The sequence below is a fragment of the Lolium rigidum genome, chromosome 7 (assembly GCF_022539505.1).
Source record: "Lolium rigidum isolate FL_2022 chromosome 7, APGP_CSIRO_Lrig_0.1, whole genome shotgun sequence".
NCBI classification, from domain to species: Eukaryota; Viridiplantae; Streptophyta; class Magnoliopsida; order Poales; family Poaceae; genus Lolium; species Lolium rigidum.
The window spans coordinates 5,009,370-5,079,433 of NC_061514.1; the positions used below are offsets into that span (position 1 = coordinate 5,009,370).

Sequence of the window (70,064 nt, forward strand, 5' to 3'; positions counted from 1 at the left end):
TCCGCCTCGAGGAAATCCCTTAGTGGAAGTGGGCTAGGCCTTCGTGGCGTTGCTCACCGGAGATCTGAGTGAAGCCTTCGTGGCTGTTGGTTTGGCTTGCGTAGCAACCACACTCCTCCAAACGTAGACGTACCTTCTTGCAAAGGAAGGGAACTACGGGAATCATCTCCGTGTCATCGCGTGCTACACTCTCGGTTACCTCTTTCCCACTCTATCTACTATTGCGTAGCTATACCTTGCTTAGTTGATATCCTTGTCATATAGGTAAATTCACTTAGTTGCGTATCTAGAGAATTTACCTTTCGTGTCAAGCCTAATTTGAAAAAGAACTAAAAATTGGTTAGCACCTATTCACCCCCCTCTAGGTGCGGCATACGATCCTTTCAATTGGTATCAGAGCCTCGGCTCTTATTTCGGGCTTAACCGCCTAAGAGTATGCCGGACGAGGTGCCCTCGGTTGGGGCCGCCCGGACGGTCTCCGTGGAAGACTTCAATTCATTGAAGTCCTCCATGGAAGCCCAAATGGAAAGCATGAAAAAGATGATTGCCGAGCTTTTGGCTCCGGCCCTCCCAAGGCTCCTAGTGTAGAGGTAAAAGACACGGGTGCGTTAGATGATGGAGAGGCTTCGGACTTACCCTCATCTACCAAACCCGTGGATGGTGATAACTTAAACACTCTCAAATCTACCAGTGCATCTCCTAGGGGAACTAGTGGAGGTGAAAGCTACAATCGAGTAGCTCCACCTTTCCTATCTCCCGATATACCGGTTCCCCATCCCCATTTAAACATTCGGGGCGACCCACCTAAGTTTTCCGTTGATAATTTCGATACTTGGCAATTTGAGTTCCGCTCTCATGTTTGTAGTGCCTCCAATGAACTATGGAGAATCATCTTGGAGGGCTTCAAGCCATACAACCCCGACAAGTTGACTAGAAGAGAAGCAATTGATAGTCAACTCAACAACACCGCCCTTCACATGATTCAAACTAGTGTGGGGACACCGGAATTGCATCGTGTCTGGAACTACACCACCGCCAAGGAAGCTTGGGACGGCTTGGCCGCTAGTTGCATTGGAAGTGAGAGCACAAGGAGGAACAAGTATAATGCTCTTAATAATAAAGCCGAAGGATTCTTGAGGCTACTGGGATGAAGATCATGAACTCATGTATGGAAGACTTGTCACGGTTGTCGATGCCTTCCGGCTTATTGGTGCCACCCACATCAATGACTCTTGGATCAAGGAGAAGTACATTGAATGCATGATGCCATTTGCTCCCATTGATGTCAAGACTCTTGTGGGAAGGGAATGCTATTCCTCTCTCACCTCTCAACAAGTCGTGCACGAGATGCAAGCTCTCAAGGTGCTTGAAGAAACCTCTCATGACTCTCGCAATCGTGCTCTTGGAATGGCAAAAGGTTCCAATCTTGCCTTGGTGGTCAACTCCGGTGAAGAAGTGATTCCTCAAGAATCTTATAGGGCATCGTGGAGTATGTCCTATCCGGAAGATTTGCAATGCCACTACCATGATCACATGGCCTTCCATGCAAAATCCTTTTGGGTTGATCCCTCCAAGGCCAAGGAAGACAACATCAAGAGGAACAACAAAAGTGGTTTCACTAGCTTCAAAGACAAGATCTTGCTACAATTGTGATGACAAGCGCCACTTCATTGCCGAATGCCCCTATGAAAATAGAGAGCTTCATAATGGAAGGCTCATTCCCAAGGACAAGAGCAAGGACACCAAGGGCAAGTATTCAAAAGCCCCCAACTAGAAGTTCTACAACAACAAGACCAAGAAGGGCAAGAGGCCCTCAAGAGTTGTGCTAGTAACAAGGGAAGAATATTCATCCGATGAAGTTGAAAGTTCTAGTGGTGATGAAGATGAAGAAAGCTCAAAGGAATTGGCCGCCATCGTCACCACCAACATACCCTCTTCATCTCTCTTTGAATCTCCCAATGAGAACCCTCCTATCAAGAATGCACATTGCTTCATGGCAAGGTCCTCCTTGGACACGTCCATCGTGCTATCAACTCAAGAAGAGTATACCTCCGGAGATGATGATGTTGATGATGAAGAAGATGCATCCTCCAATGGATTGGTCGCTCTTGCCTCCCTCTCCACTAACTCTTCATCACCAAGTGAATCCCCCAATGAGGTCATCCTTGTGGAGGAAGAAAGTTGCCTCATGGCTAAATCCTCCGAGGTATCATCTCCCAACCCCTCTATCCCTAACATCTCTAGTGAACTAGGGGTTGATGATGCTAGTCTAAAAGTGAAACAAGAAATGCTAGATTTTGATGATTTCATTCTCAACCTACAAGGTAACACTAAAAAGCATGTTTCAAACCTCATGATTCGTTTAGCTCAACAAAGTGCTATGCTTGAGAAAAAGGGTCAAATAGAGAGAGAAGACTCTCTCGAAATCCATGCTCTTAAAAATGCTCTTGAGGAATGTCAAGAAACCATAGCTTCTCTTGAAGAGAGGTTAGAAAATATTGAAGAGCCTCAAGATAAAATTAACAAGCTCACTAAAGCTAGAGATCTTGCTAGGGCTAAGAATAAAGTGTTTACAAAGGAAAAGGCCCAATTTGGGGTTGATCATGAGAAACTTGTGAAGGATCTAGATGAACTAGACAAAGCTCACAAAGCTTTGAAGAGTGAATACACTCTCCTATCCAAGTCGTTTGAGCAACTTCAAATTTGGCTTGCTACATATGATGTGCCTAGTTCCTCTACTCCTCTATGTGATCATGCAAATATTGTTGAGGAAAATGCTAGGTTGAAGGATGAACTTGCTAAGGCCTCCTCTCCCCAAAGTAACCTTTCTTTGGATGATCTTTTGAGTAAGCAAAGATCAAACAATGGGAAGGAGGGCCTTGGTTTTAAAGCCAAGGCAAAGAAGGCAAACAAGCAAAAGGCCAAGCCCGCACAAGAAAAGAAGAAAGAAGTCACTAATGGTGAAGCCTCCAAGGGCAACACCATGAATGATGATGATGCGGGAATTGCTAACCCTCACTATGTTTTATTTAAAGATTATTATGGTGATGTTTATGCTAAATATGTTGGCCTATATGATGGTTATATTGCTTGGTCTATTTGGGTCCCAAAGACCCTTGTTGCTAACAAAAGAGGACCCATTGCGAAATGGGTACCTAAATCCAAGAATTGATCTCATGTAGGACTATGCCGCCGGAGGTTCAAAATGGGTACTTGATAGTGGATGTACAAGTCATATGACCGGCGGCAAGAACCTCGTCAAGGAGTTGAGGCCTAACATTAATGATATCACCGTCTCCTTTGGCGATAATTCTACATCCGAGGTATTGGGTTTTGGCAAGGTTGTGGTTGCACACAACATTACTCTTGTGGATGTCATGCTTGTCAAAACCCTTGGTTACAATTTGCTTTCCGTTTCCGCCCTTGGCAAGATGGGTTTCGCCGTCTTTATTGATAATGATATTGTGGTCCTCTTGTGGAGCAAGACTCTAAAAGTCGCATTCGTTGGGTATCGCGAACACAACTTGTATGTGGTGGACTTTTCGGGGACCACCACGTCAAGTGCGATGTGCCTATTCGGAAAGGCGGACGTGGGTTGGTTGTGGCATCGCCGCCTAGCCCATGTCAACATGAGAACTTTGCAAAGTCTTCACAAGGGGAACCATATTGTGGGACTAATGGAAAATGTGTCTTTTGCCAAAGATCGTGTTTGTAGGGCTTGTGTTGAAGGCAAAATGCATGACTCTCCGCATCCAAGCAAGACCATTATCTCTTCCAAGAGGATCTTGGAGCTCCTTCATGTGGATCTCTTTGGTCCCGTTACTCATGCAAGTCTTGGTGCGAAGAAACATTGCTTGGTGATTGTCGATGACTACTCAAGATACACTTGGGTCTACTTTCTCAAGACGAAAGATGAGACTCAACAAATATTCATTGACTTTGCTACCGAGGTGCAACGCCAACACAACCTCCTCATTATGGCAATAAGAAGTGACAACGGCTCCGAGTTCAAGAACTACACACTCAATGATTTTCTTAGTGATGAGGGGATTCGTCATCAATATTCCGCTGCTTACACCCCTCAACAAAATGGTGTTGCGGAGAGGAAGAACCGGACTCTTATGGATATGGCAAGGTCTATGATGGCGGAGTATAAATCCCGCTATAACTTTTGGGCCGAAGCCATCTCCACCGCTTGTCACTCCTCCAACCGGCTCTATCTCCGCAAGGGCTTGAACAAGACTCCATATGAAATACTCACCGGGAACAAGCCTAATATCTCATACTTCAAGGTGTTCGGGTGTAAGTGTTTCTACAAAATCAAAGGAGTTCGTTTATCTAAATTCGCTCCTAAAGCTTTGGAGGGTATATTTGTTGGTTACGGTGCCGAATCTCACACTTATAGAATCTTTGATGTATCCTCCGGGATTATCATTGAATCTTGTAGTGTGAAGTTCGAAGAAAATGATGGCTCCCAAGTGGGGCAAGTTGATGTTTGTGCGGGTGATGAAATACCTCAAGATGCCATAGTAAGAATGGGTGTGGGATTTTTCCGCCCCATTGAGGGACACGGTGTGGCGTCTCGGGAAGAACTATGCTCTACCACGGTGGAGCCCTCATCTTCTCAACATCAACAAACCCCATCAAGTGAAGCAAATGATGCACCAACCCAAGAACAAGAACAAAACCCTCCCTCTAGTGTGCAAGATCAAGGACAAGATCAAGGTCAAGATCAACCAAGAATTCATGATGGTTCCGACGAGTATCCATTTGATATTTGCTCCGCACCAAATGATGTCCAAGATCAAGCACATGATGTTGAGCAACCCCAAGTAATTGAGGAAGCTCAAGTTGAAGGTCAAGACGGGGACCCAAATGATCAAGTTGATCAAGTGACACCTCCAAGGCCTAGAAAGACCAAGGAGGAGATTGAGGCCCGTCGTCTAGCAAGAAGAGAAAGGAACCTCGAGCTTCGTGGACACACTCATGACAAGGTTCTTGGTGATGTAAGGGCAAAGGTTTCCACAAGAAGGCAATTGGCGAACTTTAGCCATCATCATGCTTATATCTCCTTAGTGGAACCCAAGAAAGTATTTGAAGCCCTTGAAGATTCGGATTGGTTGGAAGCTATGCATGAAGAACTCAACAACTTCAAGCGCAACAAAGTGTGGACTCTAGTAAAGAAGCCTAAGGAGTGCCGCAATGTTATAGGCACTAAATGGATTTTCAAGAACAAGCAAGATGAGTTTGGAAATGTTGTGAGGAACAAGGCAAGATTGGTGGCTCAAGGGTTCTCTCAAGTTGAGGGTATTGACTTTGGAGAAACCTATGCTCCCGTGGCTCGCCTTGAGTCCATCCGTATCCTTCTTGCTTATGCTTCGCATCATAACTTTAAGTTACAACAAATGGATGTGAAAAGTGCTTTTCTTAATGGTCCTTTGCATGAAGAGGTTTATGTTAAGCAACCCCTGGGGTTCGAGGATCTCAACTTTCCTAACCATGTCTACAAGCTTGATAAAGCACTTTATGGTCTCAAACAAGCTCCTAGAGCTTGGTACGAGCACCTTAAGGAATTGTTGGTAGACCGTGGGTTTGATGTTGGGCTAATCGACCCCACTCTTTTTACTAAGAGGGTCAATGGGGAGCTTTTCGTTTGCCAATTATATGTTGATGATATTATATTTGGATCTACTAACAAAGCTTTCAATGATGAATTCTCAAAGCTTATGACCGATAGGTTTGAGATGTCTATGATGGGAGAGATGAAGTTCTTCCTTGGTTTTGAGATCAAGCAATTGAGGGAAGGAACCTTCATCAACCAAGCAAAATATCTCCAAGACATGCTCAAGAGGTTCAAGATGACCGAGATGAAGGGTGTGGCCACTCCTATGGTTACCAAATGTCATCTTGCACTAGATCCCAATGGTAAAGAGGTGGATCAAAAGGTATATCGCTCCATGATTGGATCCTTGCTTTACCTTTGTGCATCTAGACCGGACATAGTGTTGAGTGTTGGTGTGTGTGCAAGGTATCAAGCTTCTCCTAAAGAGAGCCACATGATGGCTCTCAAAAGAATCTTTCGATATTTGGTTGATACCCCAAGATATGGTATTTGGTACCCCAAAGGCTCAAGTTTTATTCTCAATGGTTATACCGATGCGGATTGGGCGGGTGACAAGGATGATAGGAAATCAACTTCCGGAGCTTGCCATTTCCTTGGTAGGTCCTTGGTATGTTGGTCTTCTAAGAAGCAAAATTGTATATCTCTCTCCACCGCCGAAGCCGAATATGTTGCCGCCGCAAGTGGATGCACTCAATTGTTATGGATGAGGCAAACTTTAAAGGAATACGGTGTCATTTGTGACAAAGTGCCTCTATTATGTGACAATGAAAGTGCCATCAAGATTGCCTATAATCCGGTGCAACATTCAAGAACGAAGCATATTGAGATCCGGAATCATTTCATTAGGGATCATGTTGCCGGTGATATTGAGCTTATCTATGTTCCTACCAAAGATCAACTTGCCGATATATTCACGAAGCCTCTTGATGAAGCAAGGTTCTCTTATTTGAGGAATGAGCTAAATATCATTGATTCAAGGAGTATAGCTTGACCGTCTTGCAAACACACTTTCGTCTCAAAACTTTATTTGGTTTAGATGTGGGCATGGAAATAGGGGGAGTGCGGTTTAAATTATTGAGCTATCCCTCCCCCATAATGCCAACATTAAGAAATCATTCTCTTTATATCATATGTTGATATGTGAGCTTCAATGATGAGTAGTGGCTTGGACCCAAGATATATCTTCGCGGTGCCATGCCACAACACTCATATATGGTGGCCTAGGCCACCACACTCTTCTTTGTGAAGAGTTGGAGTTATTTGGATCTTATTGCCTCTTATTTGACAACTCCATGTTCTTATGGGAAATCACTCAAGTTTGGCCTTATTTACTCATATCTTGCAAACTTGAGTGAGCATGTACCATTAACAGTTTGAACCCTCTAAACCTAAGCCTACTCTCTCCAATAAGCCATTTCCATCTTGCTCATTTGTCATGTTTGGTAAAAACTTGGAGTTTGAGGTTTCTCGGTCGGATTATCTAGGTTGCCCCATCTTATTGGTAAATATGCATCTCATATGTGACGTGATAGTTTATTGCATCACATATGGGTTCGCAAATATCCAACTAAAGATAGGCTGGATTTACGGTATTCTGGAATCTCCCAGAACACCGGATAATCCGCCCCCCGGCGCCCCGGAATATCCGGCCGGGCCGGATTATCCGCCCTCACTTTGGGCCGGATTATCCGGCCTGGGCGATTTGCGGGAAGACTAAGGGAGGCCGCGGGGTGAACGGTTGGCATACCAATCAGTTCCCCCACGCGCCCCCCTTCTTCCTCCTCAAGCCGCCGGAGTTCCTCCTCCTCGCCGGAGTCGCTCCGTCCGCCCCCTCTCGGAATTCTTGGGTGGATCGGGTGGATCTCCTCCCTAGCTACCTTCTCCTCCAAGCGGTTTCCACAATGGATGTGGGTATGATTCACAATCTCTAACCCTAGATGTTGTGTTTTATATGTGCTATTTTCTTGGTGGAATTGGTGTCTAGTTGTTCCAAATCGTGTGTAGTGTACTCCTCTTGCATGCTATGAGGCCGATCTAGTCTTAGACAAGTTTTTGATTGGAAAACTGCACATCTCGCAGGGCCGGATTATCCGCCCCCCGAGCCGGCCGGATTATCCGGCCTGGCCGGATTATCCGCCCCCAGGGGACCCCGGATTATCCGGCCTGGAGCTTCATCGCCAATGCAGTTTCTGCTTCAATCTATCATGTCTAGATTTGTACCGACTTATAGCATGCTTCTCGAGTGTATTACTGTATCTTACATGACTTATGAGCATTACCTTTCCTTTGCTACCCGCCTTTGCTTCTCACAGGTGGTGCTTCTCGGGGTGGTCGGAGACGCTCAAGGAATGATCGATCAAGTGACGAGTTTGCAACCAATGCACCTCGCAAGTCCGTCTCTTCAAGGCGGAAGAACAAGGGAGAGAGGGAGAACTACAAGGCCATGGACCCAGTGTCCTATTCCGCTATTCGCATGAAGAACTGGTATGAAGAACATCTCTTGCATTATGTTTTGTGTGTTTGATGTCAATATATGTGATACACTAATGTTTGATTAAGTGGTACAGGGATTACATAGTTTCATATTTGCGTGTGTTGGATTTGGTCGGTCTGTCAAAAGTTAACAGGAAAAGTATGGCCAGGCCGGATAATCCGAGCCGGATTTTCTTGAAATATCCGGCCCCAGATTTTGGCTAAGTCTTCGAGGGGAAGCAGCGCGATAGGGGGCCGGACATTTGCCCGGATAATGTCCCGTATTGTACCAGGGACGGATTATCCGGGCCGGATATTTTGGAAATATCCGGCCCCTCGTTTTGGCTAAGGACCTGGAAGAAATGTGAATCGGTACATGGGCCGGATAATTGGCCGGACAATGTCACGCTTTTGTTCTCGAAGGCCGGATTTTCCGGGGGGGATTATCCGGCCCCTACTTAGACCGGATTATCCGGCCCCCGGAGCGACAACGGCTCAATTTCGAGAGGGGGTATAAATACCCCCTTCTTCTACCTTGGTTGCTTGCTCAATCATTACACAAGAAATCCGCCAAGCCACCTCCATTAGATCCACCTCAAGAAAGTCAAGATTTGCAAGATCTCCTTCCTCCCCCAACCAAAGCTCTTGATCTTTGGAGATTCGAAGGAGAAGACACCGATCTACATCCTCACCGAAGCGTTCTTCATTTCCCCTCTCTTGTTTGAGGGATCTCATGCTAGTGTTCCTATTTGGTTCCCTAGTTGATTTGTTGTTGATGTGTTGTTGTTGATTGTTGTATTGTTACGGATTTGGTAGCCTCCAATTTGGTTGTGGATGTGTGCCCCAAGAACTTTGTAAAGGCCCGGTTTCCGCCTCGAGGAAATCCCTTAGTGGAAGTGGGCTAGGCCTTCGTGGCGTTGCTCACGGGAGATCCGAGTGAAGCCTTCGTGGCTGTTGGTTTGGCTTGCGTAGCAACCACACTCCTCCAAACGTAGACGTACCTTCTTGCAAAGGAAGGGAACTACGGGAATCATCTCCGTGTCATCGCGTGCTACACTCTCGGTTACCTTTTTCCCACTCTATCTACTATTGCGTAGCTATACCTTGCTTAGTTGATATCCTTGTTATATAGGTAAATTCACTTAGTTGCATATCTAGAGAATTTACCTTTCGTGTCAAGCCTAATTTGAAAAAGAACTAAAAATTGGTTAGCACCTATTCACCCCCCCCCTCTAGGTGCGGCATACGATCCTTTCACCCGCAGAGGTGGCTGTGACTTTTCGCGACTATCCTCTGGAGCTTAGGTTTTCGGGACGAAGAAGTACACGAAGGAGAGGAGGCCAGAGGGGGCTGTGGTCCCCCTCCCCACAAGGCGGCGCGGCCAGGCCTGGGCCCGCGTCGGCCTATGGGGGGCCATGGCGGCCCTCCTCGGCTCCTCCTTTTGGCTATCTTCGTCTTCTGGAAAAATAGGATTTTCAGTATAATTTCCGTCAGTTGTTGATCTTCCGAAATATTGCATTCTGACGGTGCTTTTTCCAGCAGAATCCTGACTCCGGTGCGCGATTCTCCAATAATCATGAAACATGCAAAATAGATGAAATAACATAAGTATCATCTCTAAATATGAAATATATCAATGAATAACGGTAAATTATGATATAAAATAGTGATGCAAAATGGACGTATCACCAAGCAGCCTATGAGTGTGAGAAATCCCAAACTTTTCTCCTATTCTTTGAGAGATAAGGTTTCTATTGCAGAAGTTTATCAGATGGAGGATATGTTGAATTGTTCTATGGCCCATTATCATCACATGCTTTTGATACGTATCCAACGTATCTATAATTTCTGATGTTCCATGCTAGTTTTATGACAATACCTACATGTTTTGTTCACACTTTATATCGTTTTGATGCATTTTCCGGAACTAACCTATTAACAAGATGCCACAGTGCCAGTTCCTGTTTTCTGCTGTTTTTGGTTCCAAAAAGGCTGTTCGGGCAATATTCTCGGAATTCAACGAAACGAAGACCAAATATCTTATTTTTCCCGGAAGGTTCCAGATCACCGAAGGAGAGTCGGAGGCGGGCCAGGGAGGCCCCACACCACACCTGGGCGCGGGCCCAAGCCTGGCCGCGCCACCAGGTGGGGAGGGCACCCTGGTGCCCCTCTTGCGCCGCCTCTTCGCCCATATAAGCCCTCATGACCTAAAACTTCTATACCGATTGACGAAACTCCAGAAAGACTCCATGGACGCCGCCGCCATCGCGAAACTCCGTTTCGGGGGACAGAAGTCTCTGTTCCGGCACCCCGCCGGGACGGGGAATTGCCCCCGGAGTCATCTCCATCAACACCACCGCCATCTTCATCGCCATCGCTGTCTCCCATGATGAGGAGGGAGTAGTTCTCCCCCGAGGCTGAGGGCTCTACTGTAGCTATGTGGTTCATCTATCTCTCCCATGTGATCTTTATGTGATCATGAGCTTTGTGATCTAGTTGAATATCATCTATTTGCTACTCTAGTGATGTTATTAAAGTAGTCTATTCCTCCTTCATGATGTAATGTTGACAGTGTGTGCATCATGTAGTACTTGGATAAGCTATGATTGTGATCTCTTGTAGATTATGAAGTTAACTATTACTATGATAGTATTGATGCGATCTATTCCCCCTTTCATAGCCTGACGTTGACAGTGTGCATGCTATGTTAGTAATCGGTATAATTGCAATGGTCTATTATGCACTCTACGGTTACTTAAATATGAACACCGAATGTTGTGGAGCTTGTTAACTCCGGCTTGAGGGAGCTCTTGTAGCCCTACACAATGAATGGTGTTTGTCATCCAACAAGAGAGTGCAGAGAAAGTAGTATTTGTTTATTCAGTTATGTGATCAATGTTGAGAGTGTCCACTAGTGAAAGTATGATCCCTAGGCCTTGTTTCTAAGCATCGAAACTCCGTTTATTTACTGTTCCACTGCATGTTTACTCGCTGCCATATTTTATTCAGATTGTTATTACCACTCATAATCATCCATATTACTTGTATTTCACTATCTCTTCGCCGAACTAGTGCACCTATACATCTGACAAGTGTATTAGGTGTGTTGGGGACACAAGAGACTTCTTGTATCGTGATTGCAGGGTTGATTCACTTAAGGGAAACTTGTTGCTGTTCTACAAACCTCTGCTCTTGGAGGCCCAACACTGTCTACAGGAATAGAAGCGTGCGTAGACATCAGCTTTCCAGGAACTTATTGAACTCAAGAGTTTGATGCAGGATAATCCTTTATTATAAGTGAAAGATAAGTGACAATACTGTTGGGGGGATAGCTATTCGGCTAAAGGATTCTATGATCATATTCATGCTCATATTATATAAGTGGTTGTGGAAATCCTCCTGTATGATGAAACAAAAATGTTTGCGTGGGTGCTATTGTCTGATTGGCTAAATACCAAGGATTTGTTGAAAAGGCGCCATTGGAATGTAACTGAATACTATCCTTGTGTACTTTGCCACTCACATGCCTACGAAGATAGAATTCACCCTTTTTTTAGTGCAATTTCAGTGTAAGGATCTGGAATTATTTACAGTCAGTGAAGCAGTACTGATGAGGATATGCAGAGGATACTTAACTCTAGGAAGAGTTTTGGTCACCCTTTCTTCATGGAGGTACTAATTACTGCTTGTTGGAATATCTGGTTAATCAGGAATGGGAAAGTGTTCAGACAGGAGCAAGTATGATTACCAGATGGAAGGGGAAGTTTCAAGATATATCCCTTTTGCAGTATAAAATCAAAGCCAAACATAAGGATAGTCTGTTAAATTTGATTATGCCTTAGTGTCCTTCTCCTATCTGTACATTTTTGTTTCTTGCTTTTTGTTTCTTTGGAATTGAGTTTTGAGTAATTAAATTTTGCTGTGGGGTTTTTGCCTCACAGCTCCTGGTTAAAAAATTTTATTTAGTCTGCAAAATTACTTAACTTCGGGTAGAAAGTATTGTAAAACCATTCTTCCCTAATTTGTTTGAAAATTATTTTTGAACCAATCTGGACAAAATTATGCGGGAAACCCTACACACGATCAAAATACAAAAGGCGTTTGAGATAGCTGTCAAGAAAAATTACACCAGAAAATAAGTAAATCATAGGTAATTATACAAACACAAATTATTACAATTTTTTGCTAGTGAACTTGCAGATATTGGCTGACAACTTTTCCCTTTGAAACCATTTGCGAATATTCACACACGGTTAAGATCGTTTTCCCATGTGCTATGGTTTCACGTTGTAGGCTGGCTGAGGCTAAGCGGACGGTAAGCTTTTTAGGTGGTCAACATTGTACCGCACAACACATGGAAAAATCCTTTTGTATGCCATGGGTTGGATTAAGAGACCTCATAAGTAATAGTGAATTCATCATGCGCGGGTTCAATTCCCGTCATTCGCCTCACTTTTTCAAGATAGAAGAGAAGCAACTAAGGGATTGGTTTGCCTTCCTTTGAAGGAGAAATAAATAGCTCGTTTGGGTCATTCCAAACTTCAATCCACAACCCCACAAGGTTTCGGAAGTAGGACATGAAGCAGTTTCAATCATGCCAAAATCAAGCATTCCAAAATAATCAAATTTAAATAATCCAATTGACTTTGACATTATTAAGTTGTTCAAAACAATTATGCTATACTTTGGTAGAGAGAGTACATGTTTTGTTGTTGTATATCTGGTTTGATATACAATGCTTGGTTGGTAGTGGAACAACTAAAACATGGATCTAGCTTAATACAATACATAACTTTGTTGAACTTCACGTATAGCTTTGCAAGCTTGAATGTACTCCCTCTGTTCCAAAATAAGTTTGTGAGTTTATCCAAATTCGTATTTAGTTACACACTAAAACGCGTCTAGATACACATGAATGTAGATAATTGTACAACAACGGAGGAAATATACTGCTTTGTTTGGTTTAGTTTGGTTAAAAGTTTCATATTGCTTTGTATGCGTGCAAGTACAAATGTTCAGTGTCCGATCTCTGTCTTACAAGCAAGAGACAAAACGGGACATCCCTAATTAGTTAAGAACACCCGATAAATGCAAAACAAGTTGGGTGCTCAATCATCAGCATGTTTGACCAGTCAAACGTATAAAATTTGGACAAAATATATGCTCCATTCGTACAGATGCTGGCTGGCCACCACGCTGGACCACGGTTTTAAGGCTACCACTGATGATGAACCAATTAATCAGTCCCGCGGACTACAACAAATCATGCAACACCGATTCAATCATCTAGCAGGAGTAGACCGCACACTAGCACTACGTGACCTACTAACCTGTAGCGTGACTCGCCCGAGTCACATGTCCAGAATTCATTCGTACCAGTGAATCCAAAACACATGAACGAGACCAATCAATGCCGTTCCCACAGAGCATGAGCATCAAGGGCACGGGCTCGATATATTTTGGACAGGAAAAGTGTTTGTTTCGGCCGTTTGGGTTGGGCTGCGATCATAAAATTACATTCGTTGCCTCATATATCTATTTGGGTCGGGAGGCTGCCCGAGCGAGGGGAGGAAAGGCACAATGTAGGCCATGAACACGTCTCCAAGAAGGAAACGATGCCCGTAGGCGCCGCCGTGGTCAGCTATGGCTGTCGCCGAGCAGGGATTTCTCCTCGGCCATACACCGTGACGCAGATGGCGCTCGAGCTGGATTGGAGATGCTGGACAAGGATTGAAGCCGTCATCTTTATCCACCACCGTCGACAGGAGAGGAACAACACTGTAGGAGAAAGACATCGACCACCACAGCATCTCACCACTGCCACCTCCATCTAGGGAGCAGGAGGAGGCGACCACCGTCTCACCACGATCGGAACCACACGGGACAAGATGGTGAGGATCCTGCCCGTTGCCGCCTAGCTAGCCGCCGTCACCACCATGGTGTCCAACGACCGATGTCGAGAGGCGCCATCGCGCCAACCTGCAGCACATGACCAAGAGTAGCAAGCCCACCTAGGCCCATCTAGGCCGCGAGCGAGCCCAGAGCCCCCGGTCGCAGCCACATGGGCGCTTCCGCCGGGGGAGGCCGCGCCTCCCTATCGCTGTCCGGTCGCGTAGGTTCGCAGGAATTATGTGGCTCCTCGCCGCCAAATCATCGTCGCGCCGCCGTCGTCGAGGGAGAGCACCACCTGCGCGCGAGGGAGAAGGCCCCGCCGCCGCTGTCACTGCTTCGACTCCATCTGGCGGGACCTCTGGCAACGACGGCGAGGGGGAATGCTCGAAGGCTCGAGGCCGGCGGCGCTAGGGTTCCTCCCGGGTCGCCCGCTCGAGAGCGACACGGGAGTCGCTCCGAGGTCGTTTTCAAGATTTTTCCATGTAGTGAAATTTCTCATATACTTTCTTTGTTTAAATAAGTGACTCAACTTTTTTTAATATGGATATATCTACTCCCTCCGTTCTGATTTAGTCTATACTCCGTATTCTAGAAAAAATGAGACAAATTAGTAGTGCATTTATTAGTAGTACTTAGATATTGCAGCAACCAATCGAAGGTACATTGAAAATAACAACATCCAATAAAGAGAGTAAAACCACCTCGTTTTCAGTGTTGTTGACTAAAAGCTAGAATGTACTAGAGTATTTCAGAACAAATTTTGAGGCTAGAATGTAGACTATTTCAGAACGGAGGGAGTATACACTAAAAACACGTCTAGATATATAGCTATATCTTGAGAAGACACTTTATTTTATATACATAGAAAATTTATTTTTGATACAAGCAAAAAAACATAGCGAGTACATCGTACATTGCATTCTTCAGCCGTGCGGAGAAAGCTCCGGTCAACTTTGGCGAACGCGAAGCGAGGGTAGAGGACAAAAGTATATTCATCCGGTGACGACACCGATGGCAGCCTCGTGATCCGGGGACGAGGGTGAGGGCATGATGACATGGGAAGGGACGGTGAAAAGCGCCAAGAGATCCGAGCAATAATATTTCTGCCACGGCGAGGTGTGCTGTGGCGGGGCCGCCGCCCCATCCCTCCCTCTGCGTCGTGTATTTCAGAGTGGGGCTGCTGATGCTCGGATAGGGCTGGTGTCCAGTCCAGTCCAGTCCTCCGGCATTGGGACCTCTGTTTGACCACCACCGTGCTGCTCTGATTAGACGAATAATACTATTCCGAAAGGGGCTTTGGGGTTTGGAGTGTTAAAAGCGCACGCATCTCGAGACGAGCTGAGGGCTTATGTTTACCATTTTGTTAGATCTGCTGAACAGAGGGAGATAACCTTCTGTAATGAGAGAGTGATTATGTTAATCTAGAGAAAGCTGAGCGTGCAAAGAGGGTGGCCACTTAGTGTGTAGGAGGGGAAAAATTGTGTCCAAGAGCATCTCCAACAAATGATGTAAAATTGGATGTCACTTTTTTTTACGGTTTTTAGGGCACCAAATTTCGGGCAACAATTCCGAATGATATAAAATAAAGCACCAAGTTTCATTGTCAACACTACAAACACTAAAGTTTACAAAGGTCATGTCTACATTGATTGAAATGAGGACATTATTTTCTAAAATTGAAAAACAAGGACACCGATTTTTATTGTACCTTTGGGCCACTTCGTTGATCATATTGCGGTTGGTCGGCGTGAATGGGGTTGTCGGCTCCTCAACCACGGCAGCGGCAGCAGCGAGACCACGAATTGGCTGGCGGTGATCCATGGTAGCCGACATGCTTTCCACGATCGTCGACGACCTTCTTCCTTGCTCCATGGGGTGGAGGGAGGGGTTGAGTGGCCGTGCCAACATGGACAACGCCGGCTCTTCGAGCCGGTAGTCTTGGCCGTGGGCCGCGTCCCCTTCGACTTCGGTGACGCCACGATAGCGGAGTTCGAGGGAGTGTTGGCGTGTGGCGTCGTAAAAACATATAGGCGGAGTGGCGAGGCTAGGGTTTGCCGCGGCGGCACTCGATTGCGGTATGGATGGGGCGAGGTAGGGTGTTGGACTAGCCAGGGGCAGCATCCATGTCAAGGATTTGGTCGACAGCCGCGGGGAGCGGTCATTCCGGGAAGCGAATGGGAGTCGCGTGTGACCGGTGTTGGCAGTTTGTGCGCACGGATAGTGTCCGATTCTGTTTTGCGGCAGCCGGTTGGTTTTGTATATTGCAACACCAACTGCAAATTTTAGGGAACGTTGTAAAATATTTGAGCCATTTATTTTGGGCATCTGTCGAAGCCAAAAAAGAATATCAATATGCCCTATCAGGTAGGTTTTTTTGGTTTTACGTATTTCGTTGGAGATGCTGTAAGTTTGTTAGTACTCACTATGTGTGCCTGTTACTAGCAGCCAGCATTGTGTTTTTTACTCGTTTGATGATGCATTTCTAGCAAGGAAATTGTCATGGCCAGTGAACTGACCTGTGGTCCGTGGACTCCTGTCCAGTGGGTGTAATAAAAGAACTAAAAAAGGGCAAGCATCACAGCGTGCCTGTTAGATCTCTGCTTAGGCTGGTGCCAACGCGGGCGGTAGCCGGGGCGCTACCGCCCGGGCGGGGCGGGAGGCGGGGCTGGAGGCGGGCGGGACGGGAGGGAGGGGCGCCGGCGGGGCGCCGGCGGTGCGCCCGCTCCCGCCCGGCCGGCGCCCGCGTTGGCGGCGGGAGGGAGGCGGGAGCGGGGCGGGAGGCGGGCGGCGCGATGGCGGGCCGGGGCGGGAGGCGAGGCGGGCGGTAGGGCGGGCGAGAGGGGCGTTAGGCGGGCGGGAGGCGGGCTGGAAGCGGGCGAGAGTGGGCGGGAGCGGGGCGGGAGTGGGGCGGCGGTGCCCAACGGCTAGGCGACGTGCCGCGACGCGATTGGTCCACGTCGGCTAGCCGTTGCCGATTCAAAAAACCCTATAAATACCCCCATATGTTTTCAGCCATTCCACACCTCCACTCTCCATTTCCACTCCACTCTACACCATGTCTTCATCCAGCGAGCGAGTTCGAGCGACGGAGTGGAGGGTGATTTCATCGCCGCATTCCGGCGAGGAGTATGAGGAGGAGATGCAAGCCGAGGAGGTGGTGCCAAGACGTCGGCGCCGCCGAACAGTTCATCGAGCGTGATCGTGTGGGTGCCCACGATCGGCTCTTCGAGGACTACTTCGCCGACGACTGCAACTATCCTCCGAGCTACTTTCGGCGAAGGTATCGGATGAGACGATCCCTCTTCCTGACCATTGTGGCTAGATTGGGTGAATACTCTCCGTATTTCACCCAAAGAGATGATGCTCTCAACCGTGCTGGTTTCTCTCCCTCGCAAAAGTGTACTCGCGGCTTTGCGTCGGTTAGCTTATGGAGCCAGTGCGAGATACAATAGATGAGTGGCTTAAGTTAGCTAGACAAACTTCATCGGATTGTCTAGATAGATTCTGTGAAGGCATCATTGATTGTTACGGGGAGACGTTTTGCCGTCGCCCAGCCGTGGAGGATACTCGGCGGTGCGTTAGCGAAAGCCGAGGAGCGTGGCTTTTCGGGCATGTTAGGGAGCATCGATTGCATGCATTGGCGGTGGAGGAAGCGCCGGTGGCTCATGCTGGCCAATTCACGAGGGAGACATCAAACACCCTACCATAATCTTAGAAGCCGTTGCGTCGTATGATCGTTGGATGCGGCATGCCTTTTTTGGAGTGGCCGGGTCCAACAACGACCTCAATGTACTCGAACCGGTCGCCCTTGTTCACCGATGTGCTTAGGGGAGAAGCACCCGTAGTGAACTTCACGGTGAATGGACACGAGTACAACTATGGTTACTACCTTGCCGACCGGCATCTACCCCTCCTGGCCGGTGTTCATGAAAGGTGTTACTCTTCCACAAAATGAAAAGCGACGAGTGTTCACTTCCGCTCGGTCAGCGCATCGCAAAGATGTCGAGTGTGCCTTTGGAGTGTTGAAGTCTAGGTTCAACATTATAGCAGTTCCGGGACGCTCCTACTCCAGGCGTACTCTTGGATTGATCATGCGTGCATGTGTCATTCTGCACAACATGATCATTGACGATGAGCGTGGACAAAATTTGGACAACATCTATGAGACGAGTTGCTTCAAATGTCGGCCCCGCAATACACCGAAGCATGCACCACCAAGCCTAGCAGCCGGGATTCGGATGGACACCGAAATGAGGGAGTCACCGATGTATACACAGCTCCAGCATGATTTGATGGAGCATGTGTGGGCTAATTCCTAGATTTTATGTAATTTTTTCAGATTTTTATGTAATCTTTTCAGATTTTTATGTAATTTTTGTTATGATGTAATCGGTAACAATTTTAGTTCAATAAAATAATTTTCTTGCATTATTTATATTGTTGTAACGTAAACAAAGATATGCTCATGTTGAAGAGAGAGAAAAGCTGACGTGGAGGAGAGAGAACTAAAGGCTGGCACTATAGCCTGTGCATTGGCACCGTGTGGTGAGAGTGGGGTGAGAGTGGAGTGAGAGTGGGCCAAAAGCTGACGTGGCGGGGCGGGAGGCAGGCGGTGCGTTGGCACCAGCCTTACAGTAGCCAAGTCCCCACCGCTGTAGTGTTCAGTTCTCCCCTCACGCTCCTACCCACCATCCCCTTCTTCTTCCTCCCTCCCTCCCCCCTCACTCACTCTCAGCAGCCGCCCAGGCAGAGGCACACAGAGCAATGGAGTACGAGAGGATACACAAGGTCCAGGTACGAGCTTCCATCCAAGCCACCGCAGTGGCTCGTTCTCATTGCTGTTGTTCTGACGCCTCTGTCTATGCTTCATTTACGCTTCCCTTGATTTGCTTTTCCGGAAACATTTCATTTTTCGGGGTATAGATGTGCTTTTTCCCCTCCAAGTGTGCTGGTAGTCCTCCTTTTTTTTTGTCCTATAAGAAGATTAAAGCTATTCTCTTGCTGAACAATGCCAGAGTTGAGCAATTTGGGGACAAATTGAGCACTTTTTGTTAAGAGTATCAGAAGGTTCATTAGCGGTTTAGAGTTTTCGCTCTTTCGGTATATCCGTTTTATCAATGAAAGGGCAGCTAACAGCATAGTTAAAGTAAGCGTATTGCTAAATATGTGTAGAGAAAACTACCCCTTCTGCATTGATGTAGTGGAAAACTGGAAATCACGAGCGCCCATCCTGAAGAATTCGGCATTTCGTACCATTGACAGGCTAACAGTGGTGATTTCACTACCCCGGTACCCCCGGTCAGGAAATAGTAGAATCAAATGTCTAAAATCTTGCATGACACTGCTACTTTTGAGTACGATAATCTTAACGGTTTACAAAATTCCAAGATTCCTACCTAGAAAGAGCAAAATAGTATAATAATAGAGGTTAATTACCACCTTGAAATCAAGACACTTTAAGTTAATAGTGCCTCCACAGATAAATACTTACCTCTTTGGTGTTCATGCAGGCAGGTGCCCTTTCTCCCACAAAGCTTAGGATGAAGCTCCTGGGAGCCCAAAATCGCGTGAGGGTCATCAGCAACAGCTCAGCGCGGACATCGCCTTCAAAGAGCGTTGAGCCATCACAGGCGCAGAACAGACTGTTAGTTTGTGATGTTCTTGAAGAAGGTACAGACATACTGCTAGCCTATCTATGCTTAACTTACTTTTTTTCCGGATGAAAAAAAATCACACATCCATCTTGGTGTGCAAAACAGTTTCGGACAGCTCTGGTGCCTCCAAATGCCCTGCAGCAGTTGGCAACACTGAAGCTTTAGATAAGGATCCATCAGTGGATAGCTACAAAGTTCAAAACATGCCCAAGAATTCAGCTCACCAACCTGCACCTAGCAGCTCAAGTGTGATACATCCGGTACGAATTGTCGAGGAAGACAGTAATGAGTGTGACAGCGGTCTTGACAATGCTAGTACCAGCAGCTTTGAGTTCCATGGGGGCGAGAAAACGGGGGCGCAGAATCCGACGGCGGGGTATTTCTCTAGACAGGCTTCCTCCAAGTGGAATGACGCGGAGAAATGGATCGTGAACAAGCAAACTGTTCAGCAGAACACCACCAAGGGCGCATCACAGAACCAGAGTGCGTACCAGGTGAATTCTGCTGCACCCAGGGGTGCCATTGTGCCCAAGCATCCAAACCGAGGCGCATTTGCTCGGCCCATTCAGAACATGAAAAGATTCAATCCGGCTTCGTCGGCTTCTCGAAGCATATTGGAGAGGCTGTCTTTTGCTTCACATCAGCCGAAGGTGGTCCGGCATGCAGATATCTGTCCAGTTGAAAGTTCTATTAGTGCCACTGCAGAATATCAGAAGGGAGTAACTCATACCAGCTCAATTGCAATTCAGCCCTGCAATGAACCAGAAGGTAGCTTTCACACTTGTTACTGTATTAGCACTAAAGGAAGCATCTTAATAATAATGCAAGTGATCTGAGCTTGACAGTTAAATTTGTGTGCCTAACTGTCAACTGATATGAATTATTCTCCCGCCAAAAATAAAACTGATATGAGTTATTGCATGCAGCTATTTCTACAGTTCAATCGGTGTCTGTGAGAGATGTGGGCACAGAAATGACCCCAATACCAAGTCAGGACCCTTCAAGAACCGGAACACCACTTGGGTCTATGACACCAAGTCGGAGCCCAAATTGTTCGATACCATCAACTCCAGTAGGAGGACGATCGACAACATCAATAGGAGAAGACAATGCAGATGATGGTCCTTATTTCAACAGAAAAGGTGGCGCAAATGAAATGTCTGAGGATGAAATCAGGCTTAAGGCAAGGAAAGAAATTGCCGCTCTAGGTGTACAACTTGGAAAGATGAACATTGCAACATGGGCTAGCAAAGAGGAGCTAGAATTAGTCTCTGCAACACCGACTATTGCTGATCTCGAGCGGATGAAGAAGGAATATGCAGCTCGTGCGGCAGCATTCGAGGACGCAGAAAATTCTAAGCATACAGCTAGGTATACTGGTCAGACTATCTAATACCTTGTCGTTTCTTCTAGTATTGAGAGCTTGAAAGGGGGATAGAAACATATTTAAATCTTTTGGATGATGAGTTCTGTATCTACTCTGAAATGTATTTTGTACTACTCAGATTCAAGAAGGAAGAGCTGAAGATCGAAGCATGGGAGAGCCGCCAAAGAACAAATGTTGAATTCGAAATGAGGAGACTAGAGGTGCATTTTCAGTCAATTTTGATCACCTGCATAATATCTTCTTTTACTGTACCAACAATTACTGAAATGTTGTTCTGTGACAGGAACGTGCGGAGAAAATGAGAAGCGACGCGATGGCAAAGATGGCTGAAAAGCTCGAGATGGCACGCCGTCTGGCCGAAGAGAAGCGGGCCTCTGCCAACGCCAAGATGAACAAGCAAGCAGCGAGGGCGGTTCAAAAGGCCGATCAGATTCGCGAGACGGGACGAATCCCACGGTCGCATATCCTATGCTGCGGCTGTTTCTGTGAACCTTAGCATATGTTTAGCAACTCCTAGTAGGCTGTTAAATATTGTCGTGAGAAAAATTTAGTTTCCTCGTAAGTTCTGTAGTCAGCATTCCTTGGTTTTAGTATGGAAAAGAGAATGTCTGGCTAGGTAATTCAGGTGTACACATTCTTGAGTGTCTTATATAAATAATTTGAGTGCCTACATTTGTTTGCTCAGTGTGAAATGTGCCAAGTTGTTGTTTTTTGAAGAAAATGTGCTAAGCTGTCCGTCAGTGAATGTGAATCTTCAATCACTAGAATCAAGAAGCACAGTGGGCTGGCCATATGTACAAAAAATCATTTATAAATGACTAATGGATTCATTTGGTTTTCTTTCCTCTCGTGATAAACCAAGTTGCAGGTCATGCCATGTCTGGGATCTACATTGTTGTTTCTGTTACTGTTCACGGGTCTCTTTAGACAGAAACGTTCACGGGTCTCAGAGAGCAGTACATTGGTACATCTCATGACGCAGTGAACAGCAAAACGAATAGCGAATGCCGTGGGTGAAATCGACCAGAGAGAGATGGTTATGGAATAGAAGGACCAACGGGCAGCAGCTGATGATGAATAAAAGGTGCGAGGAAAGTGCTTTCAGTTCGTGAAACCTGAAACAATGGACTGGCTGACTCACTTTGGTGTCAGCAAGGGTTCTAGCTGGTAGCGTGTGTAGCCGTAGTGCCGTACCTTCAGTCTTTATGCAAAGCAGCCCGGTTGTCACTACTCACTGAATCTATCTACAGTTGACATTTCATATCGTGCTTCACCCCTCCGTACTGCAAAAAGAGCCGAAACAAATCATTATTTAGCCTTGCAATATACGGTTGGAATCATGTGGTCATGCTGGTATTTATACGTCGACAATGTGGAGTACTTGACCAGGCAACTGAATGCATGAATATTCACAATAAAAAAAAAAGTGCATCCTTCCTCTGAACATCTAAGTTACAGAATTGCAGAGTCCTGGTATGATTTACAACGGAGAGCCGCGAATAGAACCAAGCTGAACTCCATCCGGCAAGCATTGTGCAGATTCGTACGATGATCAGCAACGACTGATGGACAAGTGACTCTGCATAAAGCACTGAACAGTTGGAATATGGACATACTCGAGTGCCCGAGCTGAGCTACATGTCCCAGACCTCAAATCTTACATGACATCGTGAGAAATCTCAACATCGAACTATCTTCACCCTCACACTAAACCACACATGACACAAGTGTCAGCACTCAACAGTGCTACATTATTAAGTCTGGAACTAAACTACGGCGATTGCTCAGCGCAGTTCAGGTCCCAATCATGCAGATCACCGAAGCACATGAAAATCTCACGTCTCCGGTCAGGAAATGCGACCGCGGTTCCATCGGCAGCCTACGATTGCGCTTGCGCCATGTGCAACAGACTAGGGCAGAATCGCTTTTTTGTTTTGTTTTTGGCAGATAGCCAGGTACTGGTCGACATGTGCGACAGGCTAAGGGCACATGCCGCGCATCGACATTGCAATATCTCGATCAGACAGCCGTTCTCCCGATTCTTAAGCTAATGCGTTTCGGCGTGTGATCCATTTGAATGTCCGATGAACGGTTAGAAGGAAACGGGGACCGATCTAAATCGAAACCCTTGCAGAAAGATTGCGGTAAACAATGTAAGAGCATCTCCACCCGCTCCTCGGGAAGGCTCCCAGGACCCTTTTTTTTCATCCTAATGGACGAAAATGGTCTAGTCGCGCCCCCTAACCTCGTTTTCGCGGGCTTTCATCCGTCCGGCGAGCCCAAGTCATGGTGGCCCGACTTGTCGGCGACAGAGGCCAATCATCTTCCGCACGCTTCAAAAGCCTGCCGCCGGTCAGTCTTCGCCGGATGCGTAGCTTTCACGCGGCGTCACCTCGGATTCACGCGCGGCTCTCTCTATTTATCGCGGAACCTATCGCGTGTTGCCGCATTCAGCACCGCCGTCTCCCTCCTCTCCCCAGCCCTGCCTTCTCTCCCCAATCTGCCTCTAGCTAGCAATGGCAGGCCACGACGCGGCGAACAACAGCTTCGGCCGCCGTTCCCTACACCAATGGGAGGCGGGACTCTTGCACATGGCGGGCTACCTGGTGCCGCTGGACTTCCGCATGCCCGGAGGATGGCGGTTGAGCGGGTGGGTGGGCGTTCCGATCCCACCGATTCCGGTGGGAGGCGATCAGCTCGATGCCGCTATCGACGTTGTGCGGGTCACGCTCACCGAGGAGCAGCGCGCGGAGGAGCGGTACGTCGCCGACAACTACGACGCCTGGAACGAGTTCTTCCGTCTCCGGCACGAACGGGAACTCGCAGCGTACGACGGTCCCCCCTCCTCCAGCGTGTAACAACGCCACCAGCCGCCATCGCTGGTGGGGTGCGTCGGGCCGCACGCTCGCCCGTGTGCTCGCGCACATCGAGGCTGGCAACTCTCCCCCCCCCTTGGGATGCCGCCGGTGGTGCCGGTGCCGTTTCGGCACGCCGTTTTTTCGATTTTAGTTTATGTTTCCATCTGGCCGAATTCAAATATATGTACGAATTCGGCCTATATATGAACGAACTCGCATATATAAGTTAATATCTTTAAATTTTGCTTATATTTGAACGAGTTTCGCCTTGTTTTGTCTGAATTCGCCGTTTTTTGTCAAAAGTTTTCATCCATCCTAAACTCGCCGCTGCGAAAATGGACCTCCTCAGGCCAAAAATTACATCCATCCGGCGCTAAATAGCGCCGGATTTTGGCCTGGGGAGCCCCAACTGCTGAAGATGTTCTAAAGCTTGGAATCGGATCGGACTTGAGAATTACCTTATGTGGAGATTTCAGTGACTTTGGGCCGGTTGTGATATTTGGAAATCCTGTGGGATTTGTAATCGCGAGTACAGAGTAAACTGACTCTTCCTAATGGATTGGGGATTAGGGGAAAATAAAATTTTGACGGAACTGGGTGAAGACAAAGGTTCACCCAACTCTACGGAAATTATCCTCACCAATCCCAACTTCCCAAGTTCCCTACAATACAGTTGTGCCAAAAATAGCTTATGTGTGCAAATTTTGATCCGTCGTCACCACAACATATAGGCATCGGTTCTGTCATTTGACAAAGGTTGTGGAAAATAGTCGAAATATTTAGAACAAGCCAAACCGGAATAGCATATGTCGAGAAGAAATCTACACTCAATTTACTACACCTCGTCGAAAAAACTCACCTTGTTTACAAACATATGGTTTATAAAAATATATGCAACATAAAACTAATGGACACATCAGCCCCAAACCACCTTTGCAACATGAATACAACCATTCACATTGGACACCCATAATTACAACATGTCTTTTTTGTGTATATAGCAGATCCTATATGAACTTGAAACATGTCAAATGAACTTATGCAACAAAGAAGTTCTTCAAATTGATAACCCTTCATCATCAATAAACTGGGTGCACCGACCTCGCCAACTCGGGCTAACCGACAATGAATTAGTATAGTTGGAGCTCTGCCACCACCGGACTTTGAACGTCCGTAACTATCCTTTCTCACCCACCATCATAGCCAAGCTCGTTGGGGTTGTAAAGTTTTGTTCTGACCTCCAACTCAAGCTCATATTGAGACCATGGCAACACGATCCATGTACTTACTCGGTGAAAGAGGAAACAATGAGTTTGTACGGTAAGTGTGAGAGACGAGGCAACCTATGATAAGCTGAATAAAGAATATTGTGCGGGGGTGGGGGGGGTGGGTGAGCTGGAGGAGATGTGAGCTAACATGAATCTAGTTTGTTCCATTCTTCTAAAAATAGAAAAATCTACTTTCAATATGGCACTAGTGAGATCATGTAAATTATTGAAAGTTTTGTATTTGTAATTTACACTTCATATTACTATGATCCACTCTTCCAAAGTATCCCTCCAAGTAACATGCTTATTTGCCACACCCAAGTGGTTGATGACACATCTTCAACAATCATTAAAGCTTGACCAAGCCTTCATCTCCTTTCATGCACCTACTTCTACATTTCGAGCAAAGCTAGATTTGGCAAGACCGAGTGACCTCGGTTGATTCAAATCCAGTCATCAGTTATGCTAAACGAACTATACATGTACATGTTTGTCGATCACATGAACTTTAGAGGCAGAGGAACAATGAATATATTGATGTTTTAGTCTTTGGGTTGGATGTATGGGTGAAAAGAGTGTTAATATTTTTTTCCTTTCTCACTGATGCCATGTTGAGGGTATTAGTTGCATGTACTAGAAAAATGGGTGCTGGATTTTTTCAAGTTTGAAAAAATAGGAAGGAACCTTCTTCTTTGGGTTATCTTCTTTTAGAAAATATAGGCTGTCAATTTTGCGTAGTTTTCTACCTCTTATTAAACAAATTTGTGTGTGAAAGAAAGGGTATAAGGTGCATGAAACATGAAGGTTTGCACATGAATATGCAAGATTCAATTAGTCACAATAGTCAAGAGGCTATATTTCACGAAAATTGAATGGTTGCGTATATTTGATCAATTAGAGGCAGGGCATTAAGTTCAGGAATGCACCTTATTCATGTTGCTTTAGTTAATATCATGGAGAAGATGCTATTAACGGATTGAAAACTCGATGATGTGGATAGCCGACATGAATAGAAGATGCCCATGTTGGTGTCTTTTTTTTTTTTTTTTGCAAATGTGCGATCAAAAGAAATTGTACGCATTCCAATGTCTTGAATTTGATATTCTAGTTGAGTTTGATGCAACTATTAGTTTTGCGAGAATAGTCCGGTCAACAAAGAAACGATGATATATTTTTGTTTAAACTACATATGTAAGGGGTGTTCGGACAATTTACTATGTGGAAATTTATGCCTCCACGGAGGCGCACATCACACCTGGCAAACAATAATAAGCCGATAGGTACGTTGAGTAAACAAGAGGGCAAGTGAAGTGGCAATTATGATTTTTTCAACCTTGGAGCAACACTCATCCAACTGGCCGTGGTCACATACACATCAACTTTTACATGGACAAAGAACCATCTGAATCTTCGAGATTGTGCTTAACACACGTAACATACGAATCAAGTAGTCTCTTAGATTAGATGAACCTTCAAATCTTCATGCCCAATCGGTAAAACTATAATTTATTCGTTTTGAAAAAAAATCGTTCTAGCCGTTGTTGTCCGAGTGACCGGTGGTCCCCGTGGCGATCCCCAGATGCACGAACACCAGAACACGACCGTACAAGTCGCGTGTCCAGCTGCTCACTGGGGCCCAAAACTCGTGGCCCCACCTCGGCAGTGTGTGGAGAAAAAGTCGGTCGGAGCAGCCCGTGTTCAGCTGGGCAGGCACTGCTGCCCGTACGCCAAACGAGTGTCTGTAGCGTTGAAGAATCCGCCGAGATCGAATCTCCATGCTCTGCCAGTGCGACGGCCCACGGACATGTGGGCCCCGTACTCGCATGGACCCACGGGCAGAGAGTGACGAGGACAACAGCTTTTCCGCTCTGGACGGGGACGCCCGCGCCGGTACGAGCTCTCCGCCCACTGTCAGCCCCACATGCCACGTCACGGGTCTCCAACCACGCACCACCCGCACCCTCAGCAGTTACACTGCGCCGCGGCTCCCACCTCGCACACGGACCCACCCGTCAGTCACCCACCAGCGTTTTAAAGGACCGAGGCACGAGTGACTGTACCGCACCTCACCCGCCCCAAAACCCTCCGGCGCCACCGACGAATCTAGCCCACCCACCGCCACGCGGGACCCGCGTGGCGCTGGACCCACGCGGCGGGGAGACGGGCGCATATACCCGCACGGCCGGGCGGAGACTCCAGCTCCCCATGCCGCATCGAGACGAAGCGAGAGGGGAAAAAAAAGGGGAAGCTTAGGTAGATTATTATTCTCCGCAAAGTCTCTCTCGCGATCGAACCCTCGCCCTCCCTCTTCCCCACCCCACCCGTCGTCTCCTCCTCCCACTCCTCATCTCGCGATTGCCCAATTCCATCCAGGGTTTCGGGGATTCGCTCCCCGCCCCCAGGCAGACGCGCGCGGATCCAGCGGATCCTCTAAAAGCTTCGGATCGCGTGAGAGCCCGCGCGCTGCTCACTCGCTGCTGCCCCCCGCCCTCTTCGTCAGCCGCCGCCGCCACCGCTGCTCTCCATCGCGCTGGACTCTCCGCCGCGGCTCCGTTGACACCCGGTGAGAACCCCCGCTACTTCCTCCAGCTCCATGCCGCTGCCGTCTCCGTAGTCTCTAACTCTCACCCTGTATCTGGCTGCGGGCTCGATTCGATGCGTCGGGGACTGAGGCCGCGAGTAGTTGCTCTGCGCGAGTGGAAGCTAGTTGGGGGATGACGACATCGTTAGCAGTTTGTGCGCTCGCTTTACCGCGTGTCATGTCCGAGTGGGTGGGGGCGGCTCTGGCGTTGTTGTGTCAGTCAGTCAGCCCGCCCGCCCGTCATCGCTTTACTAGCTGCCTTGCTTTGCGGGAGTTGGTGCTTGTGGAGCTGGAACCTCGTAGGATTGCTTTGCCCCCCCTTTTTTTTTTCTGAAGCGGTCTAGCCTTTGGAGATGCGGACTGGGAAGGAAGCGGGGAGCTCGGGGTGAGTATCTATTTCTGCGTGCCCAGTTGATGCGGTTCCGAATTCGATGCGATCGGTTCCAGGTTCCGTGGTTAGTTGCCTTCGCTTTGCTACTCTGAGGAGCAGCCGTGTGATTCTGGGAGATCATTGGTGTGAGGATTTGGAGGGTGGGCATTTGGGGAATGCATTTTGTGACGCATATTTGTTGAGGATTCGGATGCTGGACATCTGGGGAATGCATTTTGTAGTGCATACATGCTGAGGAGGGTGTTTTTGAGGAGTAGTTGCTGCTCAATACAAACATCGTGTTTATTTTTGGGGAGACTTTCTTCTCTTCAGGGGTTTTAGCTTTCCTGGTATTTCGAGGTTGTGCTTACAGGGAATATTTGGTGGCCTTTTCAGTCCGTGTTCTCATTTTCTGCTCTTGCCCTTTACTATGTGTTGATTCAAGCATTAGGATTTTCCAAAATATAGGTGGGTGTACACATGCTGTAGCAATACTGATACTAATATTCACTGGAATTCGTGGGTTGATCGTAGTGGATAAATGATGCATGATTAATACGAAAGCTGACTCTTCTTCATGTGGTTGATCTTTTACCGACTGACGTCTCACGGTCAGCTATTTCAGGGTCTGTTCTCAGTACTCTGGGCATGAATCAGTCCGCAAAGTCGAAGTATTAAATCTGCTTGGTTTGTGAGATCGTGACTGTGCTGGATACATACGGAATCGTCATTGAAGATGTTTTGGCACGTACCTGGACTCTCTGCCGCATCACCAGTGAGTGCTTGCACTTTCGAATATGTACTGTGTAGGTGACAGTTCTGAATTTTGATTTAATAATGGACATCTTGCTTATTCTTTCAGGTGGATACTATTTTAGACAAGGAGAATTTTAAGTTGGAAGACCTTCTTGATGAGGATGAAATAATCCAGGAGTGCAAAGCGCTTAACACCAGACTAATTAATTTGTACTATTTCTCTTCCTGAACACTTCTTTGTGTTCTTTTTCTCATTTCTCTGAGCTTTGGATTTCGTTGGAACCTCTTCATTTGCTGATATTGTTTTAACTTTGTTTATTATGTGTGATTATCCATATATATGGACTTATTAATTTATTATGACTGCTGTGCATGTTTTCTGTACCTAAATATATGTGTTTAACTTGTCTCAAAGTTTCTACTTGAGTTTGTATTAAATTCGACTGGTATATAATCATCTCTAAATGTTACCACATTGAGTTTTTCCCTTTAATTTCACTGTCCACATCTTTGTTACCTGGACCTCCTTATAATGCTTATGCACCAGAAAACGGAATGTCCTTAACAGAAAATCATATATATTTAAGATATTAGAATTATGAGAGCAATAAATTATTTGATAATAAATACAAGTTCATTCTGGATGTTGTAGTTTACGAGACAAAGTTCAAGTGGAGTTACTGCTCCGCTACATTGTGGAAGAGACACCTGAAGATGCTGAAAAGAAGAGGATATTTAGGTAAATGATGAAACGTTTTGTGTTGTGTCCTACCATGGACTTTGCTCACCACCATCAGTGCCTGGTTCGCAGGTTTCCTTTTATAGCTTGTGAAATATTCATATGCGAAGTGGATGTCATCTTGAAGACATTAGTGGAGGATGAAGATGTATGTTTTACATTTAGCTTTTGCTTTTTTGTTGATGCAACAATATTACCATAGTATGGTGTATTTTTTCTTTGCAACTGATGAGTTATGCTCTCTGCGCAGCTTATGAATTTACTCTTCTCCTTCCTGAAGCCTGACCATCCTCATGGGACTTTATTGGCTGGCTACTTTGGCAAGGTACTTTTATGAAATCCTTAGCTCCTGGAAAAGTTTGGTCTCTCTTGGCTGATTAATTGGCAATGCCCTGATTTTGAGCCTGACATACTGCGCTGCAGGTGGTTATTTGCTTGATGCTGAGAAAGACGCTCCCACTTATGAATTATGTACAGGTTTGTGTAGTTTTGCTTTTATTTGCCATCTCCTATTTTGGTCTTCCATAATTTGTTTGATACAGAGATTTCCCGCTTCAGCCATTCATGTACCTTACATATATGTGGTATGTACCATAGTATTAAAAAGCTCAAATATGGGGTAGTCAACTAATACCAGAATCATCAACTTAGCGGATAATTATAGAATCAAACATTAGTCCATTACTGGGAACAAAAACTATACTTGTAAATGACTTAAATATCCATCTCAGGTTTACGAGCGCTCAAGGTTTATATATGTTTAACCCATTTCTGCCAGTTCCTTGTTACATGCGTATTTATTTAAAAGTTGTGTGTGCAGAGTATCCATGTAATTGGTTTTCTGTTTGTGTGCATTTCGTTCTAACATTTAAATTTTTGCGTGCTATTGTATTCCTCCTGCAGGGCCACCCTGAAATAGTTAGCCAACTTGTCGATCTTATTGGGATCACTTCTATCATGGAGGTTAGTTTTGAGGACAAATTTAATTGCATTCTACCATCTATCTGTGGTTCTGACTGAAAAAGGAGCCCTGGTCCTCATTTATATGTTGGTCTGTAATGCAGGTGTTAATTCGCTTAATCGGCGCTGATGAAACTATGTATACAAGTTATGCAGATTCCATGCAATGGTTAGATGACATACAAGTCCTTGAGATGATTGTTGACAAGTTCAGCTCATCTGTAAGAACTAAACACTACTTTTAGCATCTAACCATGTCATTTGCTCACTTGCGCTGTTTATTCAATTTTCAAACTATTTCAAATTTGTCTATGCTGATGCTTATCCACACCATGTTACTCTGTTAGCAAAGGCGTGTCATGGAAAGCCTGCCTTTTGGATGTTAATTAATTAGCCAAAATGCATTATTCTCCAAAGGCACCATTTGTGAATTATCTGAAATTTGAATCGTCTTTTTCTAGCAAGAAACTTGCGCAGAGTTCTACATAACACTGACATACATTATGTTTGTCTGATGCCACATGATTGACTAGCTATTGACTTGGGTTTATCTCCTCCCATCCATTACTTAGGCTTGGCTAGTGAAGTCCTCTTTAGAAATACATAATCATCTTCAGATGTTAGTCTTGCCTTCTAGTTTCTGCTTCACATCCACATGTTTCTTGAGTAGTTGCTCTTCTTTACCCATACGAATTTAAGATGGTGAACCACCAGGCTATGTCCATGTATGCTGCAATGATATTCAGTTGCATCGTTCTGTAGTTACATCCTCACAAAGTATAAGGTGGCACAATATTTTTTCACAAAGCATATATGAATTGTGGCTATGTCTCTGCTGTTGAGATTTTTCATTGTTCTTGGGATTTTGTGGTTTATGCTTTTATTGTCAACCTGACTCCTTTTAATTTTCTTTACAGGATTCTGCTGAGGTTCATGCAAATGCTGCTGAAATCCTTTGTGCAGTGACTAGATATGCCCCTCCAGCACTTGCTACGAAAATTTCCAGTCCTAGGTGCTTTTGATTTTTTGCACTCTTACATTGTAATGTTGAATATGTTGTCCCAGGGCTTTTATCGTTTCAAATTGGTATTGACCCATCTCTGTCTTCTTTTCATCTTTACATCACATTTGCAGTTTTGTGGGGAGATTATTTCATCATGCCTTTGAAGATTCAAGACCTAAATCAGTGCTGGTCCACTCATTGTCAGTGTGCATATCTTTGTTAGATCCTAAGAGACTTGTATCAGCGTCCTACCAAGCTTTCCGTAGTCAGTTAAGTCATGGAACATTAGTCACTGCAAGTCCAGAAACAGTCAACGGCATGCTGGATAGCCTTGGTTAGTGGTCTATACATCTTTTCACATGGAGAGACGCTCTAGCTACAGTTATTTAGGTCTTCATGATTTTCTGCCAGTTTTACATTTTGTATCTTCCATAATCCACAGTGAAAAATAAATAGGAAATGATACACATATTCAAGGATTTATATCTCTTATTTAGAGAAAGTGTTTTATACATCTCTGAAGTAACATGAAAACTGTTATCTGTTGAATTAAATCCTACATGATTATTTCTGTTCATTCTTCATACAGTTGGTTCTGTTAAGTATTAACTATGAAGTGCTGGCACTGCCTATATTTACCGGTTGTTAGAAACCAATGCTCCAAGTATATTATCCTCAAAATTTCTAAATTTGTGCTCATAATTTTCAGGTGATTTGTTGAAGCTGCTGGATGTTTCATCTGCTGAAGCTATACTTCCGACAACATATGGCAGCTTACAGCCTCCTCTTGGAAAGCATCGCTTGAAGGTATGTGGTAATTAATTTTGATCAGATTTACTTATTTGAACTAGTCCTGAAATTAACATGGGTGGAGCGCACGAAACCTATTAGTGAAATTTGTCTAATAGTCTTGGCAGAATTTTGAGGTACAGTTGACTATTTTGTTTTTACTGGAAGAATCTCAAGTATTGAGATATGTATGCAAAGCATTGTTATTTGTCTCCTTGTTCTGCAATTTGTGTTCAGGTAAATTCTACTTCCTTTGTTATAATTGATGGCAGTTATTGTTCTTTTGCAGATTGTTGAGTTCATCTCTGTCCTACTGTCGATTGGCAGTGAAGTTGCTGAAATGCGTTTGATCCACCTAGGAGCAATCAAGCATGTTATAGATCTATTTTTTGAGTAAGTTAAACACTGCAAGCTTTGCTTCACATAAACTTGTTAAAGAGCTGACAAAGTATTTATCATCAGGTACCCTTTCAACAACTTTTTGCATCATCATGTGGAGAACATAATTGTTTCCTGTTTAGAGAGTAAGCAGGATCAGCTGATTGCACATGTTCTTGATGAATGTAAACTAGTTACAAGAATTTTGGAAGCCGAGAAGAACTCTGCGCTGTCAGTAGATTTAACAAAGGTACCAAATAATGTCTCGTCTTTGATATACTCCCAACCGGCTCATAGGTCTACTTTTCCGACTGATATATTCACTTGTTACCCTCCTTGCAGCGTACGCTATCTGCAGAGGGAAAAACTCCACCAAGGAATGGATTTGTTGGGCATATTACACGCATATCCAACAAGCTCATTCAGCTGGCCAACAGCGACAGCACAATCCAATCACATTTGCAGGTTTAATTTGTTTTGTTATCTAGACCAAAATTTTGCTACTATTATCCTTTCTCACATGCTACTGGATTTGTTACTAGTCCCTTGCTAATTATCTAATGGGCCCCTAGTGCACTGATAGTATGGTAGACATGCAATAATGTCTTGCAAAATTTCCTTCTTTGTTGGCCTGATTCCTATTATATTTCCGCATTGAACTTTGGTTGAAGCCATTACATTGAACTTTTATGTATTTGATTGGGTTGCAGCAAAACTCTGGTTGGGGCGAGTGGCACTCTAGCATCCTAACAAAGCGTAATGCGGTAGAAAATGTTTACCAATGGGCTTGTGGGTAAGTATCATTTGACTCCGTCTCATGAAATCATCTTCTGTACTGTTAGTCTATGCTTTTCTGTATTGATTGTATGTTCCTAGTTGAGCTTTGTTCATGTTGCTTCCTTATAAATCATAATGCTTTGCTCTGTTGAATGAAAATGATTCAAGTCAGTATGATCGCTTTAAGAATGTGATTTATGTATTCCAGAGTCCATACTTTATCTACTTGGTTAACTTATCTCTTTGTTAAATGTCCTGCATTCTTCCATGGGGAAAAAGTCATGTGCTGAACATTTCTTTGGTCATAGCCGACCGACATCACTGCAGGATCGAGGTAGGGACAGCGATGATGAAGACTTCCGAGACAGGGACTATGATGTGGCTGCGCTTGCTAGCAATCTGAGCCAGGCATTTAAATACGGTATTCACAGTAATGAGGATGTTGATGATGAGGTCAGTATTTTACTTTTATTTTTTACCAGTGTCAGTATTTCCTTTTTGCATGTCACTCTTCTGTCAAGGTATAGCTAACCACTTGTAGAACAGTTGTACTTGCTCCTGGATTTGCCATCTATTATATTTTGTTTAGATCTTTCAAACTCATCTGATCTGTAAATGAATTAGTTCTTGCATATGTATTTTATTAGATAATAGAACAGGACTATTCTGTGGCCTTTGCATCCGAAGATGCACACAACACATCTCTGTCTAAATATATATGCAGAAATATTGATTCCTAAGATTTACTACCTCGTAAAATGCCAAATCTATGTATTAGATCTCTAGAGCATAATAATCTTCTATTATGATTATGGCTTAAACAGTGGATACAGTGTTCAGATTTATTTGGTTAATAACTCATGTGTGGGTTATATATGCAGGCTCAAGTATCACAAGAGCGAGATGATGAGGTATGTTCAGCTTTGTTTTCTTAAGTTCATGCACCATTATATACTGTACAAACATGGTGATATTTGTATTTCCGGGACATGTAATGTGGTTGTTTGTGTATTGATTGTTACTATCCTTTGTAGGATGTGTATTTTGATGATGAAGCGGCTGAAGTAGTTATCTCCAATATTCGCTTTGGTGATGATCATGACAGGTATTTTCCTTGTCCATACAATTTGATTATTTATTTTCGTATGTACATTTTGTTTGATGTCTGCAACAACTGGCTGATGAAGAATATGCTTTGCAGGGGCTCCCTTTTTACAAACTCCAACTGGTTTGCGTTTGATGAGGACAAAGCACCGAATGATGGCCCAGAAGCTTCCCTTTCCGCGAATTTGGAGTTACCGTCACCAAATGTGGATGAGGATATGGATGAGGTCATTCTTGGTGAACCTATAGATGTCACAAAAGGTTTGGATCCACTGTTAGCTGGCTCTGACAGAGACTTAAATGAAGAGTCTGGTCATGCAGTATTGACAAATGGCCCCATTGATAAGCTGGAAGATGACATCAGACCGCCAACCCCAGATGTAAAAGAGAGTCCACCTGAGTCTGTTGAATGGACAGAGGAAGATGCTGAACCTGCTGAGGTGTCAGTGAATACTGCTGTTGTAAATTGTGAGGCAGGAGACGAGAAGGCTATGGATGCCACCGGTGGAGTTATGTCCGGTACAACACAATTAGGAGAAGAACAAGGAAGTGTGAATTTGGTTGAATCCTCGGTTCTCCAGACCACAGTAGAAAAGATATCACCAGATTCATCGGATGCTACTTCCGGAGGCCATTCTGAACCAGGTGATGGAAACTCTAATCTGGAATGTCCCTTGGCTGAACCGAAGCACGAAAATAATGAAAGCTAGGGAAATGAAGTGGATCCGAGGGTAGAAGTATAGCACAGTTTTGTTCTCATGGTGCTGGATGCCTGGATGGCATATGATCATGGGTGTGCAGTGCAGGTGCTTGGGGGAAAGGGTGCGACCATTCTTGTTTGAACACCCCAGGGGCTGATGTTTTGATACAATTTGCATTTGATGGCGCTGCCATGCACCCCAAAGATGCAAACATGGTCTTGTCGAGCCGCTCAAGCTTGTCTTACTTCTGTTGGTCACTGTACTCGATCTGTTGGCTACATATGATGCAGAATACCTAACAGTAGATATCTCTTTCTTCCTGCAAACACGAAGTTGGTCTCTGCTTGGATCGTGTCCGGTAAATAACTGATTATTGGTGATATCTGGTCTTGATACTTGTTCATTTCTCTAGGTGGTGATGTTAGTACTAAAATTTTGACTCGGATTTCAGGAGATATATTCTCATATGTGTAATACTATGAATACCATTTTTTTGTTTGTTTTCCGAAGTACCTATTACTTTACGAGTCTGTTTGAACTGTTGGATTTCATAATTATTACGAATCCAAATATGCACCTGAATGAAACTTGCGAAGGTGGCGGTGGTGATGAATGAATGACAGCGATGGTCAGCATGACCATTTGCATCAGACTAAAAGGGACACAATTTACAGGTAGTTTTCCCCACTAGTTTCCTGCCCTTTTTATTCGACAAATGATTCATACATAATCATCATTCATTGATGATGCTCTGCACATCAAATGCGGTGATCGAGCGGGAGCAAAAATGCCACCCGATTGCCAAAACTTTCACCCTGGCCTCCCATCGAATATGTGCTTCTGGTTCTGGCGTGGCCCGGTTTCATATCTCTTTCACCAACAGTAGCAGCTAGCCCTGGCGTTCGATACAATCAGAAGCTGCCGCAGAAGAACCACTTCTTCTGCAGATAAAAGATATTCTTCCGTCAGACAAAAGCGCACACAACTGCGAAAATCTTACCATGGCTGCATGTCTGTAGGCAAACGTAGGTACCTTGATACGTTTGGGCGATGCCACCCTCGAGTACGGGTAGCTGTTGCCGGTTTTGTACGGGGAGCCGGAGCCGGAGCCGTAGCCGTAACCGTTGCCGTTCCTGAAGGCCGGCGGGATGCCGGACTGCCCGGGGCCGCCGGTGGTCTTCTTGTTGTCGCGGGCCTTCTGGAATATGACGGTGAAGCCGTCGGCCGTCGCCGGGTTCTTCACGTCCCACTCCCCGAACTTGGGCAGCGGCCGGCCCTTGTTCTGCGCGCATCGATCGATCAGAGACGACATGCGAACCACATGAACGACAAACAGGACAAACCGGTCGTAGCAAATGCAGGTCAGAAAAGGATGAGATGTAGAAGGAGAATGTGTACCGTCGGCGTTGTCATGGCGAGAGCTAGCTAGCCCGCGCGAGGACGAAGGATTCCGACGACTTCCCGGCCGGCCGCCGGGGACAAGGTGAAAGAGATCGAAAGGGGAGGAAGCCGCGACCACCAGAGAAGTGGAGATGAAAATAGACGGGAGAGGGTGATGGAGGGGGAGGAGGGCGCCGCGTTTTATATAGCCGTGGAGCAGGGAACCTCGTCCGTTCTTTTCTCGGCGTGTCTCTGTCTGTAGCCTGGCTTAGTGGCTCGTCCCTCGGACCCGGGCTCGAGTAATTTCCCACCAGTCAACCAAGAACAGGTGTGGCCTCGTCAATCATGCCGGTGCTGCCGTGGCAGAGTTGCATGGCGGACGTCCCGCGTAGGTAGGTCCGTGAAAAGAATGAGCTAGTGCAAACTGAACTAATAATTCGCTGAAAAAAAATGCTATAACCAGTCTAACAGATTTTGATCTCGAAGTGTCCGGATCGGGCCGGCAGAGGTGGCATGCGGCAAGCTCTCTGCGTCGGTTATCTCGTAAAAAAAACACACTCGAGGATGGAATCGACCTCACCGATGACGGGGACAACGTCCGCTAGAATAAAACTTAGGGTAGGGTGGGGTACTGGTAGCTTGCTGACAACATATTTAGGGTTGGGGTGTGGTAAGGGCTACATTAAATGAAGGGTGGGGGTTAGAGGGATGCCGAGGGCGGCGGTGGACCGACGGTGGGATGCGGTCGAGGAGGGCATGCTAGCAAAGTAATGCGGGGGCGATGCCGGCCACGGGTGGCAACGGCAGGCAGCCTGGCCAGTGGAGGCGGGTGGTCGATGAGGGAGACGAGAAGTGAAGGCAGGTGTCAAGAAAGAAGAACACATGAGGAATAATGTGATGGGATTGTTGGGCCAGAGCGACAAACTCTGGCTGCAAGCGTCGATCCCTTCTATGACGTTGAGAGCACCAAATAGGCGGCGCAACGTGCACCTCCACTCTTCAACGTTTGATGGTTGCGAGGTAGAAGAAGACTGTGCCCACCTTGCCGGATAAGGGGAGGACGTGGTTGGCCACGGCGTCTCCGGCGGAGCTGAGGCTGAAAACCTTAGGGTTTAAGGTGGGGTGCGGTGAGGCTCTGACAACTTAGGGTTTGTGGTGGTGGAGCAGAAACCTAGCAAAAGTTGGATAAATAGGAGGTTTGGAGGGAGGCCGAAAGAGGTTGGGACCGACGGAGATGACGGATCGAGCAGGGTGGTGCAGCGAGGAAGCGGCAGGGGGAATGCACACACAATTTCAAATGAGGCAGCACATAACAAAAGCAACACGTTTTTTTTTTGTTGAGCAACACAAAAGCAACAGGTGAAGGACGAGCCTGGGTCATCTGACTTGTGTTGGGCCGCCGCATGAGGCCCACGAATGGGAAAAAATCAAGGCATTTTTATGAACCGCACCCCAGTAATTTAGATTATCCAACATCGCATCCCCCAACCGAGTAAACGCGGGGGCCAAGGAAAACAGGCAAAGCTGGCGAGGCAAAACGAGAAAATCGCATATCTCGCGGCCGGAGAGAGAGAGCCCTCAACTCAATTAGGACACCGTCGCCCCTATAAACACCGAGCCGCCGCCGCCGTCTTCCGCCAAACCCTCCCCAAAACCCTACTCGATTCGGGAACTAGGGTTTCTCGCCGCCTCCGCCGCCTCCGCCGCCTCCGCCGCCACCCCATCCTGCTACCGGTGAGCCGCACCTCTTCCCCCCTCGTTTTTCCTTGCGGGGTTTCCCCTCGGCGATTCGTCTAGTTCGATGTGCTGTTCGTAGCCGTTGGCCTGGCGCTTGATCGGTGAGCCCTTGGTGCGTTTGGTTCGGCCACCCCGAATTCGAGGGAGTGCTTGCTGTGGGCGTAGCGTTGCAGTGTAATCGAGTTCGTAATTGCATCGATTGTACCTGGCGGCGCTGGTTTCGTGTTTGCTGCGACTTGGGCAGGTAGAATAGTTGCGTTTTATGGCAACTCTCCGAATTTTGGATTTAGCCTCTAGGTGACAGAAAATCACTGCAAGTGTCAAGCGGGCAGAGTTCAGCATTTGAGAGTACGCCCTTTGGTTAGCCATTGTTGGATTAGTAGCACACATTGGGTCGTTTTGTCCTGTTTCGCTATGCTGCGTTGTGTTCATGTGTAGCTCTTGGTATCAATGGGCTATCCTGGAGTAGCTTTCATGGATATATTGTTTTCCTGTACTAGGGTCATACATGTGGGTAGATAAGAAGTGATGTGCTGTATTGCTGTACTGTTGTTGATTTAGGGCCGGCGTTTTAGTGTAATGAAGTTTTAAATTGCATCGATTGTACCTGGTAGCACAGGTTTTGTGTTTGTTGCAACTTCAGCAGTTAGAATCGTTGTGTTTTATGAAGACTCTTCTGAATTTTAGGTTTAGCCTCGAGGTGACAGATAATCATTTGCAAGTATCAAGCGGGTAGAGTGGTTCGGCTTTACAGTATTCCCTGATTTTGCTTAGCCATTGAATTAGCATTACCCAGTGTTCGTTTTGTTCTGTTTCGTTATACTGTGTTGAGTTTATGCGTAGTTGTTGGTACAAGGGGCTATCCTTGGTGTGATGAAACAGTACCATGAGGAATTGAGTAGCTTGTGTAGGTAAATTGTTTTCCCGTGTGTAGTTATTAAGAACCGGTGTGCTGTATTTTCGTTTGCTCTTAAGTTGATGCTCATCTCCTTTTGTAGAGCTCAGACAATAAATACTATGGTTAAGTTGAGCAAGAAGTCTGCTGTCAAGGTTGAACCTGCCGCTGTGTCGGCCGTAGCTGGAAAATCAGGTAATTTTGAGTAACACATGTCTCGTGGTTTCTATGTAACATAGTTCTGTGGTGCCAAAGTCCTTTTTTTAATCTCAATTTGTAGGCAAGAGAAATGCGGAAGATGACATTGAGAAGGCTGCCAAGAAACGAAAAACTGCACCTCAGCTCATGCCGGTGAAGAATGATCTCAAGAAGCAGCCCCCTCCAAAGAAGGCCGAGAGCAGCAGTTCTGATGAGGATTCTTCAGAGTCCGAGGAGAAGGTGCTTCCCATGTTCTCTTCTCTTTGGCCTCTTTTGATTAATTATAAATAATAAAATGCCATTGTGCACTTGAAGGCCGTATTATTTAATTGTGATACTGCAAATAATATTATTTGGTTCGAATGTACTTATTTGCATTCATCGCGGAGATCTATTTTGTGTCATTATTGTAAAACAAACATATATTTCCACTACCCTCTGAAATCAACTTCCTAAATAAATCTTTCCAGGTGATGGTCCAACCGAAGAAGGCTGCACAATCTGCTAAGCAAGAGTCCAGCTCTGACAACAGTGATGACAGCAGCTCCGATGAGGAACCTCCAAAAAAGCCCGCTGCTTCTTCAAAGAGACCTGTTGCACTTGCTGAGTCTGACAGCAGCAGCTCTGACAGCGACTCTGATGAGGATGATGAAGTGAGCGTTTGTTTTCATGACATGTTCATAATTGTTCCTTCTCTTGTTCTACATAATAAAATGCCATTGTGTACTTGAAGGCTGCATTATTTAATTGTGATACTACAAATATTATTTGGTTTGAATGTACTTATTTGCATTCATTACGGAGCTCTATTTTGTGTTATTATTGTAAAACAGACATATATTTCCACTACCCACTGAAATTAACTTCCTGAACAAATCTTTCCAGGTGATGGTCCAACCGAAGAAGGCTGCACAATCTGCTAAGCAAGAGTCCAGCTCTGACAGCAGTGATGACAGCAGCTCCGATGAGGAACCTGCAAAAAAGCCTGCTGCTTCTTCAAAGAGACCTGTTGCACTTGCTGAGTCTGACAGCAGCAGCTCTGACAGCGACTCTGATGAGGATGATGAAGTAAGCATTTGTTTTCATGACATGTTAAAAAATTGTTCCTTCTCTTGTTCTACATAATCTGCATGTGTTTTTCTCCCATTTTTCATTTCCTTCTGAATAAATCTGTTCAGGTGACGACCAAACCAAAGACGGCTGCACAATCTGCTAAACAGGAGTCCAGCTCTGATAGCAGCGAAGATAGCAGTTCTGACGAGGAACCTGCAAAGCCTGCTGCAGCTTCAAAGAATGTGGAGTCCGACAGCAGCAGCTCTGACAGCAGCTCTGATGAAGTGAGTGTTGTTTCCAAGACATCTTCATAATTCTTTTTTCTTTTCTTTTGTCAACATCACATTTCCATTTTTAAGCATGGTCTTCATTTCTTGTTTCTTGACTCATTATATGTTAAGTTCAACCTTACACTGTTAGTTATGTTGTATACACTGGTCGTTTGTTTCTCTTGATGGACCTTTTGCAGATGTGATATGAAATACTCCCTCCGTTCTCTTTTAGTCTACATTCTAGGAAAAATCACACAAATTAGTAGTGCATTTATTAGTACTACTTAAATTGATAAACAACCAATCCAAGCTACATTGAAAATAGTGACATCCAATAGATAAAGGAGGACCTCTTCGTTTTCCGTATTCCTGTTGACTTAAAGCTAGAATGTAGAGTATTTTAGAACAAATTTTAGACCTAGAATGCAAAGTATTTCAGAACGGAGGGAGTAGGTTCTCTTGATGTCCACAACAATGCATTATTATTTTGAGCACTAAAAGCACTACATTTTCTTTGAGTTCTTGTATGCTGAAGGAAAATGTATCTTGAGTTTATTTTATATCAAATTATCGGAAATTCAAAGTTGAACTTGGGTGCATGTGCACCTGATTTAAAAACAATTATGTTATAATTGTCAAGAACAAATCTGAAACAAATTCACAAGTTTATGTCCATGTTCCATGAGCAAATGTAAAGTTTCGTTGAAAAAAATACAATTTTGGTGGCCTGTGTTAGATAAACAGATCTGGTGCTTCAAAAAAATGCTTTTGAGAGACCTGATTTTTGTTTATTTTATCTAGGACACACTGTGTCTCTTTTCTTCATGAAACTGTACAGTCAGGTAGAAGACATAAGCATCTGCGTACGGTACACATAACTATTGATATGAATATGGTACAAATATCTGTTGATATCAATTCTCATGATAGGTTAGTAAGCATATTTTATGCCTTCACATCTCTGTGGGGTAGTAGTACTCCTCGGGTTTGTCCTCATATTCTCCTGATTTCCTGGTCATATTTTTCTGGAGCGCATGCATAGTTATCTCTATCTTCATCAATATTTTCTTAGTCCGGAGTGTAACAATGTCTGCAGGATATGCCCATTAAAGCGCCAGCATTAGCCAAGAGGATGGAGGAATCCAGTGAAAGCTCTGATTCTGAAAGTTCTGACTCTGAGGATGAGGTAATCACTTTGCTGATTTCGAAATAGAAGCCTCATCATTCACAGTCTAACATCCTTTTGCCTTATTTGTCTGTTCATTTGTTTTCAGAAGCCAGCTACTCGAGTGGAGAATTCTTCAGTTTCCGCTGTACAAAAGAAAAACAAGGACTCGAACAACTCTGAAAGTGATTCTGATGATTCATCAGATGAGGTAAGCATATTCTTGCCAATTCATCAGATGTGAATACTCACTAATCATACTTCCAGTTCCCTGAACTTATGATTTTAATTCTGTGGATTATGCTCAAGCATTGTTCTTAGCCGTCATTAGTTCTTAGTCCTAATAACTGAAATTTTATGCAGGATATGCCCACTAAAGAGCCAGTCGCCAAGAGAATGGAAGAATCCAGTGATAGTTCTGATTCTGAAGCCGACTCTGAGGATGAGGTAATCATTTACTATTTATTTCAGATTGAGGCATCATCATTCTTAGTCTTTATAATGTTCTTACATTTTCGATCTACTTGCAGGATACCAAAGCTGTTGTTGCTAAAAAGAACGAAGAATCTAGCAATAGCTCAGATGCTGACTCAGATTCTGATGAAGTAAGTGTTCTGGGACTTGTTTTCTCTTGGTAACTTTCTGTTGTGCAACATTCTTATTTCTTCTCCACTGTTTTGTGGTCAGCAAAATCTTGTTACCCATGCTACTACCTCTGTTCTGAAATAAGTGTCACAATTTTGTCTAGTTTCGGGTGTATCTAGACACCTTTTAGTTGTAGATACATCTTTATCTAGATAAATGTTCGACACTTACTTTAGAACAGATCGAGTATCTTTCTAATGTGGATACTTGCTATGTCCAGGACACCACTGCTAAAATAGTTGGATCTTCCAAGGCTGTTGTTTGTGAAAAGAAAGAGGAATCTAGTGGTAGCTCGGATTCTGACTCAGATTCAGATTCTGATGTAGTAAGTTTCCTGTTACTTGCTTATTTGGCCACCTTTTTGTTGTTCAATGTTTAAAACTCCTATCCAATGTTTTTGCAGCCGGCAAAACCTACTATCCCTGCGAAGAGACCTTTGGCAACGGAGAAAAACAATGGACATGTACACATTCTTAAAAACTTTATTTTCTTGAAAGCATTGTCTTGTGTACATCAGATCTTGTTGTAATTCAGCAGATTTTTTTTTTTTGCAGTCCAAGGATGATTCTGATGATAGTTCTGATGAGAGTGATGACGAGCCTCCACAAAAGAAACTTAAGGTGCTTATTTTTTGGTGTTTGTTTTTTCTTGTGAAGATTTTATTGATATCACATTTCTTATTCTCTCTGCAGGATTCGTCTGGTATTGCCAAGCCAGCCTCTAAGGTTGCCAAGAAAAAAAGCAGTGGTGATGATGACAGTTCTGAAGAAAGCTCCGGTAGTGATGAGGAAAATGACCAATCAGTATCAGTGAAAAAATCCGCTCAGAATGAAGTATGATTCGAGTATATTTATGTTGTTCTAAGTTTTCTCTCGTTTGATAGGTATTTGACTTCATTCTTAATTTTATGTGTTGCAGCCAAAAACTCCTGCCAGGAGTAGTCAAGCTACTACTGCGTCAAAGACCGTTTTTGTTGGGAATTTGTCGTACAATGTGGACAAGGAACAAGTGTAAGTTCGTGAGATTTCATTTTTTGTACTTTTCTAAGAGATGTTGTTCTTGACCTATTTTGTTCCACACCCCGCAGGAAGCAATTTTTTCAGGAGGCAGGTGAAGTTATTGATATTCGTGTTGCGGCCTTTGAAGATGGGAAATCCAAGGGCTTCGCGCATGTTGAATTTGCTACAACTGAAGCTGCTCAGAAGGTACTTACTACGTTTCTTGGTCATCTATAGACCAGCTGATCCGTGGAGCAAGCATTTAATTGCCATCTAAGTTATATTTGGTTACCATGTTCTGAACCTGATAGGCATGTGAATTAAATGGCCATGATTTGATGGGGCGGCCTGTCAGGCTTAATTTTGCTCAAGAGCGAGGCGCGTTTACTCCTGGCAGCGGGTGATTTTCTATCCCACTTTCTGTGTGATTATCTTCCTGAAAATTGCTTGGATAAGAATAAGATAATCATTGTCGAGCCTAATTTTTCAATGTTCAGGAGGGACAACAATTCTTTCAAGAAGCCTGGTCAAAGCTCTAACAGTACTGCCTTTATTAGAGGGTTTGATTCATCGCTTGGGGAGGATCAGGTAATTAGAAGTGCTAAGCATTTTTTTTTTGGTACTTAAGTGTGACATCCATGCCTTTTGTATTATACTAACCATTTTATATCACCAGATCCGAAGTTCACTTCAGAAACATTTTAGTTCATGTGGAGAGATCACAAGAGTTTCAATTCCAAAGGACAATGATACTGGTGCAAGCAAAGGGTAAGTTGGCTCTGTTATATGAAAGTGCATTTGCTTCCCTTTTCTCGTTCTTGTCAGTGACTCTTGGCTGCTTGGTTCTCTTGTACAGGATAGCGTACATGATATTCAGTGATAACAGTTCCTTGTCGAAAGCCATGGAGCTGAGCGGATCTGACCTTGGTGGCTTCAGCTTGTTTGTGGACGAAGCGAAGCCTAAACCAGATAACAGAGATGGTGCTGTTAGTAGCAGCAGAGGAAGATCTGGCAGGGCCCGTGGTGATGAAAGAGGAGGAAGATCAGGATCTATGAGGGGCCGCAGTGATGGGCGTGGACGTGGCAGATCCTTTGGCCGAGGTGACAGGGGCGGCAGATCCTTTGGCCGAGGTGACAGGGGCGGCCGTAGTGACAGAGGGCGTGGTCGGGGTGGTGCACCTCAGAGGCAGAGTGGTCTTACAGCTAGTACAGGTAACTTCCCGCTTTCATGAAATAGCAAATATTGCTCCAGTTGTCTTTTGTTGCCAGAACCACCAATCTTACCATACATTTGTTCCTTTCGCAGGGAAGAAGATCACTTTCGGTGATGACTGATTCAGAAGCTTTGAAACACAACACCCGTGACTGGTGAAATGCGAAGAAAGATCACTTTCGGTGATGACTGATTCAGAAGCTTTGAAACACAACACCCGTGACTGGTGAAATGCGAAGAATTCATTTTTGTGCCTCCAGACTGTCATCCTCTGTCGTTATGTAATTTTACTGTAGTCTGTAGACCGTGTTGGTACGTCTGACAGACAAATTTTCGGTGGGTTTGGAGATTTATACTTGCGTGATAAATTTAGTTGCAGTGTATACCCTGTTATATTACCTTTGTGGCTCGTCATTTTTTCTAGCAATTTTGGAGATCAATGTGTATGTTTGGACGCATGTGTATTTTTGGATACCGCCCAAAGTGCACCCCACCACTTTATTTTTATCATAACCCCAAAAATGGTTTATGCTTGGACAGTTGCCAACTTTTTCCGCATGCGGATGCGACTTCATTGACTGTTTTTCTAACCAATGTTGTCCAAATCATGGTCAAGCAAATCCTCAAACCAAAATTCTGGCTATCCAAATATTTTGTAGGGCAAGCCTTGGCCAGAAACCAAACACACCCTAAGACTGGTAATGGGACTGTTCGTAAAATCGTTGAAATTCAGTCCAAACTCACCAACAAGGGGGTTGTGCTGCTCTGGAAACTGCACTCGATCAGCCATCATGGCCTCGGGTCGGCGCCACCACTCCATACTCATTCCCCCGTCAAACTTTTCTTTTTTCTGCGTCGCCGGCAGCCGCATCAGAATCCACCGCCCGACCTTCACCTGCGGCACTCATGGTACAGGGGAGAGCCCGTCTACCTCGCTTTCAGAAGTGCGCGACCCGGTCCAGGCCACAGCCTTCCACCAGCGCGGCTCCGCCCTGGGCGTGTTCGAGGAAATGCCGCACCCGAAAACTTCGGTGATCATCATGCCAGCATCTCGGCGTGTAGCGGGCTCATCTTGCCCATGGGTCTCCCCTGGCGGCTCACCCTCACGGTCCGCAGCACACAGGTAACAAAAGTCTCTGGTGATTTTGTACCACATGTTGCCTCCTTGGCCAGATTACCTGTTCATGTTTGTAGACCAAGCGAATGTGGTGTGTGTTAGCAGCCCAGTTTCCACGAAAGTACACTGCACTTGGAAGCTGACAGGTACGTTTTGTTCAGTGGTAGAGAGGAGTTCATTGCACAGCCATACAATAGTTCACCGCGGAGCCAATACCTGACCCAAGGGCATCCACACTTCCACGGCTGTGCGGACCTGCTTCGAGCTGCCATGAGAAAGGCCTGCGCGTCTGCCGAAGCTTGAAGGGATCCTAGTGCTACTTGGCAAAGCTAGCTGGTTTTGGTGCGTAGTTTGACGCTTCCCATTTGCTGCCTGCCTTCCCAGTTGCTTCCTTTCGACGCATTATTGCTCCTCTGCTCCCTTCTGATCCATCTGTTTTGTTTCTCCCCTCTGCAAGGCCCGCTTTTGCTCCTGCCGTTGCCGTGCTGCCTTAGGGAAATGGCGGGGTTTCTTGGCACGGTAGTTGACGCAGCAATAGGATGGATGGTGCAAAGCATCCTCGGCAGCTTCTTCACTGGACAGATGGAAGCCTGGACTCGTGAAGTCGGGCTTGCTGAAGATGTGGACAAGCTCAAGTTTGAGATGAGGAAAGTGGAGATGGTTCTTGCTGCTGCCGAGGGAAGGAAGATTGACAACAAGCCTCTGGCCCGGTCACTGGATGATCTCAAAGAGCTGATCTATGACTCAGAGGACGTGATGGACGAGCTCGACTACTACCGGATCCAGCAACAGATCGAACAAGGTGCTTCACTTTTCTTCCATCTATGTTGCTTTCAGCTTCTTTTATATTGTTGTGATTATGACCACTACTTGGCCTATAGTTTGCCGTGCAACCAAGAGCAGCTTCATATAATTGGCAGTTAGGCACCGCTTCTCAGATATCTCTTGCTTAGATATCATCTCTTTTCAACGATTCATTTTTTGTTATATGTTTAGGAGAAAAGTAGAGGACTACTGTACACTACGTAGCTTTTGTGAATTATTAGCAGATTAGCAGTTACATGATAATATCTGCTTTTGCTCAAGTGCTTTTATTTGCTTATCCTCAAATAAGTTTTTTTTTATGCAGGGAATGGTTCTAGTCTTCCTAGTGGTTCTAATCCCGAGGGAAGCCATGCGTCATCATCCGCTCCATCTTCCGCTTTTGAATTGGTATACAATGCCACAAGTCAAATAACTAGTTGGGCATCATGTGACAGAAAAAGGAAACGTGAAAACGAGGGGCCAGCTCATAGCACAATCATAACTTTTGAGGTTAAAGATGACATTTCTAAGAGGATCAATATAATAGTGAATCATTTATGCACTATTGGAGATTCTGTACAAAGAGTTCTTCAGCTTGTGATTGCTCACCCCATTGCAACACCAAGTCAGAGTCAGATTATTGCCAGGAATGCCCGCATGACAACCTCTGTTCCAGTTGAACGTAAGGTATATGGGAGGGATGCAGAGAGAGACAGGATAATAGAGTTGTTGATAAACAGGGGATCTAATGATCTGAATGTTTTGCCAGTGGTTGGCATTGGTGGTGTTGGGAAGACGACACTTGCTAGATATGTATATAGTGATGAAAGAGTTTCAGGTCATTTCGAATTGCAAATGTGGGTTTGTGTATCCACGGACTTCAGTGAAAGAAGGATTACACTTGAGATACTAGAACATGTCTGTAAAGATAGACGAGAGTATGAAAATATAAGCAATTTCAATGTACTACAGGAGATCCTTTTGAAGTACATCGGAAATCAAAGATTTCTACTTGTATTAGATGATGTGTGGGAAGACAGGGACAGGAGGGGATGGGATGAACTGTTAGCCCCATTGAGACGTAGTCAAGTAACTGGCTGCATGATTTTAGCAACAACCAGAAGAAAATCTGTTGCAAAATTGCTAGGAACAATGACTGAAGTTGAATTGAACGGTCTTGATGAACAGGAGTTTTGGCTTTTATTCAAGGCATATGCATTTGGTAATGAGAACTACGAGGGTCATCCTAGTTTGCAATCTGTTGGCAAACAGATTGCTAAAGCACTAAAGGGATGCCCACTAGCTGCACAAAGTGTTGGTGCACTTTTGAACACAAGTGTTAGCTATAAGCATTGGAGGACAGTTCAGGACAAATGGAAATCTCTTCAAGAAGATGCTGATGACATGTTACCAATCTTGAAGCTCAGTTATGATTATCTACCAGTCCACCTTCAGCGTTGTTTCTCATACTGCTCTTTGTTTCCAGAGGACTACAAATTTTATGGTGAAAAATTGGTCCATGCTTGGATATCACAAAATTTTGTGCGGTGTCAAGACCCTACCATGAGGTTGGAGGAAACAGGGAATCAATATTTGGATAGATTAGTGGATTTGGGTTTCTTCCAAAAGGTTGGCTCACACTATGTTATGCATGACCTAATGCATGAATTGGCAGTGAACGTTTCATTAAACGAGTGTGCTACCATACATGGATTGAAATCTGAGGAAATTCGCCCAACTGTTCGCCATTTATCAATCATAACTCCTGCTTTTAAAGATAAAGCTGTCCATGGTCCCAATGAGAAGTTTGACAAAGTCATACAAAAGGTTAGGTCTTGGCACAAATTGAGGACTTTGATGTTGTTTGGGGAAAGCACTGAAAATTTCTTAGAGTCCTTGCGTACTTTGTGCAAGGAGGCAAAATGTTTACGGCTCCTAAGTGTGATGCATGCTGACATAAGTTCTATAAACAATTTCTTAAGTCCATGCCATCTTCGTTATGTATCAGTATCCGGACTCCATCTCAAGCAGTTTGCTGGTCAACCTTTGACAAGATGTTATCATCTTCAAGTATTGGATGTGGGCATTTCCAGAATGTTTGAAGTACCTACTGGTATGAATAATCTCATTTATCTGCGCCATCTTATTGCTCATGAGAAAGTGCACCACGCAATAGCTTGTGTTAGCAACATCACCACTCTACAGGAATTAAAATTTAAGGTTCAAAATGTTGGCAGTTTTGGGATAGGACAACTTGAGTCCATGAATGAGCTTGTATTACTTGAAATTTCTCAACTTGAAAATGTGAAGACTGAAGAAGAGGCGAGGGGGAGCAGCCTTATAGACAAAGAGTATCTAAAAACATTGTCCTTGTCATGGGAGGATAGCAGCATGAGCCTTCAACCTGAGGCAGCAAAGGATGTGCTTGAAGGTCTTCAACCACATCAGAACCTCAAAACTCTTAAAATAACTGGATATGGCGGTACCTCGCCAACCTGGCTTTCCAGTACTTTCTCAATTATCTCACTTGAGATACTTCATCTAGAGAATTGCAGGGAATGGCGAAATCTTCCAATTCTTGAAATGCCTTTCCTCAGAAAGCTGACATTGATCAAGATGTTGAATGTAATTGAAATCTCGGTTCCTTCTTTGGAAGAGTTGATCTTGACCGATATGCCAAAATTGGAAAAATGTATTGGTTCTTATGGAATGGAATTGTCTTCCCATCTAAAGGTTTTAATGATTAAGAACTGCCCTCAACTGAATGAGTTCACTCTTTTCCAGAGTTACTCTTCTTTCGACGCTGAGCAGAAGTCATGGTTTCCATCTCTCAAGAAACTCTCCATCCATAATTGTCCTCAAATAATGTATACTTTTGTTCTCTATTTTTTAATTCCTGTCCAATACATTTGTGAATTCTTAGGCATTTACTTTGATAAATGATGTTGCAGCAAGTGGGAGTTGCTTCCACTGAGAGAAATGGTGGTCCTGAAGGAGTTGGAGTTGATGGATCTACATGTTGTGAGAGAGTTGGTAGTCCCTTCTTTGGAGAAGTTAATGTTGATTAAAATGCCAAACCTGGAAATTTGTGGCAGTCTAACAGCTTCTCCACCTCTTCAATTTTTACCGCCTCAAGAAGATCAAAAGAGATGGTTACCTAGTCTCCGTACACTCACCATCCATGATTGCCCTTGTTTGACAGTCTCACATCCTCTCCCGCCTTCTGCTCTGATATCTGTGTTGTCCATCAGGGGAGTTCCGACAGTTCCAAAAATGAGATTAACGGGTGGATGGTTCACTATCGAATCTAATGAGTTGACTGTGCTGGATGACCGTACCTTGGCATTCCATAACCTTAGGGGCATAACATGGCTGCATATAATAAGTTGTCCAAACCTGGTATCTCTTTCAAGTGAAGCTTTCAGCCAGCTCAGTGCCTTAGCGAGTTTAAATATATGCGACTGCCCAAATCTGGCCAAGTTAAACATTATGTCAGAGGTTATCCAGGAAAACAGTAGGTCTACAAGAAGCCTTCTGCTACCATCACTCAAATCGCTCGTCATCAGCACATGCGGCATAACAGGGAGCTGGCTAACACAAATGCTTTCACAAACGCAGTCCCTTGAGAGTTTGCTATTAAATGACTGTCCAGCGGTAAAGTTTCTATCAATCAGTGAACCTACAGAAACCGAAGGGACCTGCAGTTTGGTTTCAGGAGTGATGACGTCAGCCCAAGATGAATATCAATTGAAAGTGCCATATAATCTCTTATGTTCTCTCAAGAGTTTATATATTGAGCAGAGTCCAGATCTGGAGTTCTGTGGGGGTAAGCGAGACTTCCTAGGATTCACCTTTCTTACGGTGCTAATACTTGATGGTTGCCCCAAGCTGGTCTCATCATTGGTGGGTCACATGGGTGAAAGTAAAGATGATGCTAGCGTGGAAGCTGGATTACTCCCACCATCACTTGAAGTCCTTTGGATCAGTTATCTCCCAGAAAACTTGCGGTCCTTCATTCCTGAAGGTCTAATCCACCTCAAAAAGTTAAGTCTAGTAAATAGCCCCTATCTGAAGTCTGTACAGCTGCATCCATTTATTGCCCTACAGGAGCTGCGAATCTTTGGGTGTGAACATCTGGCTGTACTCGATGGCTTGCAATTCCTCACCTCCCTTCGAATTTTGGATATGGAAATGAATCCCGAGCTGTCTTGTGCATGGGATCTCAAACTGCAGGAGCGAGAACAGAGTGGCAATCCAATTCAGCTGTTTCCCCCGTCACTTGAAAAGCTCAATATCCAGAAGCTCACACATGGGGTCCAGCCCGCTCTCCTGACCTGCCTCCCCACCATCACCGAATTAGCAATAGGGGAAAGTCCAAACTTGACGTCTCTACAGCTGGGATGCTGCAGGGCACTGAAAGAGCTGGAAATTAGAAACTGTGGCTTGCTTGCGTCGATGGAGGGCCTCCAGTTCTGTAGAAACCTGACATCTCTAAAAGTATTTAACTCCCCCGGGGTAGGTTCCTTTTTGGAGCTTGTGACGCACCAGCAGGGGGGCTCTGAGATCTGGTCTGGACTGGAAGGTCTTCAGATTTCTGACGCTTCTGTCCTTTCCGTGCCCTTGTGCAAACAACTCACATCTCTAAGACTCCTACAATTCGGCCCTGGGTTTGGTGAACAGCCAGAGATCATGGTGAGCTTAACAGAGGATCAAGAAAGAGCGTTACAGCTTCTAACCTCCCTCCAAAAACTTGAATTTCGAAGATGCCAGAACCTCTTATTACTTCCTGCAAACCTACATAGCTTGACCTCCCTTGAGACGCTATATATCTTCAATTGTAAGAGCATCACAAGGCTGCCAGACATGGGCCTCCCATCTTCGCTCAGAAACCTTCAGTTATCCAATTGCAGTGAGGAGCTAGGTGCGCACTGCAGGATGGCAGCAACGGAAAAGCTTAGCGTCATGATTGATGGTCAGTATGTCGATTAATCAGAAGTGGTTACTTCTAAGGTACGCTTTGGGAGCATTTTGCCTAAAAAATTAGTTTACATGCTCACCCTCTTCTTGCTAACATTAATTCATCTCTCTGACTGCAGCCATCCGAGATATTGTACATATTTCTGCACTTGCAGTAACCGGCACATTCGTGCAACTGCTGCCTACTCATTTGGCATTCCGCAAACTACTGTAGTCGCAGTGATGGATGGCTGCAGAAAAGATGGGTGGAAGTGGCAAGCTTTTTTGTTTATCAGGGACATTCTGACCTTTCACCCATTCTTACGTCTCCTGTGGTCAGTGCCTGGCAGTAACTATCCTATAGGCTATATCTAGGCTTTACCACGGTATGTAATTTTTTTTGCCTCTATATTTTATCCTGATTAGTTTTCTCAATGGCTCAGTGCCGTAGTTGTTAACTTTCTTTCTCGATTACTTCCTGACTGAGTGATGAAAATATTCAAGTCTATTTTATGTGACCTAAATACGCACCCCATCTTCTCCAGTATCATTAAATCCCATATGTGCTTATTGTGATCTGCACATACCAACGGTGTTAAGTAGAGACAGCGGTGTTAACTAGAGACAACTTAATGCTGACATGCAACTTCTTATTTTACCCTTTTCTTCTATTAATAGCATTTGACCGTCTCGTTTTTTCTGATCGTAGTTGATTGTTCAGCATGAGATAAAAATGTTTACTATTTATTACCATCTGTCTTTTGATACAGTTTCGCTGTGAAAAGGATGTTCTATTTAATAGGTAAATTCAGCCATTGCTTATGAGCCAGTTGGCACTTTGGAAGAATTACATTCCTGTGTTTGCCCGGTTTTTTTTATATGGTAGACATTTGTTTCAGCAGTCGGCTAGGTTATATCGTAGCGGGAAAAAGAAAACAAAGTAGTCACCGTTGGAGAGGTGCAGGACAGGTTACCGCGAAGGGCTCCCGTACGCTGCAAAGGCTCACCTTCTCCTTGAGCCTCTTCCACGAAGAAAGAGCTCGATCATTAGTGGTAGGCCTTCAACGTGACCTCCAAACCCACACAAACTTTCCTGAAGTAAATCCACAACTCGGAAGCTTCTGGGTGGCCTAGCATACCTAGGGTTTCCTAACAGACCCATGAGTTCACTTCTGAAACATTTTAGCTCATGTGGAGAGATCACAAGAGTTTCAATTCCAAAGGACTATGATACTGGTGCAAGCAAAAGGTAAGTTGTCTCCGTTATATGAAAGTGCATTTACTGCCCTTTCTCGTTCTTGTCAGTGACACTTGGCTGCTTGGTTCTGTTGTACAGGGTAGCCACATGATGTTTAGTGGTAACAATTCCTTGTTGAAAGCCAGGGAGCTGAGCGGATCTTAGCTTGGTGGCTTCAGCTTGTTTGTCGACGAAGTGAAGCCTAAACCAGATAACAGAGATGGTCCCGTTAGTAACAACAGAGAGGGAATCTGGCAGGTCCCGTAGTGACGATACAGGAGGAAAATGAGGATTTACGAGGGGCCGTAGTGACGGGCGTGGAACAAAATAGCAAATTGCTCTAGTTGTCCAAAGTGGATCTCCGAGAACGACCTGTCTTACTGTGCATTTGTTCTTTCTTTCGCATGGAAGAAGATAACTTTCGGTGATGACTGAGCCTGCGCATGATCCGAAGCTTTAAAAACACCAAACGCGACTAGTGAAATGCGAACAATTCGTCCCTTTCTGTGCCTCGAGACTGTTACCCGCTGTTATTAGTTGCTCTTACATTAGAGACCGTGTTGCCTTGTTGGCGCATCTGCCAGACATTTTTTTCGGCCGTTTTGGAAATTTATACTTGTGATAAATTTAGCTCAATGTACTGCATCGTGGCCCGTCATGGTTTCCTACACGCGTATCCATTCGTTGGGTGTTTTACTGCTTGCTTGCGTTACTACCAGGGAGAACTGCACCATGCATTTTGCAGATGTCGATCTGAATTCGACTAGGGAGAAGTGAACCATCCAGGACCAGGACCAGGACCTTCCCTGGTTGAATTCCACTATCTGCAAAGTGCGTTAGTGAGAAGAACTATCAGCGTTAACCTTGATAGTGTACTGTAGAGTTCAGTTCAGGTAAAGAATTCGGCAACTGGAGGCCTGATCGAGCGGTCAGCGTTGTGATCTCGTCCTTCCCCCGTCAAACAGTACCCTACTGTTCTTTCTCCCCAAAAAAAGGACCCCAGCTCCTCTAGCGCGGCATGCCGCCGCTCGTAGCCGCATCAGAATCCAGCGGCCACCGCGCCGCTCATGTCACAAGTGCCCGGCGAGCGAGCCCATCTACAACGGCGTGCAGTGCAGTGCAGAAGAGCGCGCTCCTCTGCCACGTCCCGCCCCTAGGCCTCCCTGTCCCTGATGCCGGCCACGCCCCGCCCCTAGGCCTCCCTGATGCCGCCCACGCCGTCCAACGCGTTTATGCCCTCGACGTGTTCGAGGAAATGCTCACAAGGTCCGTGCAGGATCCACTCGTTGGTGGCCATGTCGCAGGCACCATGTCCAATGTCGGATTGATGTCATTGGTGGCCATGTCGCAGGCACCATGTCCAATGTCGGATCGTGTGCCCTTGGGGCTCCCCTGGCAGTCTTGCTCTGGCGCCTCGCCTCCCAGGCTCAGTCCAGCTACGAGCTGGTCGACGACACACAGGTAAACACCTTCGCTGATTTTGTGTTGTGACTGTACCACATGTTGCCTCTCTGGCTAGATTACCCATGTGAGCAGACCAATAAAACTTGTTGTTTGCTTTTCTACTACCCAACTCTGTATGCCAAAAGTGTCCTCGGGCACGCACAAGGCTGTACGTACTTATCAGAAACCATCAAGTCCCAATCAGGATTTAATTTAACCTAGCGATACCATGACCCTTCCTTTATGATGTTTTGTCTCATACTCCTTGTACGATCTGTTCAATGTGCGTCACACGATGTCTTATTAGGTGGCTTGGTGCATCCAGGCTGCGATGGACCCAATGCTCATTACGTTTTCTATTCTATAGACTCACTTTCCATGAAAGTGCTATGTAGTTGGTATGTACCATCATGAGCTAGTCCTTCTTACGTGGCTGACAGCTAGATTATGTTTCATTAGTGAGGAGGAGTGCATTGCACAGTCATACAGCCAAAATAGAGAACTAATTAATGCAACTGTGGAGCCAAACTTTGACTCAGGTGCTTCCTTAGCTCCATAGCTCTGCAGACCCCGCTTAAAACTGCCATGAGGGACAGGGACGGATCTAGAAATTTAACTTTGGGTGTTCAAATTCCAACCATCAAAAAGAATAAAGATGAAAAACTGAAAATGGTCCATGCCTTCACCCCATTAAAACTTAAAATCGGCATTGTAGCAACAGTATCTCAAAAAGTTGAAAAATATGCAAAAAGAAAGTAAGAGGTCGTTTGGTATCCATCATTTGAGCCCATCAGTGGGCTGTTTGGTTGCCACAGAATTGGGCCATCATTTCATTTAGGAAATCCAGCAAAATGATGCCATGTGTAATCACAATTCCGAACTGAAACCTGTCATTCACAATTCCTGTGCCAACCAAACAAATTTAATATTGAATTCTACTGTCATTTACAATTCCTGTGGCAACCAAACAAGTGTCCATTTCTGGAATTACAATGTAAATGAAATGATTACATGTATTCATTTCAAAATGCTACAAATGAAATGAAAACCTGGCTTCCAAACGACTTCTAAAGGAAATTATAATACAACAATATGATCTATCATAGCTATCCAAATATTTGATAGGGTAGAAATCAAACACAACCTAGGAATGGTAATGGGACTGGACCATAAAATCGTTGAAATTTAGTCCAAACTCACCAGCAACGGGATCGTGCTGATCTGGAAACTGCAGTCTTCATCTGATCAGCCATCACGGCCTCGGCGCAACTGTCTGTTAACCCGCTGCCCGTTCCGTCGTCAAACAGATACCTCCTCTCAAACTTTTCCGCGTCGCCGGCAACCACATCAGAATCCACCGCCACCGGCCCACCGCGGCACTCATGGGCGCGCCCGTCTACCTAGTCTTCAGAACCGGTCCAAGCCACGGCCTTCCAGGTTCCAGCGTGGCTGCGCCCTTGGCATGTTCGATGAAATGCCGCACCCGAGAACCTTCGGCGATCACCGTGCCAGCATCTCGTCGTCTAGTGGGCTCATCATGCCCATGGGTCTCCCCTGTCGTCATGGCGGCTCACCCTCACAGGCCACATGTTGCCTCCTTGGCCAGATTAGCCTATGTCTGTATACCAAGCGAATGTGTTGTTTGTTAGCAGTTCAGTTTCACGAAAGTACTCTGCTCTTGGGGGCTGACAGCTACGTTACGTTCATGGGTAAAGAAGAGATTATTGCACAGTCATGCAATAGTTGAACTGTGGAGCCAATACCTGACTCAAGCGGATGTGCTGACCCGCTTTGAGCTGCCAGAGAGGGGCCTGTGCGTGTGCTGAAGCTTGAGGGGATCCTAGTGTCAGTTATACTACTCCTTCTGTTTTTATTTTTATATGTAAGGCCACTTCGTATTTCGAGCCAAAACTTTAACCAATAATTTAATCAATAAAATGTAACTTATATGGCACCAAAAATATATTGTTGGATACATCTTTTGAAACCCATGGTATACTATATTTTGTTGGTCAAATTGTTAGTTAAATTCTACCTCGAAATGCGTGCGTGGTGGCCTTATATTTTGGGCAGACGAATTAATATACTTGACAAAGTTAGGTGGTTTTGGTGCGTAGTTTGACTTTTCCCATTTGCTCCCATTTGCTTCCTTTCGACGCATTATTGCTTCTCTGCTCCCCTGATCAGATCCATCTGTTTTGTGTCTCCCCTCTGCAAGGCCTGCTTTTGCTCCTGCCATTGCTGTGCTGCCTCAGGGCGATGGCGGGGTTTCTTGGCACGGTAGTTGATGCAGCAATAGGATGGATGGTGCAAAGCATCCTCGGCAACTTCTTCACTGGGCAGATGGAAGCCTGGACTCGTGAAGTCGGGCTTGCTGAAGATGTGGAGAAGCTCAAGTTTGAGATGAGGAAAGTGGAGATGGTTCTTGCTGCTGCCCAGGGAAGGAGGATTGACAACAAGCCTCTGGCCCGGTCACTGGATGATCTCAAAGAGCTGATCTATGACTCAGAGGACGTGATGGACGAGCTTGATTACTACCGGCTCCAGCAACAGATCGAACAAGGTGTTCCACCCGCTTCTCTTTTTCCATATTCGTTTCTTTCAGCTTATTTATATTACTGTAATTGTGATTTGTGAGCACCACCCTCCAGATAATCTCTTGCTTAATTTTGATCATTTCTCAGCGATGATTCTAATCTTATTATTTTTTAGGAGAAAGTGAGTCTCTACTTCTGTTAATTATTAAAAGTTACATGATGATATCTATTTTTTTTGTTGCTTGAGTGACTTTTTTTTGCTTGTCCGAAATAACTGAGAGTTCTCTTATGCAGGTAAAGGTTGTAGTACTCCTACTGGTACTAATCCTGAGGGAAGCTATGTGTCGTCATTTGCTCCATCTTCTGTTTTTGAATTAGTGCGCAACGCTACAAGCCAGATAGCTGGTTGGATCTCCCGCAGAAAAAGAAAACGTGAGGAGGAGGTGCCAGCTCATAATACCAAGCTGAATTTTGAGATTAAACATGACATATCTGAGAGGATCGATGGAATAGTGAATCATCTGCGCAATATTGGAAATTCTGTGCAGGGAGCTCTTCAGCTTGAGATATCGCGCCCCATCGCAACATCAAGTGATAGTCAGACTATTGCCAAGAATGCTCGCATGACAACTTCTATTTCAATTGAATGTAAGGTGTATGGGAGGGATGCTCAGAGAGACAAGATAATAGAGCTGTTGATAAATGGGGGATCTGGTGATCTGAATGTTCTGCCAGTGGTTGGCATTGGTGGTGTTGGGAAGACGACGCTTGCTAGATACGTATACCATGATAAAAGAATTAAAGATCATTTTTATCAGCAAATGTGGGTTTGTGTATCCACTGACTTCAATGAAGTGAGGCTAACACGTGAGATCCTAGAGCATGTATGTAAAGATACACAAGAGTATGAAAATATAAGCAATTTCGATGTACTGCAGAAGATCCTTTCGAAGAACATTAGAAACAAAAGATTTCTGCTCGTATTGGACGATATGTGGGAAGACAAGGACAAGAGTGGATGGATGAAACTCTTGGCTCCATTGAAAAGTAATCAAGTAAACGGTTGCATGATATTGGCAACAACTAGAATGAATTCAGTTGCAAAAATGATAGGAACAATGGATGAAGTCAAATTGAGTGGTCTGGATGAAAAGGAGTTTTGGTTGTTCTTCAAGGCATGTGCATTTGGTAATGAGTGCTACGAAGGTCAAACTGGTTTGCAATCTATTGGGAAACATATTGCTAAAGCACTAAAGGGCTCCCCACTAGCTGCGCGAAGTGTTGGTGCCCTTTTGTACACAAGTGTTAGCATTGAACATTGGACAAAAGTTCAGGACAAATGGAAATCTCTTCAAGAAGATGATGATATTTTAACCATCTTGAAGCTCAGTTACGATTATCTACCAGTTCACCTGCAGCCATGTTTCGCATACTGCTCTTTGTTTCCAGAGGACTGCCGATTTAGTGCGGAAGGATTGGTCCATGCTTGGATATCACAAAATTTTGTGCAGTGCGAAGACCCTACCATTAGGTTGGAGGAAACAGGGCAGCAATATTTGAATAGATTAGTTGATTTGGGCTTCTTCCAAAAGGTTGGATCATGCTATTTTATGCATGACCTAATGCATGAATTAGCAGGAAAAGTTTCGTCAAATGAGTGTGCTACTATACATGGATTGAAACCTGATACAATTCGACCAAATGTTCGCCATTTGTCAATCATAACTACTTCTTTTGATATAGATGAACATAGCAGTTTTCCTAGTGAGAAGTTTGACAAAATAATACAGAAGGTTAGGCTGAAAAAATTAAGGACCTTGATGGTGTTTGGGCGAAGCAGCATACATTTATTAGGGTCCTTACGTACTTTATGCAAGGAGGCAAAATGTTTGCGGTTCCTAAGAATCTATGTGACAGGTGCTGACATCACTTCTATACAAAGTTCGTTAAATCCATGCCATCTTCGCTATCTTAAATATGTTTGTGTTCTCACCTCGAATATATCAGTGTATGGAGTCGATAACTACACTACTCTTCCTCAAGATTTGACAAGATTTTATCACCTTCAAGTATTGGATGTGGGTTCAGGCAATCTTGGTGTACCTACTGATATGAATAGTCTTGTTAATTTGCGCCATCTTATTGCTCATGAGAAAGTGCACCACGCAATAGCTTGTGCTGGACACATGACCTCTCTCCAAGAACTAGAATTCAAAGTTCAAAATGTTGTCAATTTTGAGATAAGACAACTCCAGTCCATGAATGAGCTTGTATTTCTTGGAATTTCTGAACTTCAAAATGTGAAGACTAAAGATGATGCAAGGGGGGCCAGGCTTATAGACAAAGAGTACTTAGAAAAGTTGTCCTTAACATGGCAGGATAGCAGCACGAGCCTTGAACCTGAAACAGCAAAAGATGTGCTTGAAGGTCTTCAACCACATCAGAACCTCAAAACTCTAGAAATAACTGGATACGGTGGTGCTATCTCGCCAACCTGGCTTTCCACTACTTTCTCAGTTACCTCACTGCAGATACTTCATCTAGAGAAGTGCAGGGAATGGCGAATTCTTCCAACTCTCAAAATGCCTTTGCTTAGGAAGCTGACATTGATCAGGATGTTAAATGTAATGGAAATCTCAGTTCCTTCCTTGGAAGAGTTGATCTTGACCGATATGCCACAGTTGGAAAAATGTATTGGTTCTTATGGAATGGAATTGACTTCCCATCTAAAGGTTTTGATGATCAAGAACTGCCCTCAACTCAATGAGTTCACTCTTTTCCAGGGTTACTCTTCTTTCGACGCTGAGCAGAAATCATGGTTTCCCTCTCTCAAGAAACTCTCCATCTATAATTGTCCTCAAATAATGTATAATTTTGTTCTCTATTTTTAATTCATGTTCAGTACATTTGCGAATTTTTAGGCATTTAATTTGATAAATGATGTTGCAGCAAGTGGGAGTTGCTTCCACTAAGAGAAATGGTGGCCCTCAAGGAGTTGGAGTTGATGGACCTAAATGTTGTGAGAGAGTTGGCAGTCCCTTCTCTAGAGAAGTTAGTGTTGATTAAAATGCCAAACCTGGAAATGTGTGGCAGTCTAACAGCTTCTCCACCTTTGCAATTTTTACCTTCTCAAGGAGATAAAAAAATATGGTTACCTAGTCTCCGTAGACTCACCATCCATGATTGCCCTTGCTTGATGGTGTCACATCCTCTTCCGCCTTCTGCTCTGATATCTGAGTTGTCCATTAGGGGAGTTCCAACAGTTCCGAAAATGAGTATAAATGGTGGATGGTTCACAATCGAATCCAATGAGTTGAGTGTGCTGGATGACCGTATCTTGGCATTCCGTAACCTTAGGGGCATAATATCATTGGAGATAGCAAATTGTCCAAATCTGGTATCTCTTTCAAGTGAAGCTTTCAACCAGCTCATCGCCTTACAGTATCTAGATATACAAGGCTGCCCAAATCTGGCCAAGTCAAACATTATGTCAGAGGTTGTCCAGGAAAACATTAGTCCTGCAAGAAGCATTCTACTACCATCTCTCAAATCGCTTGTCATGAACAAATGCGGCATAACAGGGAGGTGGCTAACACAGATGCTTTCACAAACGCAGTCCCTTGAGAAGTTGATATTAACTAACTGTCCGGCGGTAAAGTTTCTATCAATCAGTGAACCTTCAGGAACCGAAGGGACCAGCAGCTTGGTTTCAGGAGTGATGATGTTACCCGAAGATGAACATCAATTGAAACTCTCATATAATCTCTTATGTTCTCTCAAGAGGTTGTGGATCCAGCACATCCTGGATCTAGAGTTCTGTGGGCGTAAGGGAGACTTCCGAGGATTCACCTCTCTAACAGATTTGTTCCTTGTTGATTGCCCCAAGCTAGTCTCACAGTTGGTGGGTCACATGGGTGAAAGGAAAGATGATGGTACTGTGGAAGCTAGATTACTCCCACCATCACTTGAAGACCTTTGGATCAGTCAACTCCCAGAAAACTTGCAGTCCTTCATTCCTGAAGGTCTACTCCACCTCAAAAAGTTAAGTCTATTAAGTAGCCCCTATTTAAAGTCTGTACAGCTGCATCCATGTATTGCCCTAGAGGAGCTGCGGATCTGGGGGTGTGAACATCTGGCTGTACTCGATGGCTTGCAATTCCTCACCTCCCTTCGAATTTTGCATATGGAGATGAATCCCGAGCTGACTTGTGCATGGGAGATCAAACTGCATGAGCAAGAACAGAGTGGCAATCGAATTCAGCTGCTTCCCCCGTCACTTGAAAAACTTGATATCCAGAAGCTCACAAATGGGGTCCAGTCCGGTCTCCTGACCTGCCTCCCCACCATCACCGAATTAGCAATACTGGAAAGTCCAAACTTGACATCTCTACAGCTGGGATGCTGCAGGGCACTGGAAGAGCTGGTAATTCGAAATTGTGGCTTGCTTGCGTCGATGGAGGGCCTCCAGTTCTGTAGAAACCTGACATCTCTAAAAGTATTTAACTCCCCCAGGGTAGGTTCCTTTTTGGAGCTTGTGACGCACCAGCAGGGGGGCTCTGAGATCTGGTCTGGACTGGAAGGTCTTCAGATTTCTGACACTTCTGTCCTTTCCGTGCCCTTCTGCAAACAACTCACATCTCTAAGACTCCTACAATTCGGCCTTGGGTTTGGTGAACAGCCAGAGATCATGGTGAGCTTAACAGAGGATCAAGAAAGAGCGTTGCAGCTTCTAACCTCCCTCCAAAAACTTGAATTTCGAAGATGCCAGAACCTCTTATTACTTCCTGCAAACCTACATAGCTTGACCTCCCTTGAGACGCTATATATCTTCAATTGTAAGAGCATCACAAGGCTGCCAGACATGGGCCTCCCAGCTTCGCTCAGGAACCTTCAGTTATTCAATTGCAGTGAGGATCTAGGTGCGCACTGCATGATGGTAGCAACGGAGAAGCTTAGCGTCATGATTGACAATCAGTATGTCGATTAATCAGCAGTGGCTACTTCTAAGGTACTCTTTCGGAGCATTTTGCCTACAAAATTAGTTAAATGCTCACCCTCTTCTTGCTATCACTAATGAATTCATCTCTCTGACTGCAGCCATCCGAGATGTTGTACATATTTCTGCACTTGCAGTCACCGGCGCATTCATGCAACTGCCGCCTACTCATTTGGCATTCTGCAAGCTACTCTAGTCGCAGTGATGGATGGACACAGAAACCATCGGTGGAAGTGGCAAGCTTTTTTGTTTATCAGGGGCATTCTGACCTTTCACCCATTCTTACATCTCCTGTAGTCAGTGCCTGGCAGTAACCTATGCTACAGGCTATAGCTAGGCTTTTCCACGGTATGTAATTTTTTTTCCTCTATATTTATCCTGATTAGTTTTGTCAATGGCTCAGTGCTGTAGTTGTTAACTTTCTTTCTCGGTTACTTCCTGACTGAGTGATGAAAATATTCAAGTATGTTTTATGCGACCTAAATATGCATCCCATCTTCTACAGTATCATTAAATCACACATGTGCTTATTGTGATCTGCACATACCAACGGTGTTAACTAGAGACAACTTAATGCTGGCATGCAATTTCTTATTGAACCCTTTTCTTCTATTAATAGCATTTGACCGTCTCGTTTTTCTGTTCATAGTTGACTGTTCAGCATGAGATATAAAGGTCTTACTCCCTTCATGCCAAAAGTTGACTGTTCACCATGTAAACTTTGACCAAGTTTACACAAAAAAACATATCAATATCTAGAATATCAAATCAATACCACTAGAAACATCATGACATATATTTTAATATGGTATATATTCGGTTTTGTAAATAATAGATACTTTTCTCAATAAACTTGGTTAAAGTTAATGCAGTTTGACTTTCATGGAAACCAATGCGCACTACATTATGGCAAAGAGGGACTACTATTTACTACCATCTGTCTTTTGATACAATTTCTCTGTGAAAAGGTTGTTCTGTTTGGTAGGTAAATTCAGCCATTGCTTATGAGACAGTTGGCACTTTGGCAGAATTACATTTGTGTGTTTGCTTTTTTTTTTTGTATGGTAGACATTTGTTTTAGCAGCCGGCTAAGTTATATCATAGCGAAAAAAGTAAAATTCACAAAAAAGTTTGTAAAAGTGAAAAAAGAATTGCAATCGTTGAGAAGAAGTGAAGTGTACAAGTTACAAGTTTATTGTTCACCCAAGGGTTCATGTTAGCATCTTATATAAGCGGAATAAATTAGGAGCTTAGTTTATTAGTTTTTACCTCTGTTCGTATGGATCTTGCAACAAGCATCTAATCTTACTTTTTTTTGGGGGGAAACACACTGTTGTGGGTATACTTCATGGGTGTACCATCGACAGTGCCTAGATCCGGCAAGTCCGGGTGGCCCACAAACGGTGGTGAGGCATGTGGCCCATCGGGCGGCCCAGTTGCTGTTGATCATGAGGAAGAAGTCCAGCCCAGGATCAGTAAGCCGGATCCGTACCGACATAGGAGTAACCCGGATCCATGGAGGCCCATGAGGAACCCGGATCCAGTACGATGTATATGGAAGGCGGATCCGTGACGTGCACGGCAAGATATTGTACCGTAGCTAGGCTGTCTGTAATCCGGCTAGGACTCTCCATGTAAACCCTAGATCCGTGCGCCTTTATAAGCCGGATCCCGGGAGCCCTAGAGACACAACCACAACTCGTTGTAACAACGCGAAAGCGCCCAGATAATTCTAGACAAGCGGCGGTAGGCCCCGTCATCGTGCGGGTGTTCCGAAGCCGGGTAACTCGCGTACCACCGTCCCGTGTGCACTCCGCCCTATGGCCCCTACTTCTTCTCCCCTCGTGAGGATCCCTCCTCCGAGGTACCGTCGATTAGGCAACGACGGTTGGCGCCCACCGTGGGGCCTGTGGCGTCTGGAGGCCGGAACCGGGAGGGTTCCGCCATGGGAAGCTACGACGACACCATCGCTGTGGGGCGCGTCCTTTACGCCGGGAATCTGCCGATCGTCCCTCCGGATGAGTGTTGGATTCCGGCTAGGACAAACCCCGTCAAGCTCTCCATCGTCCCAATTGGCGGCATTCACATCTTCATCGGGAAACCGTCGATTCCGACGGAAACCCACCGGTAAGTAACGCGGACGCGACCGCCGCGAGCCGGACGCCGTCGCGAAGATCCGATCCGAGATGCGGGAGCTTCCCAAGGAAGATTCCGCCTTGGATCCGGAAATTTCAAAGCCCACCCAATCCGCCCCCGAGCGAGGAAACAAAGGTGGAAGACCAATGCAGATCCGCCTGGGTCTCCCAGGTGTTAGAAAAGCAGAGGTGCCACTTCGTACACTTCTTGGACCATACCGCCGGAACCGCCCCTCCAGAAGCCGGAGCTGGTCCTGAGCAGGTAGAGGCACCGGAAAACGGCGCAGATCCGGATCAGGCTCAGCCTGTCGGAGAAAGCGAAGCTCCGGTTGAAGAGTCGATTTTGGGCAATCTAAGCCCAACTTCCGGAGATACCCCCTCCATGGAATCTGATGACTTCGTCCGCAAGCTAGGGGAGTACGGTTTCGGCGATCAGCCTGAGGTCGATTCCGCCCAGCCTATGCAGGTTCTCGCAACCGTGGCACGGCTGGAAGAGCAGGAAGGCGAAGATGAAAACACCACCTCCGACCCAGGACCATCCAATGTCGGATCTCCGTTAGATCGGGTACGCCCCCTCGAGGATGTCCTGTCTCCGGAGGAGCTAGTCGCACAAGCACGCATGGACCTGGTCGCAAAATCAGGTGTTCTCAACAAACCAATAACCCCTGACGATGCCGCAGATCCGGAAGCTCTAGAAGCAACAAGACAGGAGATGCTGGCTACTGCCAAAAAATTCGCAAACACCGCAGCTGAAATGCTGGACGAGAGGACAGAAGCTGCCAACTTTGTGGATCACTTCAAGAAGAAGGACCGCGAGGTCGATGAATCTCTTGCAAAGGTCAGGGAACTAGAGAAGCACTGGGAAGCCAAGGTGAAATTCGTTGAAGAGGAGGAAGCTAGGATCAGGCGTGAAGCCATCCCTCCCCGCAAGATTACCTTCGCCACCCCCACAGTGCAGCAGCCGCTCGCAACTCCAAAGGACAACATAAAGAAGGCTGCTGAGATTTTGAAAAAGAAAAATGAGGAGATTGACACTTCGCGCAGGTTGGAATCCAATCCGGATCACTGTGTATCTACCGCGCAGAAGGACGCCCTTGTCAATCGCCACCCTGATGATGAATCGCGCACCGGATCCTCGGAACGCAGAAGGAAAACCAGGGAACACCCAAATCCGATCCCCATACCATCAAAGACGCCACCGTCAGATCCAAGAAAGGGAAAGGATGCAATGTACTCTGGACGGGACAAGTACCGCAACCCCTCTCCTCCGCCTAATGGTTATCCGCGACCCCCTCGCCGCCGTAGTCCAGCCGGAAACACCGGCCCCCAGGGCATGGTGGGATTGTTATCCGCGACAACGTGCTGCCAAGAAACAGAAACAGGGAGCGCTCGCCGGAACCTCGCCGGAACCAGAACAATGTTCATGAGCCCGAGCCCAGGAGGAGTCGGAATGAGGACCGCGGTCCAGAACCTCGCCGGAACCGCGATCTAGAACCTCGTCGGAGCCGTGACCCAGAACCTCGCCGGAGCCGGGACCCAGAGCCTCACCGGAACGACCAGGGCAGCCAGCGCCACGGCGAAGGCAGCCACAGGAGCCGGAGCCAGCACCAGGAAGGCCGAGGAGAATCAGATGGCGGAAGCAAGAAGTCAGACCGCCCACCTCGCAGGTCTCCCTCACCACCACCTAGCGGTGGCGGCGGAGGTGGAGGCGGAGGCAATGGTCGGAGATCTCGCTCTCGCTCAAAGTCTCCTCGCCACGGCTCGCGCGACGCGCGGGACCGCCTTAACGAGTACAGAACCGACTACATTGGTCCGAAGTGCTTTGGCAGGATGATTCGAGAGGAACCAAAGCCAAGGATGAACCTCAAGCTACCCGGAAATCCGAAGCATTATGATGGCACCGAAAGGCCGGATACCTGGATTGAGGATTACTACAATGTTGTAACCTTCGCCGGAGGAACCCCTAACATCGCCTGCCGCATGCTTCAGTTGTACCTTGTAGGTCCAGCCCGGATCTGGCTAAGCGACCTCGAGAAGAATTCCATCTTTTGCTGGTTCGACCTGAAGAACGCTTTCGAGAAACACTTCAGGGGCACCTACAAGAGACCTGCCACAACAAGCGACCTACAGGCATGCATCCAGAAGAAGGGTGAAACATCGAGGAATTTCCTCACCCGATGGTTAGCATGCAGAAACGAGTGCGAGAACGTCGACAACCGCACAGCAATGCACGCCTTCATTGGGGGCTTGCGGCGAGGAGGATTGCTGCGGCACAAGCTAACTTGCATGGTCAATGCAAATCAACTAACGTTGGACGACATGATCACCATCGCTAGCGATCACACTGCCGCCGACGACGACGCAGGCGGTGATCTCGCAGCCACAGCAATCCCCCTGCATCAACAAAAGAAGAACCGTGACAACGGTAGCAGCAGCAGCCATAAGCGCAAGAACCCTGATGACCAGAAGAGTGGCGGATCCGAGATGGTCGCCATGGCGTTTCAACGCGGAGGTCCAGGAGGCGGAAGAGGACGCGGACGTGGAGGCGGAGCCGGCCGGGGTCAGCAGCATACCTCCGAGGTCACTGCTGGCGGATCCCGCGCTCCGCAAACCTACGAGGAGTACAAGAGACATGCCACTGCCCGGCCCATCCGGATCCGGTTACGGGGAAGTCCACTCACACCAACCGCAGCGCAAGTGGGTCAATGATCTAAAGAACGACCGGAGGCGGGATACAAGCGCGCCGGAAGCACCGCCCACGCGGCAAAGGTGGCAAGGGCAAGAACAAGGACAAAGAGGACGATAGTTCCGAGGCGATGGATGAGGATGATAACTCGCCGGATCCCAAGGCAGGAGCCGCGAGGTAAATCCAATCCATTCGACAAAAAGAGCGTGGGGGCTTACCACACTTTCCTCGGAACCCCAACGGTACGCGCCTCCAAGTCAGCTACCCGGATCCTGAACGCCATAGTTCCGGCTGTGCCGCAGTACGTCAGGTGGTCGGAAATCCCGTGCACATTTGATAGGAAGGATCACCCCGCAATTGTGCCAAAGGAATGCTACGCCTTGGTTGTAAGTCCCCGCATAGACGGGTATGACTTCTCCAAGTGCCTCATGGATGGCGGAGCCAGCTTGAACATCATGTACCTGGAGACTCTAGAGCGGATGAACCTCACCAAGGAACAGCTCAAACACAGCACCACTGAGTTTCATGGCGTGGTTCCGGGTAAGAAGGCGAATTCCCTCGGCAGCATCACACTTCCCGTGGCTTTTGGCGATGTTCATAATTTCCGCGAAGAGAAGATCACGTTTGAAGTTGTGCCCTTCAAGAGCTCCTACCACGTCATCTTCGGCGAGGCCCACCTACCACAAGTTCCACGCAAGAGCGTGCTACATCTACAACAAGCTCAAGATTCGGGTCCTAAAGGTATGATTACCGTATCCGGAGACTACAAAAAGGCTCATGAGTGCGAGTTAGGCGAAGCCGCCTTCGCGAGTACGTGATATCCGGAGAAGAGCTGAAAGGCTACGGAGCCGCGGTGGATCCGGCCGAGATGCGGACCACCAAGAAGCAGATCTCCGAGCGAGAAAACCTCCTTCAAGCCCGCGATAGAAACCAAGAAGCACGACCTCATCCCAGGCGACTCTTCCAAGCAGGTTTCGGTCGGAGCCAACATGGACCCCAAATAGGAAGACGCGCTCGTCGAGTTCCTCCGCGCTAACATGGATATCTTCGCATGGCAACCTTCTGACATGTCCGGAGTACCTAGGGAACTCGCCGAGCACTACCTCAACATAAATCCGGGGGCCAAACCGGTGAAGCAAGCTATGCGACGCTTTGGAGATAAGAAGCGCCGCGCCATAGGAATGGAACTAGCAAAGTTACTAGAAGCAGGTTTTGTAATAGAAGTTATCCACACCGATTGGGTCGCGAATCCCGTCCTTGTACCCAAAAAGAACAACTGAAATACTAAGAATGTGCATCGATTACTGCGGCTTGAACAAACATTGCCCGAAGGATCCGTTCCCCTTGCCGCGCATTGACCAAGTCATTGATTCGACGGCGGGGGCGGAACTTCTGTGTTTTCTTGATGCGTATTCCGGGTATCATCAGATCCGGATGAAGGAATCCGACCAAAAGGAGACTTCATTTATAACCCCGTTCGGCACTTACTGCTATGTTACTATGCCTTTCGGTTTGAAAAATGCAGGTGCTACTTACCAACGTACGATGCAGCGGTGCCTGAAGGACCAAATTGGCCGGAACGTGCACGCTTACGTCGACGACATCGCGGTCATGACCCGGAAAGGATCCGACTTGATCAGCGACCTCACGAAACCTTCGACAACCTCCGCGGGTACAAGATGATGTTGAATCCGCTGAAGTGCGTCTTTGGCGTGCCAGCCGGAAAACTCCTTGGCTTCATAGTCTCTCACGGAGGCATTGAGGTTAACCCGGAAAAGATCAAGGCAATCCTGTGCATCAAACGGCCAACTTGTCTCAAAGATGTGCAACGACTAGCTGGTTGTGTTGCGGCAATCGATAGGTTTGTTAGCCGTCTTGGCGAGAAGGCGCTACCTCTGTACAAGCTGCTGAAGAAAACGGACAAATTTGTGCGGGACGACGCGGCTGACGCAGCTCTTCGAGGGTTGAAGGAAATACTTACCTCCCCACCTATCTTGGCAGCTCCGAGCGAGTCGAGCCAATGCTCCTTTATCCGGCAGCTACCAACAAAGTCATCAGCCTCGTCATCGTGGTGGAGCGAAAGGAAGAAGGTCATGAATATGACGTCCAAAGACCTGTCTACTACATTAGCGAGGTGCTGACGGAGTCAAAGCAAAGATACCCTCACTTTCAGAAGCTAGCCTATGGAGTGTTCCTAGGCAGCCGGAAGCTGAGACACTACTTCCAAGAGCATCCAGTAACAGTCGTGAGCAAGGCTCCGCTGTCAACAATTCTCAACAACGGCGACGCAACGGGACGTACGGCTAAATGGGGCATCGAACTATCCGCCTTCGACATCGCTTACAAGCCCGGGACTGCGGTTAAATCCCAAGTCTTGGCAGATTTCGTCGCAGATTGGACGAAGCTCCGGATGCAAGTCCGGAGCCGGAACCGAAGACATGGGTCATGCACTTCGATGGATCCAAGCAGCATCAAGGCTCGGGAGCCGGAGTCACCACGAAGTCCCCTACCGGAGAAGAAGCTGCGGTATGTTCGCGGATCCACTTCGAAGCCACAAACAACATGGCGGAATACGAGGCTCTACTACACGGTCTGCGCATCGCTAAGGAAATTGGGATCAAGCACATCATATGCTGTGGAGATTCCGACCCGGTGGCACAGCAAGTAGCCGGAACCTGGAACGCCAGAAACTCCGTCATGGCGGCCTACAGAGACGAAGTTGATGAGATCGCCAAGTGCTTCCTCGGATACGAAGTCAAGTACGTCGGGAGAGACGATAACACGGCGGCGGACATGCTATCCAAGCTCGGATCCGGCAGGAAGCAAATTCCGCCCGGCATTTTCCTGGAGCATCTCCGGATACCCTCAGTTAAGGGCGCTAACCCGGAAAACCCAGAGGTGGCGGTGTCTCCGGCTAGGGAAGTGATGGCTATCATTCCGGCTTGGACACAGCCTTTCCTGGACTACCTCATCGATCAGAAGTTGCCAGAGGACGAGGTCCTCGCACGACAGATCGTCAGACGAGCAAGAACCTACACAATAGTTGATGGACAGCTCTACAAACGAAGTGCGGCGGGGGTATTTCTTAAATGCGTCTCCAATCAAGATGGCATTGAAATCCTCGGAGAGATCCACGCAGGGGATTGCGGGCATCATGCCGCTCCCGGATCACTCGTTGCAAAAGCTTTTCGGTTAGGTTTCTATTGGCTTACAGCTAAAGAAGACGCCGATAAAATAGTCAAGACCTGCCGAGGTTGTCAGTACTACGCTACTCAACCAAACGCT

The 70,064-nt window shown here is 45.8% G+C and overlaps 5 protein-coding genes across 5 annotated transcripts; 4 read left to right on the forward strand and 1 right to left on the reverse strand.

The window, feature by feature from the left end:
- Positions 1-18,686: 18,686 nt before the first annotated feature.
- Positions 18,687-21,524, forward strand: LOC124669797. The gene is made up of 6 exons (XM_047206336.1): positions 18,687-18,781; positions 19,498-19,657; positions 19,747-20,409; positions 20,568-21,012; positions 21,147-21,228; positions 21,312-21,524. The coding sequence occupies exons 1-6, from the start codon at positions 18,752-18,754 to the stop codon at positions 21,522-21,524; spliced, it is 1,593 nt and encodes a 530-aa protein (XP_047062292.1). The 5' UTR covers positions 18,687-18,751.
- A 7,187-nt stretch (positions 21,525-28,711) lies between these two features.
- On the forward strand, positions 28,712-35,811 carry LOC124678337 (serine/threonine-protein phosphatase 6 regulatory subunit 3-like). Its single transcript, XM_047214237.1, has 19 exons — positions 28,712-28,880; positions 28,968-29,071; positions 29,514-29,600; positions 29,673-29,748; positions 29,851-29,925; positions 30,024-30,077; positions 30,504-30,563; positions 30,665-30,781; positions 31,478-31,572; positions 31,695-31,897; positions 32,273-32,370; positions 32,642-32,745; positions 32,815-32,980; positions 33,073-33,195; positions 33,441-33,523; positions 33,816-33,960; positions 34,389-34,418; positions 34,542-34,612; positions 34,709-35,811. Exons 1-19 carry the CDS (start codon positions 28,842-28,844, stop codon positions 35,319-35,321), a joined length of 2,343 nt encoding a protein of 780 aa, XP_047070193.1. The 5' UTR covers positions 28,712-28,841; the 3' UTR covers positions 35,322-35,811.
- Positions 35,812-36,094: 283 nt separating this feature from the next.
- Positions 36,095-36,624, reverse strand: LOC124670813 (protein NOI4-like). Its single transcript, XM_047207284.1, has 2 exons — positions 36,346-36,624; positions 36,095-36,253 (listed from the first exon to the last, which is right to left on the reverse strand). Exons 1-2 carry the CDS (start codon positions 36,622-36,624, stop codon positions 36,224-36,226), a joined length of 309 nt encoding a protein of 102 aa, XP_047063240.1. The 3' UTR covers positions 36,095-36,223.
- Positions 36,625-39,427: 2,803 nt separating this feature from the next.
- Positions 39,428-45,319, forward strand: LOC124676629 (nucleolin 2-like). Its single transcript, XM_047212670.1, has 21 exons — positions 39,428-39,519; positions 39,605-39,762; positions 39,993-40,175; positions 40,408-40,590; positions 40,701-40,859; positions 41,944-42,033; positions 42,122-42,223; positions 42,376-42,459; positions 42,543-42,617; positions 42,878-42,982; positions 43,061-43,120; positions 43,212-43,277; positions 43,350-43,490; positions 43,576-43,667; positions 43,745-43,862; positions 43,967-44,055; positions 44,153-44,243; positions 44,332-44,423; positions 44,512-44,867; positions 44,962-45,035; positions 45,108-45,319. The coding sequence occupies exons 1-20, from the start codon at positions 39,447-39,449 to the stop codon at positions 44,988-44,990; spliced, it is 2,346 nt and encodes a 781-aa protein (XP_047068626.1). The 5' UTR covers positions 39,428-39,446; the 3' UTR covers positions 44,991-45,035; positions 45,108-45,319.
- Positions 45,320-46,144: 825 nt separating this feature from the next.
- LOC124676881 (disease resistance protein RGA2-like) lies at positions 46,145-52,447 on the forward strand. The gene is made up of 5 exons (XM_047212898.1): positions 46,145-46,327; positions 46,443-46,787; positions 47,115-49,656; positions 49,741-51,799; positions 51,886-52,447. Exons 2-4 carry the CDS (start codon positions 46,484-46,486, stop codon positions 51,776-51,778), a joined length of 4,884 nt encoding a protein of 1,627 aa, XP_047068854.1. The 5' UTR covers positions 46,145-46,327; positions 46,443-46,483; the 3' UTR covers positions 51,779-51,799; positions 51,886-52,447.
- The last annotated feature ends 17,617 nt before the right edge of the window (positions 52,448-70,064 follow it).

Excerpts from the sequence above, each read along its gene's own strand:
- LOC124669797 (XM_047206336.1), top strand. The coding sequence starts at position 18,752 with ATGGAGTACGAGAGGATACACAAGGTCCAG. Across the intron at positions 20,410-20,567 it reads GCCCTGCAATGAACCAGAAG|CTATTTCTACAGTTCAATCG; the intron begins GTAGCTTTCACA and ends TATTGCATGCAG. Across the intron at positions 21,229-21,311 it reads TCGAAATGAGGAGACTAGAG|GAACGTGCGGAGAAAATGAG; the intron begins GTGCATTTTCAG and ends GTTCTGTGACAG.
- LOC124678337 (XM_047214237.1), top strand. The coding sequence starts at position 28,842 with ATGTTTTGGCACGTACCTGGACTCTCTGCCGCATCACCA. Across the intron at positions 28,881-28,967 it reads GACTCTCTGCCGCATCACCA|GTGGATACTATTTTAGACAA; the intron begins GTGAGTGCTTGC and ends TTATTCTTTCAG. Across the intron at positions 34,419-34,541 it reads CACAAGAGCGAGATGATGAG|GATGTGTATTTTGATGATGA; the intron begins GTATGTTCAGCT and ends TATCCTTTGTAG.
- LOC124670813 (XM_047207284.1), bottom strand. The coding sequence starts at position 36,624 with ATGTCGTCTCTGATCGATCGATGCGCGCAGAACAAGGGCCGGCCGCTG. Across the intron at positions 36,254-36,345 it reads CATCGCCCAAACGTATCAAG|AAGAAGTGGTTCTTCTGCGG; the intron begins GTACCTACGTTT and ends TTTTATCTGCAG.
- LOC124676629 (XM_047212670.1), top strand. The coding sequence starts at position 39,447 with ATGGTTAAGTTGAGCAAGAAGTCTGCTGTCAAGGTTGAACCTGCCGCT. Across the intron at positions 40,591-40,700 it reads ACTCTGATGAGGATGATGAA|GTGACGACCAAACCAAAGAC; the intron begins GTAAGCATTTGT and ends AAATCTGTTCAG. Across the intron at positions 43,491-43,575 it reads AAAAATCCGCTCAGAATGAA|CCAAAAACTCCTGCCAGGAG; the intron begins GTATGATTCGAG and ends TATGTGTTGCAG.
- LOC124676881 (XM_047212898.1), top strand. The coding sequence starts at position 46,484 with ATGGCGGGGTTTCTTGGCACGGTAGTTGACGCAGCAATAGGATGGATG. Across the intron at positions 46,788-47,114 it reads CCAGCAACAGATCGAACAAG|GGAATGGTTCTAGTCTTCCT; the intron begins GTGCTTCACTTT and ends TTTTTTATGCAG. Across the intron at positions 49,657-49,740 it reads CATAATTGTCCTCAAATAAT|CAAGTGGGAGTTGCTTCCAC; the intron begins GTATACTTTTGT and ends ATGATGTTGCAG.